This window comes from Hemiscyllium ocellatum, chromosome 16, assembly GCF_020745735.1.
Source record: "Hemiscyllium ocellatum isolate sHemOce1 chromosome 16, sHemOce1.pat.X.cur, whole genome shotgun sequence".
Taxonomy (NCBI): Eukaryota; Metazoa; Chordata; class Chondrichthyes; order Orectolobiformes; family Hemiscylliidae; genus Hemiscyllium; species Hemiscyllium ocellatum.
Genome location: NC_083416.1, coordinates 66,674,818 through 66,746,906, shown reverse-complemented (window position 1 = coordinate 66,746,906; position 72,089 = coordinate 66,674,818).

Here is a 72,089-nt window from a genome sequence, read left to right as displayed (position 1 = left end):
CAACTGTCATTGTCTACAAATTTTGTGTTATCTCCCTCACATAGCCAGAACAACTATTTTAATATGTTCTTATTCTCTCACTGGTTGCTATATCTTACTCTTGTTGTGTAACCAAGAGTTTTTTGAGTTATGGTTGGAAACGTTAACTTTTATTTCTAATCATACCTACCAGTAACAACATCTATCAGGGACCTCAACTTGCCATAAGATTGGAAGAAAGCATAATCATTGATGATGTGACACTAACTCACTTCCTGTGATGATGTTGACTGTGTCTTATTTATATATCACTTCTGATATTACAGATCAAACCAAGAGTTTTATAATATGATATTTCACTTTAATTCAAGGCTCATATAAAACTTTCTAAGTTACATCTTGGACTTTGAATTGAGACAAAATGCTAATGTTATCATAAATCTATGTTTCTTTAGTGGAAATTAAAATGGTAGACAAAGAAATATCAAGTGAATAGGCTAAGCACTATTTTACTTATATCAAGTCCAGGAATTAGGACCCAATAGAAACTGAGTCCTCGGTTATAGTTTTGTGGCAGAAGCACTTTTCTGATGTGGGCTTCTGTTAAATCATCCCCTGGATGATGTCTTATAGGTATCAATAAACTTCTATGGCAGTCAAGGGAACCATGCGATTTAAAGAGGTTAACAGGTAAAAAAAAAACTAGGTTTACAATAGTGGATAGAATTTTACAGGCCAATTTACAGTTGGAGGAGCCCATAAAATTTCTCAGGTGGTCTTTCTCTCCTGTCCATCCAAGCCTGTGATTTGATCAGAGGCTGGTGATTACTGGAGCAGCCAATCCACGCTTAGACCCATTGAGGCCCCTAAGGTTCGGGAGGAAGCCAGCATTTCATAAGACCATATGACCATAAGAAATAGGAGTGGAAGTAAGGCCATTCTACCCATTGAATCCACCCCACCATTCAATCATGGCTGATGGGCATTTCAGTGCCACTTGTCTGCACTCTCCCCATATCCCTTAATTCCTTGCGAGATTAAGAAGTTATCAATCTCCGCCTTGAAGGCATTTAACTTCCCAGCCTCCACTGTGCTCAGTGGCAATGAATTCCACAAGCCCACCACTCTCTGGCTGAATAAATATCTCCTCATTTCTGTTCTAAATTGACCCCCTCTAATTCGAAGGCTGTGCCCACGAATCCTAGTATCCTGCCTGACGGAAACAATTTTCCTGCATCCATCCTTTCTAAGCCATGCATTATCTTGTAAGTTTCTATTAGATCTCCCCTCAACCTTCTAAACTGTAATGAATACAATCCCAGGAAACTCAGCTATTCATCATATGTTAGGCCTACCATTCCAGGGATCATCCATATGAATCTCTGCTCAACATGTGCCAGTGCCAGTATGTCCTTCCTGAGGTGTGGGGCCCAAAATTGGACATGGTATTCTAAATGGGGCCAAACTAGAGCTTTATAAAATCTCAGTAGCACATTGCTGCTTTTATAGTTCAACCCTCTTGAGATAAATGACAACATTACATTTTCCTATTTAACCATGGATTCAACCTGCAAGTCAACCTTTAGAGAATCCTATACTAGCACTCTTTGTACATTCGCGGTATGAATTTTCTCACCGTTTATAAAATAATCCATGCATGTGTTCTTTTTTCCAAAGTGCAAGACCTCATATTTGCTCACATTGAATTTCATCAGCCATTTCCTGGACCATTCTCTTAAACCGTCTAAATCTTTCTGTAGCCTCCCCACCTCTTCAGGGCTACCTGCCTGTTCACCTAACTTCGTATCATCGGCAAACTGTACCAGAATGCCCCCAGTCTCTTCATCCAGATCATTTATATATAAAGTGAACAGCTGCAACCCCAACACTGAACCCTGCAGGACACGTCTTGTCACTAGCTGCTATTCCAAAAAAGAACTTTTCATCCCAACTCTCTGCCTTCTGTCAGAGATCCAATCCCTGATCCATGCCAGTAGCTCACCTTGAACACCATGGGCCCTTGCCTTACTCAGCAGCCTCCTGTGAGGCACATTATCAAAGGCGTTTTGGAAGTCTAGGTAGATAACATCCATACGGTTTCCCTGGTCTAACCTACTTGTTACATCTTAAAAGAATTCTAACATGCACGACCTCCCTTTTCTAACTCCATGCTGACTTGTTCTTATTTGACCCTGCACTTCCAAGAATTTAGAAATGTCATCCTTAATGATGAATTCTAGAATTTTACCTACAGCTGAGGTTAGGCTAATTGGCCTATAACTTTCAATCTTTTGTCTTGATCCTTTCTTGAACAAGGGTGCTACAACAGCAATTTTCCAATCATCTGGGACTTTCCCTGACTCCAGTGATTTTTGAAAGATTACAACCAACGTCTTCACTATTCCTTCAGCCACCTCCCTCAGAACTCTAGGATGTAGCCCACCTGGGCCAGGAGATTTATCGGATTTTAGACCTTTTAGCTTATCAAGTACTTTCTTTTTTGTCATGGCTACCATACTCAACTCTGCCCCTTGACTCTCCATAATTGTTGGGATGTTACTCCTGTCTTCCACTGTGAAGCCTGGCACAAAGTATTTAAGTTCTTCAGCTATTTCCTTATCTCCCATCACGAGCCTACCTGCATCAATTTGGAATGGCCCAATCTTTACTTTTGCATCTCGTTTGTTTATTATGTATTGAAAGAAACTTTTATGATCATTTCTAATTTTACTGGCTAGCTTACCTTCATATTTGATCCTCTCCTTTTTTTCTCTCTTTGTTATCCTCTGTTTGTTTTTGTAGTCTTCCCAGTCTTCTGATTTCCTAGTGCTCTTCCCAGTGACTTTATAGACTCTCTCTTTTTTTGTGATACGTTTCCGGAGTTCCTTTGACAGCCATGATTGTCTGGGCTACTATAGTGCAAGTGCGGGCTACTGCTGCCAGTGGTGCTGCTTGGGCTGCCAGTTTCCACCCAATCAGTTTGGCCAACAAGATGAGCTCTCACCCTGGATTAAGGGCAGAACCTCTGCCTTCAGCTAATGAGTGATTATTTTCTTATTCATTCATGGGATGTGAGCATCACTGGCAAGGCCAGAATTTATTGCCCATCTCGAATTGCCAAGAGGGCAGTTGAGAGTCAACCATATTGCTATGAGTCTGAAGTCACATATAGGCCAGACCAAGTAAGGATGGCAGATTTTCTTCCCTAAAGGACTTTAACAAACCAGATGGATTTTCTTAACATCAACAATGGCTTCATGGTCATCATTAGGTTCATAATCCCCGATTTTATTGAATTCAAATTACACTATCTGTTATGGCAGAATTTAAATCAGGTACCCAGAACATTAGCTGGGTTAGTGGATCAACAGTCCAGTGATAAGACCACAAGACCATTAGTTCCCTCAGCTTGGAACATTAAGTTGCTGGGATCAGCCAAGTGCATTTCTTCTCATTGGCTCATTGTGCGGCAGTCTGGGAAAGTCCATCACCTGAAAAATTCTGTCTAATGTGTGTGTCTTATTCTTATTCACTTGCTGTCACCCAAATTCTGCAGCAATTGGTGGAAAGTATTTGTAAAATATCCAGGGGAGTTACATGACACAAAGAAACATGGCTTCAGCAACAAGATGTATCATTGGCTTGCTTTCAGGGACAGAGATAGCCAAGGGCATGCCTGTCAATTTGTCAAAAAGCTAAGTGCCTCACCATGGATGTTTTGGCAAGCTAAAGAAATCCTGAATCATTAAATTTAATGTCAATGTGCAGATACTTTTGTATATATGATTTCTGGAACATAAACAAAAGCATTTTTGGTACAACAATAAACTTGGAAATAACGCCAGTGCACTGCTTCATGAACACATAAGCAGTTATTTTACACTAGCAGTAAATTAAGGAAATCATACTGAAAAATAAGTTTACACCATAATAAAAGCCATATTTCAGACCACAGAAACTTTGACTGAATGGTCTTTTAATAATATTGCAATCAATTCTAATAACAGAAAGTGTTTCAATGACCTTAAAACAATGGTGTACTTAAAGGTAACCTTTTATTGGTGTCTTATTAATAAATATCTATGATGGAAAGTCAACAATAAAGAAGTCATTGTCAGACATTTATTAGGGGTCAAAAGTAAACAGCATCTGTAGAGGTTTTCATGCTTTTTTGCTTCAGAAATGATATGTGGACTAGAGCAATTTAGAAAAGAGGACAATCTAGCAGTGATTGTACAAAATAATATATCAACAACCCTTCATGATACCAAACTAACAAAGTGGACTTTCTGATGTTCAAAGACTCTTAAATGGCACAAAGAAATATTTGAACTTTGCATAGGATGAAGGATCCGGTATGACACACTTTTGAATTAGACGAGTAGAATTATAAACACTTCACATTATAGGAACATAGTCTTTGGGCACAGAGTAGGTCCTTTGTTTTATGAGCTTGCTTCACTACTCAGTAAAATCATGGTTGATTTAGTTGTGATCCCAAATCTATTTTTCTGTCTGTATCCCATAGCCCTTGATATTCTAGGAAAGTTTTCTTGTCTTACGCCCTGCCCCAGCAATCCTGGTCCCAAATATATTGTAAACTATTCAATGCATGTACAAGTTAACACAGTAGGCTAGATTTCACAATGCTGTAGATCAGGAGAGTAATTGCTTTATAGAATTGTCAAACTGGGAACAAGGGCTTTTGCCCGAAATGTCAACTCTCCTGTTCCTCAGATGCTGCCTGACCTGCTGTGCTTTCCCAGCACCACACTCTTGACTCTAATCTCCAGCATTTGCTGTCCTCACTTTTTGCTACATTTCTACCAGGTCATAATTCTGCACACCTCTGCATCTTTTGTGCTGGACCGATCACACCCATTTCATTGTCGAAACGTGTGGTGCTGGAAAAAGCACAGTAGGTCAGGCAGCATCCGAGGAGGTAAAGAATTGACGTTTTGGGCATAAGCCCTTCACCAAGAATGAGCACTTATTTCATTGCCTCACTAAGGCCACAGGTTTAATATGTAACTATTTAAATAAACACATAACACAATTGTAAGGAATTTGTATAAACTATTTTTCTATTTTTCTGGTTCTTCTCTGGACTGAGCAAAGGAATCTACACAGTTGGGGAATGGGTAAAAACAATGACTGTAGATGCTGGAAACCAGATTAGTGCTGCTGGAAGAGCACAGCAGTTCAGGCAGCATCCAAGGAGCAGCAAAATCTGCTTTGGCGCCACCTCATGCTCCCACGAGGAGGTTGAGCAATTCATCAACTTCACCAACACATTCCACCCTGACCTTAAATTTACCTGGACCATCTCTGACACCTCCCTCCCATTCCTGGACCTCTCCATCTTCATTAATGACAACCGACTTGACACTGACATTTTTTACAAACCCACTGACTCCCACAGCTACCTGGATTACACCTCTTCCCACCCTACCTCTTGCAAAAATGCCATCCCATATTCCCAACTCCTCTGCCTCCGCTGTATCTGCTCCCAGGAGGACCTGTTCCACCACAGAACACACCAGATGGTCTCCTTCTTTAGAGACCGCAATTTCCCTTCCCACGTGGTTAAAGATGCCCTCCAACGCATCTCATCCACATCCCGCACTTCCGCCCTCAGACCCCAGCCCTTCAACCGCTACAAGGACAGAACCCCCCCGATGCTCATCTTCCACCCTACCAACCTTCACATAAACCAAATCATCCGCCAACATTTCTGCCACCTCCAAAAAAACCCCACCACCAGGGATATATTTCCCTCCCCACCCCTTTCCGCCTTCCGCAAAGACCGTTCCCTCCATGACTACCTGGTCAGGTCCATGCCCCCCTACGACCCACCCTCCCATCCTGGAACCTTCCCTTGCCACCGCAGGAACTGCAAAACCTGTGCCCACACCTCCTCCCTCACCTCATCCAAGGCCCTAAAGGAGCCTTCCACATCCATCAAAGGTTTACCTGCACATCCACTAATGTCGTTTATTGTATCTGTTGCTCCTGATGCGATCTCCTCTACAGTGGGGAGACTGAGCGCCTCCTAGCAGAGCGCTTTAGGGAACATCTGAGCAAAAAGCGCACCAATCAACCACACCGCCCCGTGAGCCAACATTTCAACTCCCCCTCCCACTCTGCCGAGGACATGGAGGTCCTGGGCCTCCTTCACCGCCGGTCCCTCACCACCCGACGCCTGGAGGGAGAACTCCTCATCTTCCGCCTCGGAACACTTCAACCCCAGGGCATCAATGTGGACTTCAACAGTTTCCTCATTTCCCCTTCCCCCACCTCACCCTAGTTCCAAACTTCCAGCTTAGCACTGTCCCCATGTTTTATCCTACCTGCCTATCTTCTTTTCCACCTATCCACTCCAGCCTCCTCCCTTACCCATCACCTTCATCCCCTCCCCCACTCACCTATTGTACTCCATGCTACTTTCTCCCCACCCCCACCCTCCTCCAGCTTATCTCTCCACGCTTCAGACTCTCTGCCTTTATTCCTGATGAAGGGCTTTTGCCCGAAACGTCGATTTTGCTGCTCCTCGGATGCTGCCTGAACTGATGTGCTCTTCCAGCACCACTAATCCAGAAAGACAGTTGGGGAATGCTTAATGCCGGGAATTTTCCCATTGCATTTTCCAACATTTTCTTCAATTCGATAGTTTTCAAATGTAGTTTGGTGGTTCCACTTGCTTTTATTCATTGAAATATTATTTGAAAAGTGTTTTAAGTTCAGTATTTTGTCATTGACATGCCGCAAAATGAAGGTCTCAGACCAAATTTTGAGGGTTTTGTGTGTGTATCAGCCAAAGACTGAGGACAACTACCTCAATTAACTTTAGGCCAGTCCATTGTAGGCCTTTGCAACAAGGCAATTCTAAATCAACTTATGGATAGATAGAACCCAGCCAGTGTTTGGCAAGGTCACCACTGCCCTCTAATGTTATGATCTTGACTAATTACCAACTAAAACAACATGATAAAAGACAACCGATGAGTCAGTTAACATAGCTCGCACTTTTATTTCCTGTCTCAGCTGAATAAAATGAAATAAATGCCTAACGTAACAAAATTGCTGCATTGCCATAAATGTTTAGAATGTTTTTACCCTGTTTACCATAGCCAGTGATCTCTCAGAGTTTTGAGTTCACTGAAACTGTTCTTGTTGCAAGTTTAATCATTGGATGAATGTAAAGAATTTGGATTTGAATTTGAATTTTGAATTGAATTGAACTTATTGTCACATGTACTGAGGCACAGTGAAAAACTTTTTCTTGCATGCAATACAGGCAGATGGCATAGTTAAGCCGCATAGTTAAGTAAATAATAAGTGAAGCGACAAAAACAAAAACACAGGTATAGGCGAAGATTAAGTTTATGAGTCCATTTAGTATTCTAACAGCTGGTTCATGTGTTCAGGCTGCTGTACCTTCTCCTCAATGGTAGAGGTTGTAAGAACATATTGCCAGGATGGGATGGATCTTTTAGAATGCTGGCAGCATTCCTTGACAATCATCTTGGTAGATGGATTCACTCAATGGGAGGTTGGCCTTTGTGATTGCCTAGGCGGAGTTCACCACTCTCTGTAACCGTCTCTAATCTTGAATGGTAAAGTTGCCTTACCAGGTAGTGATACGTCCAGACAAAATGCTCTCCATGGTGTACCTATAAACATTGGCAAGCGTATTTGCCATCATGCCAAATTTCCTCAGCTGTCTGAGGAAGAAGAGTCGTTGTTGGGCTTTTGTAACCAGTGCATCTACATGAAGAGTCCAGGAAAGCTTGTTGTGGATGACCACTCACAGGAGCTTGACACTCTCCACCCATTCCACCTCTGTGCTGTTAATGTGTAGAGGGCATGAGTAACATCCGGCTGAAAGTCAATAATGAGTTCCTTGGTTTGGCCGGCATTGAATGCTAGATTGTTCTCAGTGCACCATTTTTCCAGGTCTTCCACCTTCTGTCTGAAGTCTGTTTTGTTGCCATCTGAGATTCAACCGACTATGATGGTGTCATCAATGAACTTGTAAATGGGCATTCATCAGGTATTTGGCAATGCAGTCATGGATATACAGTGAGTACAGTATGGACTGAGTATGCAATCCTGGGGGGCTCCAGTGTTGAGTGTTAGTCAGGATGAAATATTGTCCCCAGTCTTCACTGATTGTGGCCTGAGGGTCAGGAAACTGAGGATCCAGTTGCAGAGAGTGGGGCTTAGTCTGAGATCACTACGTTTAGTAATCAGTCTCGAGGGGGGGATAATATTGAAGGCTGAACTATAGTCAATGACTTTGATTCTTATGTTGGTGTCAAGATGCTCTAGGGAGGAGTGAAGGTCAAGTGATATGGCAAAGGACATGGATCTGTTGTTTCGATAGACAAATTGGAGTGGGTCAACAGTAGTGGGGAGGCTGGAGTTGATTAATGCTATGACCAGCCTTTCAAAACACCTCATGACCACCGAAGTTAGGACCACTGGGCAGTAGTCACTGAGACATGGCTGCATGAGCCTTCTTAGGCACAAGGATGATGTAGGCCCTCTTCAAATAGGTAGGGACATTGGCCTGCTACAGGGAGAGGTTGAAAATGTCTGAGAAGACCTCTGCCAATTGATTTGCACATGCTCTGCATGGCCTGGTACTCAGTCTGGTTCCATCCCTTTCCTTGAATTCACATGAAGGAAAACTGATCTGACCTCTGATGCAGTGACTGTTGGGATAGGTTTGTCAGGACTTCTCAGTACAGGTGTTACCTCTCCGTCAAAATTCTGCTCGAAGCAAGCATAGAAGGCATTGAAATGATCTGGGAGGGGTATGCCATCATCTGCTATCTTGCAATGTCTCTTTTTAGAACCTGTGATGTCATTCAGTCCTTGCCATATTTGCTGGATATTTGTCGAGGTCTCCAGTTTGGATCGGTATTGGTCCTTGGGTGTCTTAATGGTTTTGCCAAGGTCATATTTAGATTCCTTGTTTTTGAGTGGGTCTCCAGATCTGAAGGCCTCATGCCTGGTCTTTAACAGGTTCTGTGTGTCCTGATTCATCCAGGGTTTCCTGTTGTGGAACACCTGGATTGACTTCCTCGGAATGCAGTCCTCCACACACTTGTGTTCTATGACAGCTGGAACAAAGTTAAAGCTGATGGTGATTTTTAAGTGGAAAATTCTGCCCAAAGAGAAATTTCAGAAAGGTATTGTTGTCCTCGTCGATGAAAAGGGATGGATGGATGAAGGTGGCTGCAAGAATTGGATTCAGGAGGTCCGGAATACGTGACCAGATGGACTTAGCAAGGTCAAAAAGCTTACTGGCTCGGGATATATTACGATCACACTGTGAAAGGTGTTCTCAGTGAACTTCGAGCCAATGATACTGACATTGCAATGATGCCTGAAGGCCTTACGAGCATGGTGCAGTCACTGGATGTTAGCATCAATAAACCTTTTAAGGACTTAGTACAAAAGAAATACGACACTTGGGTGGCAACATGCATGCTCCATTACTTGCAACTCTTTGTCAGTGGATTGTTGAGTCCCGATGGGAAATGAAAATTGAAATTACTGTGAAAGCCTTCAAAAATTTGGAATTTCAAATGCTTTAGATGGTATGGAGGACAAGTTTTTATGGTCACATGGAAGTGGTGACAAATCAATTGATGAATCCCTTGAGAGTGCAGATGAAGATGATCCATACACTTGACCCAGACGACTGGAATGAATTATTCAGTGGTGCAACTGAGGAAGACAATGAATTCTAGGATTCTAATGGACTTTTGCATTTACTGGTATTTTTTGTTTTAAGCAGCTATCCCATTATATTTGTGGTATATGGTGAGAAGAGTTTTTTGCTGTGAATATCAATTTTTTGATGTAAAGTGTGTATTGTGCATTATCAACAGATTCACAAGGTCTATTGTTTAAAAAATACTATCAAACAAAGTTTTTCTTTGTTTTTACACTTCCTCTGTTTACATTTCATGAATTATGTGTTATATAAATACCCCCGTAGCTGGCCTGACCACCTTCTGATATGTCTATTAAGTTTTGTATGTATGTGTAGACCTACATGCACTTTACGGTACTGATATCTGGAATACAGTATGACTGTACTGTTCTACTGTAGCAAGCAGAATGGAGAACGTTATTTTGTAGATAAGTATTCAATAATGGCCATAATTCATTTTATTTTTGTTGTTTATTATTTCAGACAGAGATTTGGCTCCACACACTTGTTGATAAAGTCTGAGATGTGGTGGCATACTTGTCCAAGGTACCTGCGGACTGTTTGAACATGGCCATAATCAGCCGATTCCTGACAGCACCGGAGTTGATCCTCTGCCCCCTCCGACCAGCACTGGACTTGTATCTGTGAGGGATCTCCTGCTTGAACTTTTGCCTCTAAGCCAGGAGAAGAAACACAGTATTGCGGTTGGCGTTCCCGTAATGCGTGAGAGTGATGTAAAGTACTGTGTATACTCATGTATCGGTTGAGTTTTGAAGGCCATTTTTTTGATTAAATTAGGGGTCGACTTAGACACGAGGTATTGTTTTCGAGGGGATGAAATTCGTGCTAGGCATGAGTCACAAAATGGACAAACAAGAGCCAGATCTCTGTCTGAAATAATAAACAACAAAAGGAAAATGAATTATGGCCATTATGGAATATTTATCCACAAAATATTGTCTCCATTCTGCCTGTTACAGTACAATCGTACTGTATTCCAGTTACCAGTACCATAAAGTGCATGTAGGTCCATACGTATGTACAAAACTTAATAGACATATTAGAAGGTGGTCAGGCCAGCTCCTGGGGGTATTTATATAACACATAATTCATGAAATAAAAACAAATGAGCGGTAAAAACAAAAAAAAACTTGGTTTGATAGTATTTTATTAAAAATAATGTGAAACTGCTGATAATGCATGATGAACATGTATTTATATCAAAAAACTGATATTCACAGCAAAAAACTCTTCTCACCATATATCACAAATATTATGGGATAACTGCTTAAAACAAAAATTACCAGTAAATGCAAAAGTCCATTAGCATTCTAAAATTCACTGTCCCCCTCAGTTGCACCACTGAAAAATTCATTCCAGTCGTCTGGGTCAAACACATCATTGTATGGATCATCTTCATCTGCATTCTCAAGGGATTCATCACTTGATTTGCCATCAATTCCATGTGACCATAAATAGTCATCCTCCGTACCATCTAAAGCATTAGAAATTCCACATTTTTGAAGGCTTTCACAATAACTTCAATTTTCATTTCCTTCCAGGACTCAACAATCCACTGACAAAGAGTTGCAAGTAATGGAGCATGCATATTGCTTCCCAAGTGTCCTATTTCTTCTGTACTAAGTCCTTAAAAGGTTTATGGATGCTAACATCCACTGACTGCACCATGCTCGTAAGGCCTTCAGGAATCATTGCAATGTCAGCATCATTGGCTCGAAGTTCACTGGGAACACCTTTCACTGTGTGATCGGAACATATCCCAAGCCAGTAAGTCTTTTGACCTTGCTAAGTCCATCTGGTCACATATTCCAGACCTCCTGAATCCAATTCTTGCAGCCACCTTCATCCTTCCATCCCTTTCGTGGATGAGGACAACATTACTTTCCTGAAATTTCTCTTTGGGCAGAGTTTTCCACTTAAAAATCACCATCAGCTTTAACTTTGTTCCATTGTCATATAACACCACAGTGTATCAACTCCATTCATGACCAGTATTCTTAACCAAAACAGGTTTTGTTCCAATCTTGTCCACATTCCTGTTCCCTGCCATATCAAAGTTCATTGGGGTTTTGTCCATATTGCTGATGCGTGAGAGCCTGTACCCATTTTGCTTCTGACTTCTGATTACAAAGCGATGGAACCCTTATTAACTTGTCATTAAGTTCTGCTGGAAGATGTTAGGCAATCTTGGTTTTCTGTCTAAGCACTGAATCATATGTTTTCTTTCTCCCACTGCGCCAACCAGCACTGACTTTGAAATCACTGAATCCATCTTTGTTTTGCTTCGTTTATGGCAAGTAATCTGATCCGCTGTCGAGTCACTCTGGTTCCGTTCTGATGACACTCAATTACCTAAGCAGCAATCTTTTCTTCCAGTTGTGGCCACTTGTTCAGCTTTCCTCGACTGGCATACTTCTGTTTTGGCATAGCCTTTAACTGTGTGGCTTTTTTCCTCCAATCTCAAGCAAGTTTTTCAAAACACAGAACTCCCTTGCATCTCCACTACTGCAGTTCTTCTCTGCAACTTCAATAACTTTTAATTTAAACTGTATTGTATAGTTGTTTCATCATGATGCCATTTTGTCAGAGAAATTTGGGGGAATTTTACAATAATTTAAGAGCACAACTGTACATGACACCTACTTCTAAGAAACTGAGGCAACAGCTGGAAGACAAGGTTGAGGGCTGCCATAAGGTACCGTAGATATTTGCATGCACAGGTCAAATAAATGTATGTAAATATTACATAAGTATGTAAGGTATACATATACAATGCATATATAATTATCAACATTCAATTTAACAATTTGAAAATCACAGTGTGCAAATATATACTGGTGCACGTAAAATGTGATCATGCAGGCATTGAATCAAAACTGTGTATTTGATTTAAAAATGTGCAAATCATGCCCTTTAAGGCTGCATATATGGTCAGGAAGAGACTCCTGAAAACCTCGGGTCAACTTTTTCACGAGGCATATGAAAAATACCAGATTGTTTTGGCCAAAATAAGGGTCTACCTATGCATGAGGATGACGATACATGAGTATATATGGTAATTTAAGGATCACTGATACTACCTGAAACTCATTGCGACACCAATAAATGGTTATGCTTGTGTTTTAATTATTTGATGCACAGCACATCGATAACTTGAATCACAGACTATAGAATATGGCAGCTCAGAAGGATGTCGTACCTGGATCACGTCTTTGAAAGAGCTGTCCAGTATAATGAATTAGGCTTTTGTATGTACATTATGTGGACTGCATCAAGCATTTTTCTGAGGTGGAATTAAAAAGTTGTAAAGTTGTTGAAGGTTTGGTAAGGATAGACAGGAAAATTAAAGCATCTGACAGATTTCAATCATAGACAATCTACTTGATTCGGAAGTTAGTACTTCCAAATAAACCTGTTGGACTATAAACCTGGTGTTGTGTGAAATTTAACTTTGTGCACCCCAGTCCAACACCAGCATCTTGAAATCACAAATACTTGATTTATGTTTTGTTGGATAGTTTAAACTTGCCAAGTTCCTTCAACTAACCTATAATCGCTTACATCTGTTTCTGAACTCACTATGTTAGTGCCTTGATTCTAATTCCTTTGGACATTTAATTTCTCAATAAGTCTAGCCTGCACTGTCAAACAGGATTCCACAACTCTGCAAGAGTAGAAGTTGTATTCCACCACAGCATCATGGTCTTGTAAACGTTGACCCCTCCAACATCACAAGGCAAGTTATTATATCTGGTTCAATAAGGAATAAAAAATAACATATTCAGACGAGAACTATATGTTCCTGAAAATAGATACCAACCTACTGAGGCAAAAACGCAGGATTACATGCATTTAAACAGAACAAGTACCATGCCCTTGATAGATATAAAAAAAATACATTCGCAGACGGTCAGATATAAGCTTTAGTTCTGCTACATTCAGTCTGAAATAGTGGTAGACAATCAAGGAACTAACAAAAGAAGGAAGCTTTAAAAAAAATTCCTAGCATGATGGAGGAACTCAGCAATAAGAATAAATGACAAAACTGTAATCATTTTCAGGCATAAATGTCAAGTAGATGATCATATTCTGCCTATTACTGAAGCCCCCAACATCGTCAGCACTAGCCTTCAGCTAATTTAATTCTGAAATTATGAGTACTAGCATTTAGCTATTTCAGTTCAGTCTGTTTGATGGGGGCAAAGGGCACAGCAAAGACTATGAATCCTGGCCACATCATGCCTACAGTATTGGAGACCACTGCTCCAGAACTAACCATATCTCTTCCCAAGATACTTCAGCTCAGCTATGTCATCGACATCTTACACAGCAATGAGGAAAGTTGTCTGGGCAAGTAGATCATAAATATTGGGACAAGATCCAATCTGAATAATAACCACTTCATCAGTTAAATCTCAATCATTTGCAAAGTGACAGATTGAATTATCAATAGTACTTACAAAGACTACTTCGCCACTTGCACTTACTCACTGATGCTCAGTATGGATGCTGCTAAGACCGTTCTATTCCAGACCGTATTTCCTTCAGACATTGATGCAATAGCTCAATTCCAGAGCTGAGAAGAGTGTGACTGCCCCTGACATGAAGATAGTATTTAGGATTTTAGGACCAAAGAATTTTCTTAAAACCAAAGTTACCATGGAGCAGGAAGATATCTCTCTACAAGTCTCTGGACTGAAGAAAGATGATTTTGTGTTAGGGGCCAATAATTTCAGCCCCTGGACATTGCAGCACGAGTTCATAAGAATATCAAACTAAGTCGAATGAGCATCTGCAACTTCATCAATGATACAGTCTGAAGGTCAGAGGTCACTAGTGATTCATCAGAACATCTAGGCCTTTTTTCCATTTAACATAATTAAATTATCAAGCCTACAAAATATATACTTGCTTGATGTTATTACTGTCTTTGGAACAACACAGCATTTTTCTTCATTAAATGATAGTTACATGTGTTTTCATTCCACTGTTGGAGCTAGAGCTGATTATTCAGATCTAAGATTCGAACACTTGTGCAAATGTTGGTGACGCTTACATGTTGCAGACAGTTCCCACATTGATTTTGTCCAGGACGTTGATACAGACTGTGAAGAGCAATGGGCCTATAATCAATCCCTTCTGGAATTTCAATTCATATTTACACATAGATCACTACAATTGATAACAGTTATCTGTCTGGAACAACAATTCCATACTTTGTCTAGGATGTCCATCCAATCCTGCAAGATTCAACTTATAAAATATCCTAAAATATGGCTAGATGTCATCATCATTTTACAAAAGAGCCACATCCTAATCACATTTTCACAAAATAAGTTTGAGACACTGGACTCTGGAACAGAATCAGTAATTTCCTTTAGTCCAATGGCTCTGTCCTATGATGAATTCAGGTGTGAGTGATAGATTTTTACTATAGTCAGCTAAGCTTCATACAGGGCTGGTGTTTCATACTGTGACAAAGAAGGTTAAGCTTTTCTGGCAGCTCTGAGTCTCATCACAGCTGTTCAGCCATTTCACCTTCTATTCGTTGGAGCATTCATCAAGCCAAGAAGCTGCATGTTTGCAACTAAGCAAGCTTGTTACTCTTCTCAAAAAGGGATGGGTAGGCAACATCACAATTAGGCTTTCTCAATGGAATTATTGACTTGTTCTTGAAGTGTAGAAGACCATTTGTCAGTCCACTGGTCAATTTTGTCTATAATCTGCCTTCAGTGATTCAGTCACTGCTTGTCTGGTTTTAATTAGTTTTAACATGCGTCTGTGTTTTCATTCCCTTTTTCAGTTAAATAGCAAGAGCTGAGGATATCATCTGGCTGTTAGTTTGTGTGAAGCAATACTGAAGAGGACTGTGTAATGGAATTGAATTAACATGCAATTAAAATATTGTGGAGAAAGATTTCCAATATACATTAACTTTAATCAAATTAAAAACTAAACTCAATGCGCTGACTAATACACAATATTGTAACATCTCCGCTGTATAAATATACTCACGATTTTGCAATATTATTGGTGTTTGCTATAAAAAGCTGCTTTTTGATGGAATTGTCTGGTTCTCTTATGGTTACTCCAGCAGTAACTGTGAGGCATTGGCTTGATCACAGCTAGACTGTCAGAATGACGTGCCAGATTCATTTCCACAGTGAGAGAAAGATAACTGGAGCTGTAGTTACATAAGGGCCGATGGCCAGATGCATGGCCATATTGCTGGAGAGATAGAGTCTTAATTCTTGCCTGCTCTTTCATTCTGGGTATATCAGGAGGATCCATGGAAACAAAAATTATTGGAAAACTGAGTTGCAAAATATTACTTTTTTGCTTGTAACACCAAGCTTTATATAGTTATCTGACTGACTTTGAATATTACAAATTTACTATTATTAACTCAGTTCTTTTGCATTATTAGGCTCAGTAACACATCCCATAGTCACTATATAATGTCATTGATTGCATTTCTACTGGTATTAATCCATTTTCGTCATGTTGTCAAACTCAGTGACTCCCCCCTACCCATCATTCTACATTACTCATAGCAATCCTACTGGTGTTAATCCGGCTCCTATTGTCACCCACATTACTTTTCTGTTGAGCATTTCCAATGATGGTCATTAACAATTCCATAACTGCTATCAGGGGATTGCTTTTATTCCCTTGAAATGCATCTATGCCAAAAGAATGGAGTACGGAGTAATTTGGTAAACAATATTTCTTCAAAGGTTAATATGGATTAAAATATATAATCCATAAGAGATCTGGAAGAGACAATTACTTGATGTGAAGTACTTTGTGTTCCCATAGGCATATTGTTCTTTAATACAGATGGATCTATGGCTTTATACAAGTAACGACCTAGGCAATACATCCTACATTTATCTTCCTTTAGCTTAAAAATCACTTTATATGCAGTAGTGCATCTGCACAAGCATGAGTGCAATACTAACATGCACCTGTAGACATTAACAGAGTACAGTTTGAAGCACTAGTTAAAATAAAACTCCAATCTGACTACAAATTCTGATTGCTTGTTAGACAAAAGGACAAGAATGAAGTAGCCTGAATTTAGGGAAATTTAAAACGTTTAACACTGTTCTAAGTATATGGACTTCTGACGTTAACTTAAGGGATTGAGTGTTGCAAGATTTAAATGACCGCAAGCTTTTTATTAAAACTGCTGTTTTGCAAAATCCATGGCTTTCAGCTTCACAGGATGATGTATGATTACAAGCATCCGTGTTCTTGGAAAAAGAAACTATTACTATTGTTAGAAGGGAGAGCAATGATACAGACTGAAATTTAGAACTGTCCACAGATGTATATCTAATCTCTTGTTATGTCTGTGGGGCTGCAAATACTTTTGTACGTTTTTGAAGTATCACCAAATATAAATTCCTATTTATTTTCTTTTAGCATTTATCCATATAACTATTTGTAGCTTGAAGGCTAATGTTAAGGTTACTAGTGAATGCTTTTAAAATGTTATTATTTTTGTTTTATTGCTCATCTATTCTAATTTGTGCTAAGTTTGTACAAATATAGATTTTATTTACATTTAGAACTCTTGTTTTCCCACAAGTTGCATCATTAACCACAAATACAGAAAACAAACAGAAAAAGATTTTGCTAAATTTCTCAAAAAATGATAAGGAAAAAACAAGGCTCGTTGTTGACAACACAATTCACAATGACAACGATTGGATGAATTTTACTGTGGTGCCTGTTTTGGGAGCTATGCTGTGGAAGGTTTGGATTATTCTGACTATTGTAAATCCAGAAATGACAGCCAATGAATGCAGATGTTTATGTGAGTAATTCGGAAAAGTAGTGAACCTTCTCTCTGTGGTATCTTCCGGGATGGCCATGCCTGGTACATTCTGGTATTTGTCATATCTACCAGTAAGTAGCACCGTCTAGGGAGTTTGCTGCTCCTTTGACTTGACTTTGATGTGAACCTAACTAATGATTAGTGGGAGAGGAGACACCAGTAGAGAGTATTTACTGAAGAGCACTGTTCTTTGATACAATAAAATTTATGGCATGATAGAAACACGTGCAACCATATTTTGTAGGGCATAATTGCTAGGATCTTATAGAGCTGGTACAGACACCCATCTGCTCCCTCCAAAAGCTAGAGTGGAACCCCTTCGGTGGACTCTTCTGGAAGAGTCTGAGCAATGTATGGTAGTGTGGCCATCTTAAGATCAAAGCTCTTCACCTTTAAAACTTTTCACAAGTAGCATGGCACAGTTCTTACAAGGCAACAGCAAAATCATAATTCATAGAGATTAACACTGTTAAAAGCATAAGACTTGTTCAAACATAACTTGCCCTTTGTTTGAAATCATTAATGGGACATGTGTGTCACTGGCCGGACCAGCATTTATTGTCTATCCCTAATTGCCCTGAGGGCAGTTTAGAGCCAACCACATTGCTATGGGTCTGGAGTGACATGTAGCCAGACCAGCGAAAGGAAGGCAGAACTGTTTCCTTTTGGTGGTTACATGATTGCCATTAGAATCATAAAATTCCATCAGTGTGGATCCAGGACATTCTGCCCATCAAATTTACACCGACCTTCTGAAGAGCATCCCACTCAGAATCAGACACCTACCTGATAGCACAGCCAATCTACCAAATCTGCACGCCTTTGTATCATGAGAGGAAATGGAACACCCAGAAGAAACCCACGCAGACATGGGGAGAATGTGCAAACTCCACACAGAGAGTCACCCAAGATGGACTGGCCCCTGGTGCTATGAGGCAGCAGGGCTAACCACCGAGCCACCACATCATCCGAGGCAAGCATTTTAATCCAATTTTTTATTGAATTCAAATTTCACCATCTTGTGTGGTGGGCTTCCAACTCATGTCCTCAGCACATTGGCCTTAGCCTCTGAATTACAGGTCAAATGATATTACCACTACACCATCACCTCCTCAGGCTCCTATTGTACCAAACTCAGCAAACACGTCAGATATTAGAAAAACCTGAAAAAGAAACCAGAGTATGTATCTTGCAGTTCAGTTTGCTACTTGTTCCAAATGACGTCCATAACCACGAAGCTGGAAGCTCAGCAATAACCTCCCTGAGCTTATCCTTGATTGTTCCCTCTTAGTCATATGAAACATTTATTTATTTAATAATAGGTAATAACAACATATCACTTACCATATATACTTGTGTATAGGTCAATCTCGTGCATAGGTTGACTCATTATTTTTGTCAAAAAGATATCAATTTTTGTATATCCCATGTATAAATCAACCCTAGTATATCACATTATAAACCAATTACAAAGGAAACTGCATGTTCCTATTCGCCCACTTAAACAAAATCACATTAACTTGTTCACACTGGTATCTCTACTAATCGCTTTGTTTACTGTATGGTGTCTCTATCAAGTAATTAATTAATTAATTCATTCATTCATTCATTCATAAATCTACTTACCGCACTTAGTTTATTACAGCACATTTTGACTCATTCATTCATTCAGACCATAACTAAGTCTATCAATACTTATCACACTTCACTGTGCAACCACAAGTTTATATCACTAAAACGTTAATGACTTTAATTGTGCTGTGATATCTGAATAAAAGTGGGATGTATTAGCTACAAATTGGTATATGTTTAATTCTTTGACAAATGTGTTAATATTGTTGAGGTTCATAACGTACGAGAATAAATGGGAGGGAAACAGAAGAATTTGGTGGGAAATTTCAAAAGGCTTATACATCTAGGATAAATGTTTCATTTTAAGTGTTCAAAGTTTGTGAGAAGGTTTGTAGCTTGGGTGCTCGTTGTTGTGGTTCTGTTTGCCGAGCTGGGAGTTTTTGTTGCAAACATTTCATCCCCTTTCTAGGTGACATCCTCAGTGCTTGGGAGCCTCCTGTGAAGCGCTTCTGCGCTGATTCCTCCGGCATTTATAGTGGTTTGTCTCTGCCGCTTCCGATTGTCAGTTGCTGTCTGCTGCAGTAGCCAGTATATTGGATCTAGGTCGATGTGTTTGTTGATAGAATTTGTGGATGAGTGCCATGCCTCTAGGAATTCCCTGGCTGTTCTCTGTTTGGCTCGCCCTATAATAGTGGTGTTATAGGCACACTATCATTTTAAGTGTGCCATTATACCAGGCCATGATGAAGTTGAACAGTGTGATTTTGCAGGATTTGAATGAATCTTTGACATGTTAAATTTTTATACCAGTCTCTTGCTTTTACCTGGTAATTACCTTTACCATAATTCATTGTGTTTTCCTTCTTTACCTAGGATATGTTGTATGATCAAATCAACTTTTGCAAATAATATGGTATTTTGAACTGGAGCATGAAGTCCAGCCCCTCAAAACTTGTGCCAATGTATTAGTTAACCCTCTAATTTGAACCTTTAATTATAGTCTTAAAAATTGAACCTATACACAAGTTAATGTGGTATTCTGTTTGAATTCTACAATTAATTGAGCAAACTCAGAGAAATAGTCTATTAGTTGCCCCTTGATTGGCAGTGAGGCTGGGGATTGGGTTCAAATGTAAATTGGAAGATAATTTTGCAGAACACCACAGTTCAATTAATAAATATGATCCTAAGCTTGCAGTAGTGTGTTAATTTTATTCTCCACATCCCACTCCAATTTCAGCTACCTACATGTTCCAGTGAAGTTCAGTGTAGAATGTTCAAGGCCTCACCTTTCAGTTCGGCACATTTAGAACATTCTGGACTCTGCGCACAAACATTTCAGGTAAGAAAGAGTTAGTCCAATTTTCAAATAACAGGCATTTATCATGATTCGGTTGTTCCCACTTAGATCTGCATAAAATCTGGTGCTTCTCTATTATTTTTCAGTGTCAATAAAATGTCCTCAAACACATCTGTTGGTTTGGTATTTTGAACTGAATGAATGCTAGTAGTTATTTTTACTTAGTAAACACCAATTCCTGAATCCAAAAATAGCCACTTCATTTGGTGATTTTAAAGTGATTAGTCTGCCTCCTAGTTTGTAAAAGAGAAACTCCTCTACAATGTGCATCATTGTTTGTGTCTCACTATAAGTGCATAACAGATTTGTATAAAGGCCTCAATGGCAGTTTTGTCCTATTCCCAGATGACCATTGCTAATACATTGTGTTAGTTGCGACCTTTATGAGGATGTGAGATTGGATAAGGGTTATTTGATGTAGTTCAATGCCGCCGACCCTCCATTGTCTTGGGCCTATCTAGTGATTAGTTGTAGAGGGCATACCATGGAACAATATCTCTGAAAGAGGCACTGTTCTTTGATAAGGCAAAAGTGAGGACTGTAAATGCTGGAGATTAGAGTCAAAAGTGTGGTGCTGGAAAAACACAGCAGGTCAGGCAGCATCTGAGGAGCAGGAGAATCGATGTTTCGGGCAAAAGCCCTTCACCCGAAATGTTGATTCTCCTGCTCCTCAGATGCTGCCCGACCTGCTGTGCTTTTCTAGCACCACACTCACGACCATTCTTTGATAACGATAAGGTTTATTGCATGATAACAATGACTGCATTTAGGCAGGCATAATTAATACAACAAGTGAGTTGGTTCAGATACATCAGCTTCCTCCAAAAGCTAGATTTTTTTGGCTCTACCCACTAACTGTCTTTGTTATCACAGAACGTTGTCAAAGTTAAGGAGATTGAGACTTTGTAGGAAGTGTGGTCCCAGTATAGGTAAGCACTTAAGAAAGACTTCAACAGTTTAATTTTTAGCTTTATTTCTTTATTTTTAACTCTACTACTAAGGGCTTTAATGTTCAACTTTTAACTCTATTTAGTGGTTAGCACTGCTGCCTCACAGCGCCTGAAGACCCGGGTTCAATTCCCGACTCAGGCGACTGACTGTGTGGAGTTTGCACGTTCTCCCCGTGTCTGCGTGGGTTTCCTCCGGGTGCTCCGGTTTCCTCCCACAGTCCAAAGATGTGCGGGTCAGGTGAATTGGCCATGCTAAATTGCCCGTAGTGTTAGGTAAGGGGTAATGTAGGGGTATGGGTGGGTTTCGCTTCGGCGGGTCGGTGTGGACTTGTTGGGCCGAAGGGCCTGTTTCCACACTGTAAGTCTAATCTAATCTAAGAGTGACTGTCATGTTTAACTTTCAACTTTGCTCCTTATTTCTTTCTACATAGTTTTTAAGTTTTTGTACCTAGATGTTTATACCTAAGATTGTGCCATACGTGATGACATTGAAAGCTCCTGTACTTTTGTACTTGAGTTCACGTGACAATAAAGTCTAAATCTAAATCTATATATGAATGGGTGCCAATGTAACATGAACATTGACCACTTCACAACCAATATCTATTAATGCAACAATTTCTGCCTAAATAGAACATCATTTTTTTAGATTAGATTACTTACAGTGTGGAAACAGGCCCTTCAGCCCAACAAGTCCACACCAACCCACTGAAGAGCAACCGACCCATACCCCTACATTTACCCCTTCACCTAACAGTACGGGCAATTTAGCATAGCCAATTCACCTAACCTGCACATTCTTTGGACTGTGGGAGAAAACCAGAGCACCCAGAGGAAACCCACGCAGACACAGGGAGAATGTGCAAACTCCACACAGACAGTTGTCTGAGGCAGGAATTGTACCCGCATCTCTGGCGCTGTGAGGTAGCAGTGCTAACCACTGTGCCACCCATCCTTCTTTTTAACTATTGCTTGAATACTGTAATGTATTAATTAATTCAATAATAAGCTGTCACCAAAATGGAGTCAACTTCAAACCATTGAGCACATCATCCAGAGAGACTTCAAGGTATGTACTTGATAGGAGGTTGAAGTTTTAATGATGAATTAATTACCTTTAGCAATACCACCCAAGCAAAACTTCACCAATTAACCAATACTCAGAGTGGAGTGGATTAAATAAACTCACTAATTTTTTTTATATAATTACCTGATTGTAAATAGAGTATGTTGTAAAGCAGCATTCAACTTAAGGGGTAATGATCTCATCATTCCTCTAGGAAAAAAAGAGCGTTGCTACAAATCTATGTATCTACACAGGTTATTATAGAACTATTGGACTTCCTCAGGCTAGTTGGGATACAGTTGCAGAGAAAGTTTAGAAGTTGTGATGACGATCCCTTGTCAGGATTGATCAACTCTGTAGATTGGTTGATTTAAAACAAAAAAAAACATATTATAATTTATGAAGTAAGTGTCACAACAAGCACTGTGTTTTCTGTATGTGAAGCTTGCAAATCTACAGCAAATTGGTGTCCTTCAGGAAAGGAAACTGCCTCTATTTTTGCCTGAAACATCCATTTCCCTGCTCGTCGGATGCTGCCTGACCTGCTGTGTTTTTCCAGTACCACTCTGACCTAAACTCTGGTTTTCAGCATCTGCAGTCCTCCCTTCTGCCATCCTTACCTAGTCGAGCCGAGATGTGACTCCAGACCCACAGCAATGTGGCTGACTCTTAATTGCCCTCTAGTCAGTTAGGGAATAGGCAATAAATGCTGACCTCGTAGTGAAGCCCTTATCCTGTGAATGAATAACTGCCAAGTTGAGTAGCAACATTTTATGCACATAGCACATGGAGTCCTTAAAAATGAACTCTGTTAACAGCATAGTACACAAACATATTCAACAGTGCCAACAGAAATCTGAGCCACTGAATGGACTGACAATTTCATCTCTGTTTGACACAAAGATAGAGTTTAATCTTGAAGTGTTGCAGACATTTTGCCAAATTCAAGATTATACATAAATGCAACTATTTTTCAGCCAAAATATCATTGCTCTCAAAAAAATCCACCTTTGACATGCATGATCCAAAAGTGAGGATTGAGGAGATGATGAATCTTAGAATCATACAGCACAGAAAAGCCATTTGACCCATTGATGACCCAATTTCCAAAAGATTGGAAAATGAAAATATAAAACATAGAACCAAAATCTTTCTTGGAACAAATAAGCATGAAAACAGAACTTGTGAAAGTCAACATTAAGAGAGTTGTTTAAAAAGATAAGCAACCCACATTTGTATTCTTCTCCTGATAAGGGAAGTCTGTAATAAGGCTCTCATTAATTCCCTCGGTGAATTACATATAGAATGTTAACCTTGTACAAAACTTGCTTTCCAAATACATGTCTTAAGCACAAAAACTCATGGAAACAGGATGGTTGTGGAGATCATCCTTGCAAATTTTCTCTTACATGTTTTCAATGGACAAGCCTGAAATAACCACACAGGTTCTCTTAATGTAGCCAGCTGTTGGAGCACATGTTGCAAAATCAGTTGTTGATGTCCTTGAAGATCCAAGTGTCATACTGTCGGCTTGCTTCATTCTCTGTTGACTGTTTTATAAACTTCAAATGGTTCTTGAAATTTCACTGTATTGGGGAGCCTTTCCTTCCTGCTTCATCTCTTCTTTCCCCAATTTAGACAAAGTGACATCATCACCTCTTGAGGAAGCAACTCTGATTCATGGTATGGCTTAACATGCCATTTGGCTGTAAAAGCATTTGACTATTTCCTGGATGTTTAATTCCGTATGTAATGACTGTAGTGCAATAAGGATAGTCATAGAGTCATACAGCAAGGGAGCAGATAATTCAGTCCAACTTGTCCATGTTGACCAGACATCCCAATTTGACCTAGTCCCATTTGCCAGCATTTGACCCATATCCCTCTAAACCCTTCCTATTCATATATCAATCCAGATGCCTTTTAAATGTTGTAGCTGTACCTGCCTCCACCAATTTCTCACCTACCATTCCATGCACATACCACCCTCAATGTAAAAACGACAGCCTCAGGTCTTTTTTTAAATCTTTCCCCTCTTACCTTAAACCTATGTCCTCTGGTTTTGGAGTCCCTGACCTAAGGAAAAAGACCTTGGCTATTCATCTTATCCATGTCCTCATGTTTCTATAAGCCTCTATAAAGTCCAGCACAAAGATAATCATGGACATTATTGTTTCAAGTGGCATGTACTTGAGAATTTTTAAAATAATTATAATGGTATTGTATCAAATCATGCTACCATACATTCATTCTAATGATTCCATGAAGTAATATTGTGCCACTTTTATCTGTTGACTGCTACTTGACTTCCTATCATGGAAATATTTTTTGTTTAAATGTTTTATTAAACAGTTGGTAAACTATTTGTTCTTAATTCTGTTCCTAAATCATTTTTATTCCATGTTGCAAAACACAATTGTTTAAGATATTATGTGTGTGACTCATTTTTCTCCATTTGGTGTTTTCTGATGGTGAGGTTGACAAGATCTCATTACATTATTATGCAATTTTTTTTCTGGCAAACTTCAGGATGTAGTTAATTTTTTCTCTGAAATCCTACTGGATTCTTCTAATCAGAGAGATTATGGCTCTGACTTCCAACCAGTAACACATGATTGTATGTCCAATTTGTCAGAGTCCTTTGATTAGGTTATGACTTGTAAATCACCCCCAGGGGTCCTATTTTATATATTATCTATGCTGAATCTTTCTATTTAATTGCAATTGTATATCTCTCCCAGGTATCCATTATTTTGTATATACATATAAATGATTTCAAATCCTCAATTAGATTGCAACCGATAACTCACTCCCCAGTTCCATTATTTAATACATAAATCAAATGAATTCCTTAGTAAGATTACACCTTGTGACTTTTCATAGGTATTCATTATTTGATACATAAATCAACTGATTGTCTCATTTAGATTACAACCTTTAATTTATTGCCGAGATCTGTTAGTCATTGCTAGTGTTTCTGAAATGCTGTAACCTCTTTAATTTATTTCTGAGTTTGGTTTTAATCACTTCACTGCTACTTTGACAAAACAGTGCATTGCTTAAATAGCTGATCAGTGCCCTGCTGCCTTTCTTTTAACGTCTCCACCATCACTGCTAAAAGTTCTGAAGATCCATTCAAATCATTTTGCCACTGGGAGTTGCAAAGCAAGAAAGAGCATTTGTGATGGATATATGCTTTAAATGCAGCCTGTTCTGAGCATCACAAGGAATTTTGTACCTTTAATAATTACATTTTCAAGCACCAATAGAAGTAAACCATAACATTCCCATGATACACTTAAACAGTGACGTGATTTTGTGAGGGGTAAATATTACTAGTTGACTGGGGCTGTTTCATTTTTCAATGATAATCATTTGCATCTTTTAGGAAGTTCACTGTATAGGGAGTCAGCCATGGCAGCTGTTGAGGACTTTACATCACTGTACATTGAAATAGATATGAAAGAGACATAGCAAGAAGAAGACATACGATAATTTTCTTCAATAAAGTTTTCAATTGGGTTCTGAGAAGAATCCCTGTTATTTTCTTTTTACAAAGTCACTTCATAATTCTTCCTTTATTCCTTCTTGGTGTGGAAAGAAAGTTCTGTGACCTACTGTTGGTGATGTTCAATATGAGACTGATAACTTTCACAATTCTAACAAGCAATCAAAATTCACACCAGAATCAGACTGTCAATTACTGGCAACTTGTGTTGCTGCTGAATGTGTCAGTAATCATCAGCTCCAACACTGATTAAATGCCAAGCCTGAAGGGTAAGGGGTTTACTCAAATCACGTAAACCATTTTATTTATGCTTGGTGCCCTCAGGAGACTAATGCTTTTTACTATTATCATTTAGGTTTTAAAGTTTAAAAAATGTGATAGCAATACCTCTGTTGATTTACTGGTATCCACCTAGTGAAAGTTTCACATTAATTCTATGGGTATTTGTGGCCTTGTCTCTTCTAGAGTTGCTGAGATTGGTATGGGAGAAATGGGTTCAAATTCATAGGACATTGGTACATGTTCTGGGGAGGGAAGGATCTATTCAGATGGGATGGGTTTCACCAGAATCAAGCTGGAACCAGAGCCCTGATGAATCACCTAACTAAGGCTGTAGAAAGGTCTCTAGGCTAAATAGTGAGCATGGAAAATGATAAAATCAAAGGCAAAGTAGAAAGTAGGATTGCTTGTTAGTGAAGGGATAGATTGTTACAAGAAACTAAAAGGTAGGGACAGACTGTGTGAATTTCATATTGTACCAAGGAACCATAAAAATGGAGCTAGACTCAGTGATAGAACAAACTTAAAGGCTTTGTTCATGAAGCATTTGGAATAAGGTACACAAATTAATTGTGCAAATTGAGGTAAATTGAAGTCAGAAGAACTTTAGTTAAATGGGGGTGGGTGGGGGGGGAAAGAGCTCAGGAGAAGTTGGTAAAGTTTCCAGAACAAGAGTATGGAAACAGTCAGGACTTTAACTTCAAGCACGGCAGATAAGGAGACAATGATGAGAAGGGAGTGGTCAACGCAGGACTGACAGTGTTGTACTTAAATGAACACAGTATACGAAACAAGGTAAATGAGTTTGTAAGCACTGATTGAAATTGGCAGGTATGAAGCTGTGGGCATCACAGAGATATGGCTGCAAGGGGATCAGGACTGGGAATATCCAAGAATACACATCTTTTTGAAAGTACAGGCAGATAAGCAGAGGGGAATGCGTTGCTGGAAAAGCGCAGCAGGTCAGGCAGCATCCAAGGAGCAGGAGATTCGACGTTTCGGGCATAATCCTGAAGAAGGGCTTATGCCCGAAACGTCGAATCTCCTGTTCCTTGGATGCTGCCTGACCTGCTGCGCTTTTCCAGCAACACATTTTCAGCTCTGATCTCCAGCATCTGCAGATGTCACTTTCTCCTCCCAGATAAGCAGAGGGGACAAGGTTGCATTGTTAGTAAGAATCAGGAACAACCTAAAAGCAAAACAAAAAGCATACAATTTGGTGAAGATTAATGGGAAGCCGGAGGATTGAAAAGCCTTTAAAAACCAGCAGAGTACACCTGTAATAAGGGGGTCAAGTTGAAATATGAGAGCAAGCTAGTTAGAAATTTAAAGGAATATTGAAATAATATCTTTGATATATAAATAAGTAAGAGAAAGGCTAGAATGGACATTGGACTGCTAGAAGTGAGGCTGGAGAAACAGTAATCGGGAAGACAGAAATGAGGGAGGCGCTGAATAGGTTCTTTGAATCATTGTTCACTGTGGAAGACCCCAGAACTTCAAGAGAATCAGGAGGCAGAGGAGTGTGGTGGCCATCGCTAAGAAGAAAATGCTGGGGAAGCTCAAAGGTTTGAAGATAGATAAATTACCAAATGGACTACACTCCAGATTTCTGAAGGAGATAGCTGATGAGATGGCAGAGGTATTGGTGGTGATCTTTCAGGAGTCATTGGAGTCAGGGAGCACTCCAAAGGACTGGAAAATGGCTATTGCAACACTTGTTTAAGAAGGGAAGAAGGTAGAAGATGAAAAACTATAGGTCAGTTAGCCTGACCTCAGTCATTTGATTTGATTTATTATTGTCACATGTAGCAAGGTACAGTGAAAATAATTGTCTTACCTGCTTTACAGGCAGATCACACGAAACAAGTGCATCAGGGTAACAGCACTGAAGGGGGAGAAGGAAATTTGGTATGTCGATAAAGACTCTCACAAATGTTTCTGGATGCATCATTGAAAGCATTTCAGTGTGGTATGGCATCTGCTTTTCCCGAAGACTGAAAGAAACTGCGAGAGCTGTGAACACAGCCCAGTCCATCACGCAAATCATCCACCCATCCATTGACTTCATCATTACATGCTGTTGCCTCAGGAAAATGGCTAACATAATCAAAGATCCCTGTTATATTCTCTCCCATCATCTTCCATCCGGTAAAAGATATAAAAGTGAGTATACACATGTAAATAGATTCAAGAATGGCTTCTTCCCCACTGTTATCAGACTTTTGAATGGACTTCTAGAATGTTATGTTGTTCTCTCTGTGCACCTTCTCAGCAGCTGTAACATTAGGGTTTTAGAGTCCATTACTTAGGATGACATTAGGAGGAAGTGAGGACAGCAGATGCTGGAGATTAGAGTTGAGAGTGTGGTGCTGGAAAAGCACAGCAGGTCAGGCAGCATCACGGAATTCTAGGAACTGCAGAGTAAAATAAGTTAAGTCAGCATCAGGTCATGGAGAGATCATGCCTGACAAATCTGTTAAAGTTCTTTGACGTGGTAATGAGCAAGTTAGATGAAGGAGACCCAGTGGACATTATCTATTTGGGTTACCAGCAGCCCTTTGACAAGGTGCTGTACAGGACACTGCTAAATAAGATAAGAGCCAATGGTTTTAGGGGCAAGGTATTGGCATGGAAATAGGATTGGCTGACTGGCAGAAGGCAGAGAGTGGTGTTAAAGGAATATTTTTCTGAAATAGTAGCCAATGACTAGTGGAGTTTGTCAGGGGTCAATGTTTGGACCTCAATTATTCATGTTATACGTTAACTATCTGGACAAGGGAACTGAGAGCATTGTTGCTAAATTTGCAGATAACACAAAGATATGTGGAGAGGCAGGTAGTGTGGAGTAGATGGGAAGACTGCAGAAAGACTTGGACAAGCGAGAAGAATGGGCAAAGAGGTGGCAGATGGAATACAATGTGAGAAAGTGTGGGGTTATGCACTTTGATAGGAAGATCAGAAGTTCTATTGGGGAAAAGCTTCAGAAATCTGAAGCACAAAGGAACTTGGGAGTTGTCATTCAGAATTCTCTTCTGGTTAACATGCGGGTTCAGTTAGGAAGGCAAATTCAATCTTAGCATTCATTTTAAGAGCTGAAAGTGTGTTGCTGGTTAAAGCACAGCAGGTTAGGCAGCATCCAAGGAATAGGAAATTCGACGTTTCGGGCATAAGCCCATTCATTTTAAGAGAGCTAGAATACAAGAGTAGAGATATAATGCTGAGGTTGCATAAAGCTGTGGCCAGACTGCATTTGGAACATTGTGAACAGTTTTGGGCCCTGGATCTAAAAAGGGATGTACTGGCCTGAGAGGAGTTCCAGAGAAGGTTTGCAAGAATGAAAGGCTCATCATATGAGGAACAATTGGGCACTCTGAGTCTGGACTCAGTGGACTTTAAAAGGACAACAGGGGTTCTCATTGAAACATATGGAACACTGAGCTTCTGCTTAACATCATTCAGCCTTCAGAGGTTGAATTCCACAAAGGGAAGTTACAAGTTCACAGCAGCTCACAGACATTTTTTATTTGCTGGTCATTTGGCCATACATACGCATCTTAGTAATCAGTTCTCCCATTCTTACAGCATTAGTTATTTTGAGCAGAAGCCTGCTTTACTTATTTACCTCTTGCTAATGAAAGAAAATGTCCCATCTCCTTTTGGTAAATTCATTGATATTGTAACTATTTATCAAATCCATCGATTGGCTCTTACTTTAGATAGGTTATTTTCATCAGCATTACTTGGTCTTTTAGCAACTTAAAGGTTTCAAGACTCTTAATCTTTATGCCAATGAGAAAAGATTCAATTCTATATGGTCCGTTCTAACAACTGACCATTTAAAGATAGAGAATAATTGAGAAAACTCTTTTTTAAAATCTCTGAGCTGAAAAATGTGTTGCTGGAAAAGCGTAGCAGGTCAGGTAGCATCCAAAGAGCAGGCGAATCGACGTTTCGGGCATAAACCCTTCTTCAGGAATGAGGAAGGTGTGCCAAGCAGGCTAAGATAAAAGGTAGGGAGGAGGGACTTGGGGAATGCGATAGGTGGAAGGAGGTTAAGGTGAGGGTGATAGGCCGGAGAGGGGATGGGGGCAGAGAGGTCGGGAAGAAGATTGCAGGTCAAGAAAGCGGCACGGTGGCACAGTGGTTAGCACTGCTGCCTCACAGCGCCTGTAGACCAGGGTTCAATTCCCGACTCAGGCGACTGACTGTGTGGAGTTTGCACGTTCTCCCCGTGTCTGCGTGGGTTTCCTCCGGGTGCTCCGGTTTCCTCCCACAGTCCAAAGATGTGCGGGTCAGGTGAATTGGCCAAGTTAAATTGCCCGTAGTGTTAGGTAAGGGGTAAATGTAGGGGGTATGGGTGGGTTGCGCTTCGGCGGGTCGGTGTGGACTTGTTGGGCCGAAGGGCCTGTTTCCACACTGTAAGTCTAATCTAAAAAAAGCGGTGCTGAGTCCGAGGGTTGGGACTGAGAAAAGATGGGGGATGGGGAAATGAGAAAGCTGGAGAAATCTGCATTCATCTCTTGTGGTTGGAGGGTTCCTAGGCGGAAGATGAGGCGCTCTTCCTCCAGGCGTTGTGCTGCCAAGGTCTGGCAATGGAGGAGGCCAAGGACCTGCATGTCCTTGGTGGAATGGGAGGGGGAGTTAAAGTGTTCTGCCACAGGGCGGTTGTGTTGGTTGGTATGAGTGTCCCAGAGGTGTTCTCTGAAACGTTCCGCAAGTAGGCGGCCTGTCTCTCCAATGTAGAGGAGGCCACATTGGGTGAGTATGAAGAAGAGTAGGGGTCCTTTGCAGGTCTGTGAGAGTGTTGTCCTGTGCTGGGGTAGGGCTGACTGCAGGGAATGTAGGTAGTGACACATGGCTGCAAGCGTGGATGGAAGATCCGGAGGGAGGTCTGTTGCTGGAGGCTTCATTGGGGAGACAGGCCGCCTACTTGCGGAACGTTTCAGAGAACACCTCTGGGACACCCACACCGAGCAACCCAACCGCCCCGTGGCGGAACACTTTAACTCCCCCTCCCACTCCACCAAGGACATGCAGGTCCTTGGCCTCTTCCATCGCCAGACCGTGGCAACATGACGCCTGGAGGAAGAGCGCCTCATCTTCCGCCTAGGAACCCTCCAACCACAAGGGATGAATGCAGATTTCTCCAGCTTCCTCATTTCCCCTCCCCCCACCTTATCTCAGTTCCAACCCTCGGACTCAGCACCGCCTTCTTGACCTGCAATCTTCTTCCCGACCTCTCCGCCCCACTCCCTCTCCAGCCTATCACCCTCACCTTAACCTCCTTTCACCTATCGCATTCCCAGCGCCCCTCCCCCAAGTCCCTCCTCCCTACCTTTTATCTTAGCCTGCATGGCACACCTTCCTCATTCCTGAAGAAGGGCTTATACCCAAAACGTCAATTCTCCTGCTCCTTGGATGCTGCCTGACCTGCTACACTTTTCCAGCAACACATTTTTCAGCTCTGATCTCCACATCTGGAGTCCTCACTTTCTCCTAGTTTAAAATCTCTGAACCAATATAACGTTCCAAAGGCAAATTGTCAGAAATTGTTAGTATTGTTTTCTTACCAGCAAGCAATGAAGACAGTTTTCTCAGTTCTTTCCCAGCTTTTTCACTGTCTGCCATGGATGCCAGAAACTCTCTCATTTCCTCTCAATGATGACTGGTATCAAAAAGTTATTAAAATGTGATGCATCTCAGCAGTCAGTGAATACATCCTCAGTCTATATCCTTCACTCAAATAATTTCTGGGAACAGATAGCAGTCAGGTGTGAGAATGCTTCACTTCCTATAACATTGAGGACAATTATAGCCATCATCTCAGCTGTCAGCAGCATGCTCAATACAAATAACAATCAGCCTGGGAAGTTGCTAGCCTCTGTGTCTTAAAGCTACACTCGACTATATACATTGAATGAACAAGCAGCCAGAAGGAGCTCACAGAATGATTAACATCAGAGAAACAGCACTTTAAGCTAAAGCCTTATATTCAGACCTGGTTAGAAGTAATGTAGGAACAGCATGGGATAGAGAAAGCTTAAAGATTAGTCATACCTGACAGTTATAGATTCCATCGGGAAGCAAGGATCTGTCAGAGAATTTCCTGGTAAAGTATTGGCCAGGAAGTGAATGTATTAGAGTGATGTTAGGATTCTCTGTGGGACACGATGTAAAGTTTTAAATTAACAATGCAAGAAAACAGGCTCGGAAGGTCAGAAGTAAGAAAAGGAGTACTTACACTTCCAATAAACATTGCACCAATAGTCAGCTTCACCATGAAGCTACAGCAAAGAATTTAAATGCCACCGAGGATCTTTATCCTGAGGTTGCTGCACTGGGAATGCCTGAAGTAAAATTAAAGTGACAAGAGGGACAATTTGAAAGCCAAACCAGACTACGTGTTCAGAAGAAGATAGGTAACAAATGCTGTGACCACACGTAAAGCTGGAGATCCGTAAATAAACAAAATGTGCACTTCTGGTGGGAAAAATTTATTACAGTTGCAGGTTTCACAGCTTGAAATTGTTTCAAGTGTTTGTATGTCACAGAATTACTTTCACAGTTCCTCGAGCAGAAATGATAGACTTGTGGGACAGCCCTCTACTCAGGCAGTGGGCACAGAGAGATCAAAGCTCAGGGACCTCTCACTCTCATGTGGGCGACACCTCCGCAACGGTCTACTTGGCAGCCATATTGAATATGACCAAAAATTCAAGCGTGCCATGTTGGGAAAACTGCATATGCATTGTTCAGTGAGAAGCTGCTGTAAAGATGAAGTAGCTGCTTAGATTTCAGAAGAAGCACTACCAAAAGGGAAGTAAAGTTAAATCCAAGTCAAATTGAAATAAAGTAAGAAGCAAACTAAAGGAAAATAAAGTTAAAGTACATGAAGTGAAATTAAGTTACCAGTAAGCTTTTATCTTAAGTTTATCGTGTTTCTAAAGGTAACAGACAGACTGACACCAATTGATCATGAAAGTGATGATGGACAGAGTTTTGGAGTTTGTTACAAATGTTTTTATTTTAGAACAGAATGTTGAGGAGCCAACTTAGATGACACGTTCTTTTTGATCTAGGATCATGAAATGAAATATAGTTTAATAATCCTGATTTAACAGAGCATTTAGGGATGAGTGACCATAACATGACAGAATTTTGCATTGTGGTTGAACGTGAAATGTTTCAATCTGAAGAAAGCATTTAAATTTGAGAAAGTGAAATTATGAAGTCTTAAAGAAGAACCTGGCTGAAGTGGATTGTAAAAATTTAAAGTATGACTGTAAAAGTAAAATCACGATAGTCTCCCCAGACCATACTCTTCCATTGGAGAGAGCCAACTGTTGGTGCTTGAACCTCCAGCCTCAGGCAAGAGGAGAGTTCGAGAAGGGGAAGATGAAAGAAATTGATATTAGCACAGGGTTGCGCTGGAGTAAGTTAAAAATCACACAACACCAGGTTATAGTCCAACAGGCATATTTGGAAGCACTAGCTTTCGGAGCACTACTCCTTCATCAGGTGGAAGATGCAGTACCTCCAAAGCTAGTGCTTCTAAATAAATCTGTTGGATTATAACCAGGAGCTGTGTGATTTTTAACTTTGTCCACCCCAGCCCAACACCAGCACCTCCAAGTCAGTACTGGAGAAAGGAATGGAGCTGCAAGTTGCTATGTCCCCAGGACCTGACATACTGCATTCCAGAATATTGAAGATAGCTATATGGATAATTGATGCATTAGCGATGTTCTTCTAAATTTCTATAGATTCTGGGGATTGTTCCTGTATATTGAAAGCCAGTTACTGTCACCACTCTACTTAAAAAGGGAGTAAGAGAGAAAACAAGCAACTACAGACTTGTCAGCCTTACATCAGTAGGATGGAAAGTACTTGAATTTATTATAACGCATGTGATAAATGAACACTTGGATAATAGTGATCTGATTGGGTGTAGTCAGCATGGATCTGTGACTCTACAATTGTGTTTGAAAAACTTGTTGGAATTTTTTGAGGGTGTTACCAACAAAATTGGCAAAGAGGAGTCAGTGGACATAGCAGATTTTGACCTCAGAGGCTTTTGATAAGGTTCCCCACAGAAGTACACAGAAAGGAAGCAATGTACTGGCATGGATGATTGATTGTCTACCAGGTATAAAACAGAAGTAGGAATAAATGAATCACTCTTGAAGTGGCAGGCTGTGACTAGTGGAATACCACAAGGATCACTACATTGGATCAGCTACTCACAACATATATCAGTGATATGGTTGCTTGGACAAACTAATAATTCCATATTTGCAGACAATATCAATGTAAGCAAGTATGAGTTTCGTGTGAAAGATATAAAGCAGCTTCAGAAGGACTTGGACAGACTTAGAGAATGGGCAAGTACATGGAAGATGGAATATAATACTGAAAAATGTGAAGTTGTCCATTTGGTCAGAGGAACCTATGTGTAGAGTAGTCCTATTCTTGTGTTGCAAAGAAAGTAAGAAAGATTTTAACAACAAACATTAAAGCAATGTTCCAACATATTCCCCAGCACTGTCTTTTTACAACTCTAGAGACATTTCATTCTGATCACTACTGTTTATGTTTTAACTGATTGCTACCAATTTATGTTCCTTGGACTATGGAGACAATTTTATGATGCCTTTCCAAGTCTACTTGCATGAATCTTTCACAATTATGATGGTCTTAATTTTTATTCAAACTTTCTCAACCGGAAAGATCCACAAAAACCAAAACAATTTGGCCATGGTGACTGATTTCCCTGAACTAAAACTCGTTTCTTCTTCTGGGACATAAGTTCCCCCTTCTGAATGGAACATCTAGCTCTGCTGAACTGAGAACTTAAATATTCTGGTCTTAGATTTAAACTATACTCCTGACTTTTTTGATCTGTTATAAACTCAGCAGTATAAACATTCCATCCATTAACATTAGAGTGACTCTCATAGAGACTTGACTTCAGTCACATGCTTTCTTGGAATTGATTCACTTGGGTCACTCCACTAAATGACTTTCTGACCTGTTTAACAGTCAGAACATTTGGAGAACTAAACAAATTGATTTTCCTCCATTTTGAAATCTAAAACCCAAGAAATAATTTAATACATTTTTCTTCACATGAGTGAAAATGGGGAAATATCTGAAGCACCATTAGAACACTAAGGTGCACAAGTCAATAAAAAAAATCACATTCTTCAATACAGATTGCTTAGCCAATTGAAAATAACAATTTGCTTGCACAAAATAAATAGAAGTTGCATACAACTCCATGAAAGCCAAAATAAGCTCCACAAGTTCATAAACCATGAACAAAGACTAAGTTACATGACTCAGAATTCCAGGATATGAAAAGATCAAAGTACTTGATTCCACTGAGCAGCCATCTTCCTTGATGGAAATTCATGAGGCTAAAGGTCTCTCAGATTTTGTCATTAGGTGATTCGTAGAATTGGAAACGAAGAGTTCCTCTGCAAAATATATTTGAAAAATTGAGGATCTTCCAGGTAAGGTAATGGGCCAAACACCAGAGTTAGTAGCAACAATGTCCGCCACAAAGGATATTGTAGAAATTAAATGTTCTATGCTGGAGAGATAGTTCATAGACCACTTAAGATCAAGATCAGATTCAAGGTCAGCAGTCCTCAAATTAAAAACCTACCAAACTTCCAAGTCTGAAGAGAACATGTTCTGCAAGAATTGTGAAACCGCCTGAATTTGTGGAGCCAGAGACTTGGAGAGAGATGGTGTAGTGGTATAAACCTGAATGTAAATATGTGAAGTATGGATACAAGCAGGGTTGGGGGAAGACGTTGTACAAGATAAAGGTTCTGAAATGGCTAAAGTTGGAGACTGCATTGTGCTCCACCCAATCTGCTTTTGTCATACAGTATTGGATGAAGGAATCAGAATTACTCTGAATGTAGAAGGGGACAGATGAGTTATCTGTCTTAGTAAAAAATGTCTAACTAGCTAATATACCTGCACCTAATTACTACCATGTAATAAATTTCTTGTTAAGAAGGCATATAGTGTGTTGGTGTTTATTGATAGGGGGATTGAGTTTCGAGCCACAAGGTCATGCTTCAGTTGTACAAGACACCAGTAAGGCTGCACGTGGAGTATTGCGAACAGTTCTGATCACCGCATTATAGGAAGGATATGGAAGCTTTGAAAAGGGTTCAGAGGAGATTTACCGGGATGTTGCCTGTTATGGAAGGAAGATCTTTTGAGAAAAGGCTGAGGGAACTGAGGTTGTTTTCATTGGAGAGAAGAAAGTTGAGAGGTGACTTAATCGAGACGTATAAGACAAGCAGAGGTTTAGATAGGGTGGACAGTGAGAGCCTTTTTCCTCAGATGGTGAAGGCTAATACGAGGGGACACAGCTTTAAATTGAGGGGTGATAGGTTTAGGACAGATATGAGAGGTAGTTTCTTTACTCAGAGAATAGTAGGGGCATGGAATGGCCTGCCTGCAACAGTAGTAGACTCACCCATGTAAGGTGATTTAAGGGCATTGTAAGGGCATATAAATGGGCATTGGACATACACTGTTCTGTTATTATCCAAATGTGGGTTAGATGGGCATGAGATCAATTTCACGAGTGCATCACTGAGGGCCAAAGGGCTTGTACTGTGCAGTAACGTTCTATGTTCTATGTTCCACTTCTTGTTAAGGTGAGCGCCGTCTTAGTAAGCACACTTATGTTTGTTTCTCTACCAGTCTAACCGAAATAGCTTTTAGACCAAGTTAAGGAAAGAGAAACGGTAGCAGCAAGTTCCTCACAATATACAGGATCCTTCTCCCTCATATTAATCTAAATTTACAAATGTTCACAGTGTACAAAGTTCAAACCTGGAGATCAAGGTGTGGAAGCTCATTACAACCATTCGTAGTCTGCCCTGAGTATGTGGACATTGACAAACACTTCAGCATAGCTTGCCTGGAGTACCATCTTGAGAAGGATGCTCACACAGGCCCCTATATACATCAGCAGCTTCTGAATGCACCCTATCTTGAAGTCCTACTCAACCTGTTGATGTGACGCCCAAATGCCAAACTTGGCTAGTCCATTGGATGAATTTATGTTTGCCTTAGCAAAATCATGTGTTCAAATGCAATAATGGGCCACTACTAGCATTACTTAAGTAGTCAGGCATCCAAACTAAAGATGAGGTAAACTTTATTAATGGCTCCTGTACAAATTGTCTAGAAGTAAACGGGAATGCTTTTGGGCATGTGTTGCTGAGTTCCTGAATTTGACAAAAATAATTATTGCATCACTGCATGTCAATAACACAGAATGTTTGGTAAATATCCTATAACGATGTGTTCACTGACCTTGACTATGTGTGTGTGAGATCAACAGACTTCTTGCTACTAGATCCTCCAGCCCAGATTTCAGGAAAGTAAACTTTTTGTTTTTTCCATAATCTGGATTGTTGAGATGGGTTCCTGATGAAGTGCTTTTGCCTGCTCCTGCTCCTTGGATGCTGCCTGACCTGCTGTGCTTTTCCAGCACCACACTCCCAACTGTTTGGGCTGGGTAGTCAGTTTACTGTCAACATATGGTGGTGTGGAATTAAAACAGATGTGTTGCCACAGCCATATGTCAGACGAGTCTCATTTGAGTCCTGAAGATGACATATTTCTCCTGATGTCTTGCCGAAATATACCTTCTCCTTGACTGTTCACCTCTGCAACTTAAATCTTCAATGCTGCATCCTGGAATGATATCATTGTCCTAGTGTTCACTTTTTCTCTTTTAGAATTAACAACAGCTTCCAGTAGCAGCCTCCAATGATTCACTGTAGTTTCCCATTTGAAGAGGGACAGTCTTCTATTCAGAAAAAGAAGTTTTGCAGCATTGTGAACTAGTAACACATGCTGCTTTGCTCACTGATGAGTGTAGAGGCAGCGGGCAGCACATTAGACACTGGGTCCTTCTCTACCCTTAAGTACGTGAGGCAGACACACCAAATTTGCTTTCTGCCTAGCTCCATTGGAACTTGCAAGAGACGATTGCAAATTGTCATGCTTGAATAGCAGTGTGGACCAATCTTCAGTCCATGTTCTCTGAATTAATATCAGAATTGCTACATTGCCTGCGAGGTATGATGTTTTTAACTGATGTAGAAAGTCACAGCAAGTATCCTGTTTGATGTTATTTGTTATTAGCATAGAGAACAGAGGATCCAAATAAATTTCTTTGAGACACCATTAGCCACCAGTGTTCTCTATTTTATTTGCAAACTGTATCCAATCTAGTCAGCTCATTTAGTATTATTTTATGCTGCTTAGCTTCTTTAAAGCTTTAGACAAAGAACTTCATAAAGTCCCATTTAGAAAATCTAAGAATATTACATTCCTAAATGTTTCTTGTGATCTGACCGAGTATTGCTGCTTCGCAGAAAGGTCTTTAATATGCCTATGATATTAAACACTATTTTAAGATAATTAGCTTTTACGGTTAACAGATATATGCTACTAACAACTCATTTGGTGCCAAACCGGAAAAATCTTCATGATATTTCCAATATATATCTTCCAGAAATATTACTCCAATATCCCTTGAATCAAACTTACGCAAACTTTCATCGTTGTTCATGTCTTACATCTGTTATACACATGCTCTGTCCAAGTAAAACTGTTAACTTAATGCCTGCAAAAAAGGCAAGCATTTTGCCTATGCAATTATGTCATATCAAATTGCATTGGACAACATGCAGCACAATATATGCAAGTGGAAACTGCTTTCTGCACTCTTGTTCTATACAATTCACTGACTAAAAGCTCAGTTATTGAATTTTGCTCTTAAGGCAATGGAGCCACTATGGAATGCTGTGGAGTTTTTAGTCTCCAGACAGGAGCTGCTGATATCGTTGATAATAGTCAGCACTGAGAATTGTAATCAGTTGGCTTCCTGAGAAAATTAATACTAAAATGTATGCTTGTGAAAAACTGCATGTTTGAATATGAATCAAAATCAAAAGATATTTTCTAAAAATTAAAACATGAATATGTAGAGCCAGGGTTATTCAACAATAAAATGGCCTTGTCTTAGATTGTGTCACCTTCTGTACTCAAACATGACATGTGCGACATATTGCCATTACAGCACATCTCTTTTAATTCCACACCATCTTACATCCACACTAAACTGACTACCAATCTCAGTAATCTGGATTCTGAAAAAAACATATGGATTAGCAACAATAAGTTACCAATACTGAGTATCTATCCATTATCCTATATACTTTTCTGACCTAATTGCACAGCCAAAGCTGTTTGTATCATTCACAGGTATTAAGTTGGCAGTCTCCCTTGGTCAGGACACCAGTATTACTAGGGATCCACAAAGAAGATCCACCACCTCCTGCTAACCCCAACACCCCATCTCCATAAACACATATTTCCTCTTGTACCAATATCTAGAACTAGAAATCATAGTTTGAAAATAAGGGATCGCCCATTTAAGACAGAGATGAGATGTTTGTTTCGGTCAAAGATCATTGTCAATGGTTGAGAGTTTTGGAATTCTTTTCCTCAAAAGACAGTGAATGCAGAATCTTTAAATATTTTTAAGGCAGAATGAGATAGGTTCTTGATTACCAAGGGGATGAAAGATTGCTGGGGATGTGCAGGAATGTAGAGATGGGGTTAAAATCAGATCAGCCAATATCTTATTGAATCCTGAGATAGGTCAGTGGGTGGAGTGGCCTACTCTTCTTCCTTAGCTAAAGTGAGGACAGCAGATGCTGGAGATTAGAGTCGAGAGTGTAGTACATCGAATTCTCCTGCCCCTCAGATGCTGTGACCTGCTATGCTTTTCCAGCACCACATTCTCTACGCTTCTTCCTAGTTCATCTGCTTGTATTTGAGCTTCCAGCACAATGTTGTCTTCTTCCACGCAGGTCAAATACCAGCAGCATCAGAATGAGGTGCTTAAGCACTTAAGGGCTGAAACAAGTCTAAGGCTGGCCAAGCTTCCTGACACAATCTGTGCAAAACCACCCACCCCATCCCTCACCATACCTTCTCCACCCATCCTAAAATTCCAAATATGTCAAAATCAGGAAAGTTGATATGAAGGTATACATCTGTGGGGTTTACCTCTGCAGTTTTTTACAACCACCACTAGGAAGCATAAAATCTATTTGTGTCAGACCAATGATTCTCAAAGCTAAATTGATCACACTTTCTGTTCCAAACACAAATATTGTCGTGTTTTGAATATGATGCTTGGGTGAGAAATGGAAGAGTGAAGTAATAATATGAAGTGTTCTGATTTCTGTCTGAAAAACAGCAAAGCTGAATTAATTTTTAAGAATTTAAGATGACCCCAGATGATATTACTGTGACAAAAGTGCAAGATGTTCAAACCTATAGACTATGGCTCAATTGTTAGTTTCACATTTTACATGGTTGTGTTAGGAATATTCAGCGATATAATTAGCTGTCTGTTTAATTCCAAGCTAGATTAAAGATGAGGCTATGAGATAGCTAAACAGCATTTTGAATAGAATGTAAGGCCCATGTGATTCATATTGCAATGAAGTTGGGCGTTAAGATGGAAAATCAATAGAAATTCATTATGTTAACAGATTACTGGTTTTTATGATAATGTTGCAACTTACAGACAGGTCAGTCTGCAAGAATCTGAAAGAGGGAGAACTGAAAAATTGCTGCCTTGTAAAGGGAAGGTGGGAGCTTGTGCTTAGATTGAAGAGATCACATTTGTGAGGATGGAAATGAAGCTGGAAAATTTGTCTCATTTTGTCTGGAGGGAGGAATTTCCAATGTAATCCTCAACTCCTTCTGTTTCTAACATTAATGTCCCTTTGCAGTCCATACAAATGATCTCAAACTTCCAAGCATCTTTCATTATAATTCACCAACCAGCTCCTGCTCTGACTTTTCTGCCCCTGGTCTTCTGTGGTGATCCAACAAAACCTAATGTCTGCTTAAAGAATAGCATCTAAACTTTCGATTAGCCTTCAACATTGAGTTCAGCAGTTTTCAGCCGTATCCTATGTCCTATATTGTTTCATTTTACTTTTCCAATTTTCACTCCTCTCTTTGTTTATCACTTACATCCTTTTTTATTAAAAAAAAGTGGATGGCAGCTATTCAGGATCCTGCCCTTTATAACTCCTCTGGGCACTTCATTTATTTCTATATATTCCCCAATGCCACCTCTTTCAATTTTGTACAAACTACAACCATAGTCACTGAAACTCTTATTTAATCTCTCCTGCACAGGCTTTCTCTGCTGTTTTTCTTCCTACCTTTCCCTTATTTCACTTACTCAATTCTGACACATCTTTAACTTTTTCATTTCTGATGAAAGGTGACTGTGCTGCAATGTTAGTTGAATTCATCTTTTCACTTCAGCAGGCAGACCTGCTAACTATCTCCATTTCTTTTGTTTCAATGACAGATTTCACTTAGATTGGAGGAACTGCAGATAGTGAGGAAGACTGCCAAAGTATACAGCAAGATGCAGATAGGCTGGAGACTTGGGTGGAGAAATGGCAGATGGTGTTTGAACTGAATAAATGCAAAATATCGCATTTTGACAGATCTAATTTTGCAAGTGTGTAGTAAATAGCAGACTTTTAACAGCATCAAAGTATAGAGGGAACAAGGTGTACAGTGGCAACACAATTGGATAAGGTGATCAAAAAGGCATATGGTATGCTTTGTCCTCATTGGTCAGACCATGGAGTATAAAACTTGATAAGTCAGTTGCGGCTGTATAGAATTTAGGTAGGCCGCATTTGGAATATTGTGTACAGTTTTGGTCACCACATTACAAGAAGGAAGTGGAGGCTTTGGGAAGGCTACAGAAATGGTTTACCAGGATATTGCCTGATTTGGAGGCTATTAGCTACGAGGAGAGATTAGACAGACATGGGTTGTTTTCAATTGAGCATCAAAGGATGAAGGATAACCTGATAGTTTACAAAATTATGAAAGGCATGGATAGAATGCATAATCAGAGCCTTTTTCCCACAGTAGGAATGCCAATTAATTGGCAACATCGGTTTAAGTTAGAAGGGGTAAGTTTAAGTGAGATGTGAGAGGCAAGTTTTTTACTTAGAGAGTGCTAAGTGTCTGGAATTTTCTGCCACAGAAGGTGAAGGAGATTAATATCATACTAACTTTAAGGGGCACCTTGACAAAAAAAAAGATAGGCAGAAAATAGATAGATATGGACTGCACAGAGGCAAAATACTTTTAGTTTGAAAAGCCATCATGTGTTGGCTCAGTCTTGGTGGGCCAAATGGTCTGTTCCTGTACTGTTCTTTGTTCTTTATATTTTTAAGACCCACAGTATCTTGATTTTATGTTCCTTCACCATTTCCTCTTTATATAAGACTTCAAGTGAATTAAGAAAAATGATAGAAATAACCAATCCTCTTTTATTACATGCATTAAGGTTTACACCTCCGCTATCACTGTCCTAACTAAGGTTCATTAGTTCTCTATATCCTAATAAATCAACTTGTGATTTCTACTCTCGCCTGAGTTGTTCGAGTGTATTTTCCTAATGTGTTTCAGATTTTTGTTTGTACTTTTACTACTGTTCATTGTTATTGCTTATTTTTATTGCTCCGCCAGTCTTCAAATCTGTCTCCAATCAGAATCAGGCAACCTTTAAAAAATACACTAATTTCAAGGCAACTATTTTGGAATCTGACTGGCCCAAATTAAAGTTACCAGGTTGTCAGCGTTTCAACAAATTTCTAAAAACATATTTAACAGGATTCCTCTGAAATGCAGAAATGCACAGGCAATGGGAATGATATAGTGGTCAGCAATCTCCAAAATTATAATTGTACTTCAATTTTGACAAGTAAAGTTAACCGTAAACACATTTTGATTCCACTACCTGTTCAATTTTACAAGAATAAATGAGAAAAAGCAAGGTGAGCCTTCATGGGAGTGAACGGTTTCCGATACAAAGGTTGATCAGCTAAATGCTCCTGCAACTTATTTTGAGCAATGCTGTGTATAAATTCAAGTGTTGATGCAATAGCAAGTCATTTGTCCCAGTGATTGACTGACTGGGCCAAATCTAAAACACATTGATTCAATTGTTTGTAATAGGCAGAGTATGGACTGTATTCAAACAACTTGTGCTTATAAAACCCAAAAACAAAATGTCAGCTGTTGGTTGCGATTCTGGATGGAACAGCATTTGTTGAATAATTTTGAGTATGCTAATAGCTATACTAACAACTGACTGAATAAAATCATTTGCACTTGTAATATAGCTCATTTCAAATATGTAGAGGCAACGTTCATTCTTATGTAAGAACCAATTTACTGCAAAGGAGTATGTTGGAATCCTGTGTCGTTTTTGAAGTACTCGAAGGCATTTGGAGTCTGTATTTCCTATTGATTAGGTTAGATTAGATTCCCTACAATGGGGAGACAGGCCCTTCAGCCCAACAAGTCCACACAGGCCCTCCGAAGAGTAACCTACCTAGATCCATTTCCCTCTGACTATTGCACCTAACACAATGGGCAATTTAGCATGACTAATTCATCTGACCTGCACATCTTTGGACTGTAGGAGAAAACCAGACCACCTGAAGGAAACCCACGCAGACACAGGGAGAATGTGCAAACTCCACACAGACAGTCGCCCAAGGCAGAAATTAAACCGGGGTCCCTGGTGCTGTGTGGCAACAGTACTAACCACTGAGCCACCACGCCGCCCCCATTGCTTCCATGGTAACACCTTGACCAATTACAGTCAACTTTCCACAAATTGGCACCATTTTACCCTTTGTGTAAAATAAATCATGTAGCTGTTGGAGATTTGGCTTTCTTGCATTGCACCGATGATTGCAAGATGACAAGCTCCAGCAACCCTCATCTTTTTCAGCAATGTTTGAAAACAAGTAAAGCTTCATGGGGTGATTGTTTTCATATTCAAAAGAGTGATTGACTGAATCATTCTTCAATTTGTTCTGTAAAAGGGAGGAAAAGTAGAAAGTGGTGTGATGTAATTTGACTGGAGCATGTTGTAGAGATTGAGATCAGGAGACTTACAAGTTTTGCAAGTTATAGGTTGCAGTGAAAAGTTTACAGGGTGTTGGATATGTTTCTAAAAGTCAAAAGTGATGAGCTGAACTTATCTTGTGTCAAAAATTCTCAATAAGGTTTGGAATTGAGAAGAATATCTGTATAAGCATGATTAATTCATAACATCTTAACATATTAATAGCAAGAGTGTTGACTTTTAGACACATTTGGCTGGGTTTTACTGTGAGAATGAGCTCAATGTAAAATTAAGGGTCAACCCACATTCTTTTCCTTGCTATATATATACCCTGACAGCCAATCAAAGGCCAACAGCTCTGCTGACTGGCAGCACCAAGCTGAAGCAGTGGCCAATGTTGATATTTCATTTCAGGCAGGAGATGATCAATGTATTTTCAAATAACTTGCAAGTTAATGGAGCTTCATCACTTTTATAAATCTGTGTTTCCTCAAGATATCTTTTCAGATTCAGTGGCATCTCTTCCTCCTTTAAAATCTTTGTGGGAGCTTGTTCACAGAATCATCTGCCCATCTGAATAATGACATTACTCAAACAATACAATAATGATGTAATCTGGTAACTTGCATCGGCACGTCTTCTGAAATTGGTGTAATTCAATGTATAGAGAGACAAGTGTGACGATGCTGCTCCTTTAACAAAGTTATTTTGCTCTTGGTTTTGTCAAAAAGAGTCATAAAGGCAGAAGTTCTGATATGTTTGGAAATGTCTACTTGACAGTGTTTTAAAGACTTTCTTTTAAAATATTTGTACAATGAAAGGGGAGTGGCCAGTTCTCCCAGTTCAGGGTTTGATTAGTTTTGTTTGGCTTCAGCAAGCTATCTTGTTTGTAGCTGCTGGAATCAAAGAAACAGCTCCATGCTGATCCTCTCTCTCTCTCTGCAATCTCTCTCTTATAAGAACCAGGGTTTGATTTTACTTTTTTTTTGCAAAGGGGGTGTTTATGGGGATGTTGCAAATATTTGGAACAATATCATTAATTTACCATAGAGTCGATTTGGTTTTTAAATAGTTATGTTATTCTCAATTTGGTTTTCTTTTGTTCATGTATAAATAAATTCTGTTTTGTTTAAAATGGTGTCATTGGGCCAGTTGCATCACGTCTAGAATATCCACTTTACACCTGCTTAAAACAACTGGAAAAGTTGGGGTCTGGGCTACCTTTTTTAAATGATTTGAGGGTCTCTGGCCTGGTCCATAACACAAGGCTTGAAAAGAATTGATAACTTGCTCCATTTAATTGTGCGTTTTCACATGCAAAACAGTAGTTATGTTCCAGAGGAACTTTTCTACATATAAAAATACAAAATAAATGCATTATTCTTCCATATTTGACTGGACTTGCAGAAATAGTTTCTGACTACTTTTACCTTCTCCCAGTCTTTGCTGCCTGCCTGCCTTATTGCTTCCTGTGGGAGAAGCCTGACCAACTGACATTCTGTGCTTTTATTATTACTTCTGTCTATTCATTGCCAACGGCGTTAAAGACTTCTCAGTATGATCAGAGTGAGGTACATTTTGATTGCCAAAACAGTCTAATGAACTTCCTACTATGTACAGTTTGCTTAGAATGAAGATCAATGCCATCTCATTCGCATTTTAACTACCTATAATCTCAGATCCTTACTTTCCTGACTCCTGTATGAGTTCATAGCTTTGGGAGGCACGTTATTAAAAGTGAGTCTCTTTTTAATTCTTTTCATTGAAAATGATTAAAATTGAACTGAACTGTAAATATATCCCTTCAAATTTGTCTTTTGTTAGCAATGAATAATGGGTTGTACCCACATCCAACCCCACCATTTTTTTTCTGCAGGGTTCTAAATATAATTGGTGTTGAAAATAATCTGTTCTAATAATTTTGTCTTCACAATACACAATAAAATGGTGGAATTATGGAGATCATATGGCCTCTTCTGAATTCTGCTGATAGGTTTTCATGCAAGGTTTTCATGCCTGAAAATAATTACACAAGAGTGAGTAGACTGTCAGTCTTCACAGTCCGAGGAAGATGATACAAGTGTCAGGTTTTGTAAATGGTTATAGTTTAAATCATTCTTTCACTTTCCAGATAGAATGAGTTAGGAGGATAAAGAATGTGTAATTATCATTTCTATTTGGATACAAGGGCCATGTGATTCAAGTTACCACGGAGATGGTTTGTAAGAGGTAAGAGTACACAGGAACCCATCGCAGGATTGGCGTTCAGGGTATTTTCTTTAAAAAAAAAGTGAAACTAACAACCAGATTCAGTTTGAGAGAATCCAAGAAAGAGATAGAGAGCAAGCTCAGTGATTAAGGCAACAAGTCTGTGTGGTTCACTATACAAGAATGCAAGTGGGACCTCACACTTGGATGAAAGAGACAGGCATTCTGAGACTTTAAACAGGGCTTGAAGACTGACCTAGTTTTGGCTAGAGTGAGGGATCTGCAAGGTAACCCATACCATTCAAGGGAAATTGGGGTTTTGAATTTACCTTCCTGGAAAAGCAAAAGGAATAAAGCAAGTCCATAGAAGGTAAGAATCACTTGGGACATGTTTTTGTAAAGCAAGTGTCCCATTATGGAACAGAGTCAAATATCACCATAGAGAGTGATGTTTAGTTGCAACAAAGCATTCACCATGGGATTTTTTTATGTGGTTGAGATTATAAGGTAGCTGAAAATCAGCGTTTTTTTCAATGTTGCTTTTAGTTTGTTGCACAAAATATTGTTGCCCAATTTCTTGAACTGGACCATGGAAATTTAAATTTCTTTTTACAACTTAACAGTCCCAATGGAATCATAACATCTTCCACAGAAGGAAAGGGAAAATGGACAGAAAGTATTTCTTGTGGCACACTCATGATGTGTTGGCTTCAGATAAAGCAGAATCCAGGAAGCGCGGTGGAAATGAAACAAAATCAAAATATAAAAATGACAATATTTCAGGTTCTTTCTAGGTTTCTGAGTATTTACAGCATTTCTCATTTATATTTATGATATATTAGAGTTTTGATAAGATCAATATTTATGAAATCATGATATCGCTTTGATTTATTGCTATGTCCCTGCAATACTGCCAGCTCTGTAATATCCTGTCTGCACTATGTTCTAACTTGTATGTTTTCCTATGTGTTGTATTTACTTGTTTCCACGTAATTCCATATGTCCCATCATACTTTCGACATTGCCAAACCCAGTTAAACCATCATGATCAATGAGAACAAGGAAACATGACATTCCACAAAGGAATAGTGAGAAATATATTAGAGGGTGTGGCGATAATCTTGTCAGAGCACAACTGACCTTCCTGTTTCACTGATTGAGCCTGCAGTCTGATTGTCATGTGTCTCTGAAGCATAGGATAATAGAGATCTCCATTAGAGGCCAGTGTTTATCACAGGCTGGAGCACAGCAGTGTAGCCCCTTCAATTTGCCTCTCATGTATTTTCAACTTACAATCAAAGTCCTATCACGGGGACCAGGACCTGTGCAATATAAATTAATTCCCCTCATCATTAGTCACATGCATCTTTATGGACTTGCCTGATATTGTTTCATGATGAGGATGAATAGACAAACAATGGTAGTACAGATGAGCTGATTATCTAAAGTGACACACAACTTGTGAAGTTAAATTGAGCTGGTCAGCTTCCTGATCATTGAATTATGCAAACTGTGTGACTGAGGGGGTTTGCAGGGATACTAATTGGCAGCACCATGTCCAATGCTGAATTTATTTTTAGATCATGTTTTTGGTTCCTTGGGAACGTCAGGAATAGGAGATGTAATAGGTCATTTGGCTCTTTGTTACTGCTCCAGTATTCATCCAGATCATGGCTGACCTTCTACTGCAATGTTATTATCCTGCACTGTCCCCTGTCTCCTGATTTCTTTACTATCTGAAAATTTATTGATCTTGGTCTTGCATATATTCGATGACTGAGCCCTTGCAGACCTCTGGGCAGCAGAATCCAAACATTTATTACCTGCATCTCTCCACAGAAGCTAGCCAAGCTAAGATTTGACAATTCATGATGATCCTAAATCTTGTTTGCTAAATTGGTGTGTGCTTTATTATATTCCTTCCCTGATTGGTGTAATCTGCAGTGAGCAAGAGGGTAGCAGCTTGCACAAAAATTGATTTTCAATTCCTTGAATATTTATTTTTTTTAAATCAGAAAAGGCACAGCGTGCTCAGTTATCTTTCTTTCTGCCTGTGGATCTGACTTTTCTTTTGCTACCTGTTAAGTGCATCAGGAATTGAAAATCATAGCAATACCTGAGGGAGTTTGATCCATATTTGAGAGAAGTGAATTTTTGCAACATGGAATTATCTCAGATCTGCGAATATGTCTCAGACTTACAATAAATGAAAATGTGTGCAGACTACGTCATGTATTTGAATGAAGTATCTGTTTCTATTTTTGGAGTATCTTCTATCATTTGCCTTTCTTCTTTCTCATTATGTTCAATCTTTTTCAATGCTGTATTTATTCACCACTAGTTCATCTATTTTGTAATTATAATAAAACCTTTATGTGGATGCTATGGCAATTTTTCTTTGGTTTTAATATCTTATCGTAAATTGACTTCATTTTGGGGAGTATGTGCACAAATACATGAGATTTTAACCCATTCCAAACCTTATCACTTACTCAATATAATAATTTTGACCAATAGATTGAAAAACACCAAGTCCAATAAAATCATGGATTCACTGAAATTAAAACAGAAGGAATATTAAATCTTCAGCAGCTATGACCACATCCTAAATATTTAATTGGTAATAAATAATTTTGAAGAATTTAGGATTAACTTTACTTCAAATAATTTCAGTTATTTGTAACTATTGTGATCAACTATAATGAACTAAATCTTCTACATTATCTTTATTTGATACTGACTGAAAAATCTGAGCTTTTTGTTTCTCATACTGTGGTAAAGATTGATGCTATTGATCTGCGTGTTTCTTAACATCTTTCAGATGGCTATGTTGTTCCAACTGGTCAATGCTGAAGTTTGTATTTGACCTAAGAACTTCCTATTGCTTTACAGCTAACTCTATTAGCATATTCCTCACTCACTTGCCGACTTATCCAATTACTTATTAAATGCATCAACTATCCCTAAAATATTTGTCAAATTCCTCTTGAACTTGACTTTTAAATAAAAATTATGATTCTAAGAACATCAGAAATAGCAGCAAGAATAGATCTTTTTGTTACCTTGAATCTATTCCATCGCTCAACTAGATCAAGGATGATAGTTTACTTCATTGTCTTTATCCTACACTATCCATATATCCATTAATATTATTAACATCTAGAAATCAATTGATTTCTGTTTTAAATATACTCAATGACACAACCCTTTGTGAAAGCCCAAAGATTCACCACTCTCTCGGTGAAGAAATTTCTGGACTTAGACCAAACTGGCCTATGGGTCAAGATTGGAATGGTGCTGGAAAATCACAGGAGGTCAGGCAACATCCAAGGAGCAGGAAAGTCGATGTTTCAGGCAAAAGCCCGAAACATCGACTTTCCAGCTCCTTGAATGCTGCCCAACCTGCTGTGCTTTTCCAGCACCACTCTAATGTTGACTCTAATCTCCAGCATCTGCAGTACCCACTTTCGCCGAAATGACCTACGTCTTAGCATGAGGCTGTGCTCCCTGATTCAGCAAGGTGAGAACCTCAATTTCAACTGCTCACCTGTCAATGTTTCATCACCTACTCTTCATTGAACGATCCAGAGACAGATCTATATACTTATATCTTATTTTGGACTTCTTTAACATTTCTAATCTGTGATAATGCACACTGCTTTATTATTTCTTTTGGAATTTAGTAATGAATAATCTCACTCTTTTGTCAGCTCAAGAAAGCTAAGTTAAATCAGTTCCTTTTAAATTCATTTGGTTTTGGAAGAAGGTATTCACACGAGAGGGAATACTTTTCAATTAATCTCGGTGCCCCCAATTGAGAGGACAGATGAATAAAGAAGTGGACCCTGTTCATGCCTGCTCACCTGGGAATTTGTCAATTTGGAGTATCCCATTTGGAAGTGTAATAAATTGGGAAACCTGCTCTGGGGACTGGTTGCACCAGTAAGCATCATAACGACACCTTTCCTGGACAGAGATTTCATTCAAGTAACATGAATGCATTTTATGTTATTTCGCTTATTTTTTAAAAAATTTCATGGAGTTGTTTATCGAACATCACCAGCACAAATACACCAGAAATTTATTTTAACAGCAAATTAAATCTTGTCTGTTCTTTTCAATAATTATCAGTTCATAGCAAAATGAACAATGTATGATTTAGCAACTTATAGACAGACCCCTCTGGCACTTTATTTTTCTTTCAACATTGAGACGCTGATGGCTTATTGGTGATAATGTTGGACTGTTAATCCAGAAACTGGGATCCAGGTTCAAATCCTGGCATGGCAAATGTGAAATTTGAATTCTTTTTTTAAAAATCAGGACGTCAGGGCCTACTGATGACAATGAGTCAATTGTTGGAAAAAAAACCTCATCTGGTTCACTAATCACCTTTGGTGAAAGAAACGACCATCTTACCTGGACTGACCTACACATAACTCCAGACCCACAGCAATGTGGGTAACTCTCAACTGCCCTCTGGGCATTTAGGGCTGATCAGTAAATGATGGCCTAGACAGTGATGTGCTCATCCCATGAATGAATAATAAAGAAGACAGAAACAGGAGTGATGGCCATTTGGATCTTCAAACATGCTTTCAACTTCATCATCTATTTAAGAAGCCAACTCATGAATGAGTGCTGCATTACTGAAGGTACCATCTTTCATAAGACCATAAGACATAGGAGTGGAAGTAAGGCCATTTGGCCCATCAAGTCCACTCCGCCATTCAATCATGGCTGATGGGCATTTCAACTCCACTAACCAGCATTCTCCCCGCAGCCCTTAATTCCTTGTGACATCAAGAATCTATCAATCTCTGCCTTGAAGACATTTAGCATCCCGGCCTCCACTGCACTCTGCGGCAATGAATTCCACAGGCCCACCACTCTCTGGCTGAAGAAATGTCTCTGCATTTCTGTTCTGAATTGACCCTCTCTAATTCTAAGGCTGTGTCCACGGGTCCTAGTCTCCTCGCCGAATGGAAACAATTTCCTAGCGTCTACCCTTTCCAAGCCATGTATTATCTTGTAAATTTATATTAAGTCTCCCCTTAATCTTCTAAACTCAAATGAATACAATCCCAGGATCCTCAGCCGTTCCTCTTATGTTAGACCAACCATTCCAGGGATCATCCATGTGAATCTCCGCTCGACATGCTCCAGTGCCAGTATATCCTTCCTGAGGTGTGGGGACCAAAACTGGACACAGTACTCCAAATGGGACCTAACCAGAGCTTTATAAAGTCTCAGTAACACAACGGTGCTTTTATATTCCAACCCTCTTGAGACAAATGACAAGAATTCAACAGTTCAAAGGTTAAACTGAGATCCACCGCCTAACCTTCCAACTCACTTAGGTGGACATAAAGTATCCAATGGTACTATTTCAAAGAGATAAGTGGTTGTCATCAGTGTCCGAGAAAATTTTCCTTCAATCAATACCATACAATTATCTTTATCACAATACTGTTGGTGATAGCCTGTAAACTGGTTGCCATGTTGCCTCCACTACAATAGTGACTTCATTTCAGAAGTACTTGATCGTCTACAAAATTGTTTTTGATCTCCTGGGGTCTTAGGATCATAGAGTCATAGAGATGTACGGCACGGAAACAGATCCTTTGGTTTATCTCGTCCATGTTAACCAGATATTCCAACACAATCTAATTCCATTTTCCAGCATTTTGCCCATATCTCTCTAAACCCTTCCTATTGATATACCCAACCAGATGCCTTTTAAATGTTGCAATTGTACCAATCTCTATCACTTCCTTTGGCAGCTCATTCCATACATGCATCACCCTCTGCATGAAAAAAGTTACCCCTTAGGTCTCTTTTATATCTTTCCCCTCTCACCTTAAATCTATGCCCTCTAGTTCTGGACTCCCACACCCCAGCGAAAAGACTTTGCCTATTAATCCTATCCATGCCCCTCAACATTTTATAAATCTCTATAAGGTCACCCCAAACCTTTGACGCTCCAGGGAAAACAGCCCCAGCCTATTCAGCCTCTCCTGATAGCTCAAATCCTCCAACCCTGGCAACATCCTTGTTAATCTTTTCTGAACCCTTTCAAGTTTCACAACATCCTTCCGATAGGAAGGAGACCAGAATTGCAAGCAATATTCCAAAAGTGGCCTAATCAATGTCCTGTACAGCCACAAGACCTCCCAACTCTGATACTCAATGCTCTGACCAATAAAGGAAGGCACACCAAATGCCTTCTTCACTATCCTATTTAACTGCTACACTACTTTCAAGGAGCTATGAACCTGCACTCCAAGGTCTCTTTGTTCGTCAACACTCCCTAGGACCTTACCATTAAGTGTATAAGTCCTGCTAAGAATTGCTTTCCCAAAATGCAGCACCTCGCATTTATCTGAATTAAACTCCATCTGCCACGTCTCAGCCCATTGGCCCATCTGATCAAAATCCTGTTGTACTCTGAGGTAACCTTCTTCGCTGTCCACTACATCTCCAATTTTGGTGTCATCTGCAAACTTACAAACTATACCTTCTATGTTTATATCCAAATCATTTAATTAAATGACAAAAAGTAGTGGACCAAGCACCAATCCTTGTGGCACTCCATTGGCCACTGGCTCCAGTCTGAAAAACAACCCTCCACCACCACCTTTTTTCTTCGACCTTTGAGCCAGTTTTGTATCCAATGGCTAGTTTCTCCTTGTATTCCATGAGATCTAACATTGCTAACCAATCTCCCATGGGGAACCTTGTTAAATGTCAACTGAAGTCCATATAGATCTCGACCATGCACTGTCCTCATCAATCCTCTTTGTTCCTTTTTCAAGAAACTCAATTAAGTTCATGAGACAGGATTTCTCACACAGAAAGCCACATTGACTATTCTTAATCAGTCCTTGCCTTTCCAAATATGTATAAATCCTGTCCCTCAGGATTCCCTCCAACAACTTGCCCATCATTGACGTCAGGCTCACTGGTCTATAGTCCCCTGGCTTGTCCTTACCACCATTCTTAATTAATGGCACTATGTTAGCTAACATCCAGTCTTTTGGCACCTCACCTAACCCTATTTTCTCCTTAGTTACCCTGTCATCCTTTAATGTATTTGTAAAAACCCTTTGAATTCTCCTTGACGCTATTTGCCAAAGCTAACTCATGTCCCCTTTTGACCTTCCTTATTTCGCTCTGAAGTGTATTCTTATTGCCTTTATACTCTTCTAAGGATTCACTTGTTCTCTCCTCTCTATACCTTACATATGCCTCCTTCTTCCTCTTAATGAAACCCTCGATTTCTCTTGTTATTCAGCATTCCCTACACCTAACAACCTTTCCTTTCACCTTAACAGGAATATACTGCCTCTGGACTCTCATTCTCTCATTTCTGAAGGCTTCCCATTTTCTAGCTGTCCCTTTATCTGCGAACATCTGCCCCCAGTCAGCTTTTGAAAGCGCTTGCCTCATACTGTCAAAATTAACCTTTCTCCAAGTTAGTTCTTCAACTTTTAGATCTAAGATCTAGTCTATTTTTTTCCATCACTATTTTAAAACTAATAGAACTATGGTCGCTGGCCCCAAAGTACTCCCCCATTGACACCTCACTCACCTGTCCTACCTTACTTCCGAAGAATAAGTCAAGTTTTGCATCTTCTGTAGTAGGCATATCCACATACTGACGCAGAAAAGTACACTTTTCACAAATTCCTCTCAATCTAAACCCTTAACCACTATGGCAGTCCCAGTCTATGTTTGCAAAGTTAAAATCCCCTCCAATACCCACCATATTATTCTTACAGGTAACTGAAATCTCCTTACAAATTTGTTTTTCAATTTCCCACTGACTATTAGAGGGGTGTACAACATAATCCCAATAAGATGATCATCCCTTTCTTATTTCTCAGTTGCACCCAAATAACCTCCCTCGATCTATTTCTGGGAATATTCTCACTAAGTACAGCAGTAATGCTATCTCTTATCAAAAATGCCACTCCCCCTCCTCTCTTGCCTCCCTTTCTATCCTTCCTGTAGCATTTGTATCCTGGATCATTAAGCTGCCAGTCCTGTTCATCCCTGAGCAACATTTCTGTAATTGCTATGATATCCCAGTCCCATGTTCTGAACCATGTTCTGAGTTCATATGCCTTCCTTGTTAGGCCTCTTGCGTTGAAATAAATGCAGTTTAATTTATCAGTCCTGCCTTGATCTCTGCTTTGTTCCTGTCAGTCCTGACTGTTTGACTTGCTTTTTTTCTCAATTGTACCAGTCTCAGATTGATCTCTTTCCTCAGTATCTCCTTGGGTCTTACTAGAAACCACCCCCACTCATTTAAATCCTCCCGAGCAGCTCTAACAAATCTCTCTGCCAGTATATTCATTCCCTTCCAATTAAGGTGCAAACTGTCCTTCTTGTACAGGTCACTTCTACCCCAGAAGAGATCCCAGTGATCCAAAAATGTGAATCCTTCTCCCATACACCAGCTCCTAAGCCATGCATTCCTCTGCTCTATCCTCCTCTTCCTACCCTCATTAACTTGTAGCACTGCGAGTAATCTAGATATTACTACCCTCAAGGACCTCCTTTTTAAATTCCTGTCTAACTTTCTATATCCTCCCTTCAGAATCTCATCCTTTTCCCTTCCTATGTCATTGGTTCCAATGTGAACAATGACCACCAGCTGGTCCCTCTCCTCTTTGAGAACATTTTGCACCCTCTCCGAGACATCCTTGATCCTGGCACAAAGAAGGCAACAAACCATTCTGATTTTTTGCTGCTGGCTGCAGAAACGTCTGTCTGTGCCTCTGACCAGAGAGTCCCCTAACACAATCCTTCGCTTGTAACTCAACCTACCTCCCTTTACGTTAAAGCCTGTCGTGATACCAGAAACATAGCCATTCGTGCTACATTCCCCTGAAAGTCCATTACCCCTGATGTTTTCCAAAACAGCATACTTGTTTGAAATGGGGATACCCACAGGAGAATCCTGTGCTACTTGCCTACCTCTCCGTCTTTCTTGGAGTTAACCCATCTACCTGACTGTATCTGCAGCTTGTAATGAATGGTTTTGCATAAAGGCAAATCTTTAATCTTCATGACTGTAAATTGTGGAGCAAACAAGTATTTTCCTTCATTTTGTGAGAGAGAAATTTCTCCCTGTGATAATAGATGGAACAAAGGTACAGCAAGCATGAGCAAGAATGAAGCAAAATTTGGAGAAATTGACATTGCCCATGAATTGAAGCTCATTAATTTTCATTGCACTTTCAGAAAATGGAATCAGCTCTGCATTTCAGCCACATTATATGAATAATAATGTTGCTGGAAGTCCACAACAAGCACTTGAAGGAGCAGAAAATATTTTTTTGCTCGTATTCTGAGTAGAAGTGTCTGAAACGCAACACAACAACCCTTGTTTTATTCAAATAAACTTGACTTACACAATGACTCAATGCAGATAGTGCTCCTGTAACAATTTAGAAAACAAAACAGTAAAATATAAACAGTCCAAGGAATAAAATAAAACGGTGACAAAAATGTGCTAATTTATATTAAGAAGAGCTTGGCCAGAATCTTATAGGGGCCTGAACGATGTGAGCCATCGTGAGAAGTAAGGCTGAATTGTGCAAGAAATTCAATGAACCTATCTCAACATCAGGAGCAACACACTGCTTCTTTTAACTTCTGGGCGTCAAGGCGAGATTCTTGCTAGGGAGCATGAGTTGCCAATTATGGGGGATTTTTGCTTGTTAACGATCTTATTAATTGCACATCTCCCCTCATTTAAATGCAGCTTCCCATAACCACTCACCATGTACAAACTGGATGCTGAGAATTCTCGGCATGAATGTGAACTTCAGCTCACCGCTGGATGCTGACAGCCTCCATGTTGTTCATTACCCAACAACATCTCAGACCATCAGCTGCATATATCCCTCACCCATGGACATTGGCATTCTATATTTGCCAAACCCTCAGAATCCTCTTAACACATCTCTGATCCAGGGCGTTTAAGAAGAGCAGTCTTGCATTTCACCGGTAAGTAGCATTGAAAGGCTGTGGCAAGGGCACTTTGCATGCAGGGAGACACATCTAGTGGAACAGGCTGCATCTCAGGATTGCTCACTTACTCTCTTAACGGTCATTCACTTAGTGACTAGGAGAAAGCGAGGACTGCAGATGTGGGAAATGAGAGTCGAAGAGTGTGGCACTGGAAAAGCACAGCAGGTCAGGCAGCATCCGAGAAACAGAAGAGTCGATATTTTGGGCATAAGCCCTTCATCAGCTTGTGCTCAAAACATCACCTCTCCCATTCCTCAAATGCTGCTGTGCTTTTCCAGCACCACACTTTTCATCACTCACTTAACACCTAACTGCTTCCTTGCCTTGCTCTGTCTTACCTATTAATGCAATCACAAAATCTGGCAGCTTGCCTTTTTGGCCATTGGTCTTCAGTCAAAGTGTTACAGTATATCAGCATTGTATATGAATCGCCCACCTGCACCATGTGCCAGCAGGTTTCTGTGACAAACATCCAGAAAATGCAGAAAGCAAGCAGCCAAGTCTCAAAGTATGAGGGCAGCAATCCTTGTGGAGGTTAATGGAGGCTTCGCCTTCTCAGGGAGCTCCAGCACACTCAGTCTCCCATACCAATCCACAGGTCAGGTTGAGGTGTTCTTGGTCAGTGAGTTTGTGGCTTTGCAGTCCAGAGAGTGGGTCATGGTCAGTGCTATGGTTCCATTGTGGTCAGTCCAGGGAATAGATTTCATGCAGTCAGGGACATGTCAGTCAGGAGGTTCAGTGCTCCTTTACCAGAGCTGACCAGTTCGGTCTCTCAAGGGTTGGGCCACAGTCAGTTCGTCCAGTCCATCCACAAATACTAGTGGATGGGAGTAGGGAAACACAGCTGTGGAAGGAAACTTAAGAACCTATTTGTGGAGATTGGGCATTTCTTTCTCAGCCAGCAGTCACAATGAGGTATGCTCAAACTTCTTGAACATGATGTTCCCCACCAAGTTGTCAGTAAATAAGCTGGTGGGGGTGGAAGATGCTTCCACTTAGGCCTCAGAACTCTTTTCCTCAAAGGTCAAGGGGGTGATTTCTGGAAGAGCAATCCATTTCTTTTCAGACACCATGGACATCCCAAGGCACAAGGAAGAGATGGCATCATGATCACTGGTAAGAGTGATGTGCAACAAGTGACTTGCGTCAATGAACAGGACAGTTACAGTGAATTGAAGAGTGGAACTAAATGAATGGCATGGATGTCTTGACATCTGCGGAGAAGCAATTCCCATCTTCACCTGTGAGGGGCAGAATTCTCTCCATGGAGGAGTTGAGGAGCCTGAATGATGAATGTAAAACCTAGCTCATGACTTTATTTCATTATTTTTGAATGAAATTACTACGTTTTAATGATCTGAGAGCACGAATTCCATAGTAACTTTGGACATTCATTATTCTTTTCTCATCATTTAAAAATGCAAGGTCCCATCCTGTCTTGATATGTCCTCACATATTCCCACTGTGAAATCCTTCTGTCACAGTTTTGCGCACAACAAAGATTTCTTTTCCAAATGAAATCCTTTTGCTTGACATGGTTGCACTTAACAACCCGTCTAAACATGGAGACAAATGAAAGTATCAGTTTTCTGAGGATTTTGGCTGTGGTTGACAGTAAAGTCTCATCTAAATTGGAGTAAATAGTTTATTCAACTCTATCTCGATGGTCATTCTGGGAATCCTACAGCAATTTGTCTCAGGGAGATAAATTGGAATATGTGCCTTCGGTTTCCTATACTGAATGAAATTCCAGTCATGTATATTTGTGACCAGAAGTTCCATTAAAAAGTTAAATTTTAATAAGGTATTTTCACAGAACTTAGTCATGACTATACGATTAGAGTCGAGAGTGTGTTGCTGGGAAAGCACAGCAGGTCAAGCGGCATCCAAAGAGCAGGAGAATTGACATTTCAGGCATGCGCTTTTCCTCAGGAATGATATTTGTGGGCTGGAGGCTGAGAGATAAATGGGAAGGGATTGGGGTTGGGGGGAAGGTAGCTGAGAAAGCAATAGGTGGATGAAGGTGAAGGAGGTGGGAGTGATGGACAGGTCAGGAGGATGGTGCCAAGTTGGAGACTTGGGACTGGGATAATTTCGGTGGAGGGGAAATGAGGAAGCTGTTGGAATCCACATTTATCCCAGTTGCAGGGTCCCAAGGCAGGATATGAGGCGTTCTTCCTCCAGGCATTGAGTGGTAAGGGTTTGGCGATGGAGGAGGCCCAGGATCTGCATGCTCTTGATGGAGTGGAAGGGGGAGTTGCAGTGTTCAGCCACAGGATGGTGGGATTTATGGGTGTGGGTGTGCCAGAGATGTTCCCTGATATGACCCGCAAGAAGGCGTCCTGATGTACAGGAGACCACACCGGGTGCATTGGATGCAGTAGATAACATTGGTAGAGGTACAGGAAATTTCTGATGAATGTGCAAAGATCCCTTGGGCCTTGGATGGAGGTGAGGGGAGTGGTGTGGACGCAGGCTTGCATTTCCTGTGGTGGCATGGATCTGATCAGGGAGTCGTGGAGGGAATGGTCTCTCCAGAATGCTGTTAGGGATGGGCGGGAAATATACTTTTGCTGGCAGGGTCCGTTTGGAGATGACGGAAGTGGTGGAGGATGATGCAATGTATGAGAAGATTGGTGGAGTGGAAGGTGAGAACAGGGAGGTGTTGAGACAGGCGGGGTTCAAGGGTGGTGGTGCATGAAGTGGAGGAGATGCACTGGAGGGCATCGTCAACCATGTGGGAAGGGAAATTGTGATCTGGGACTTTCTGAGGTGGACTTGGTCATCCTGGGAACAGACATGGCAGAGGCAGAGAAATTGGGAATAAGGGATGGCATTTTTACAGGAGATAGGGTTGGAGGAGGTGTAGTCTAGGTAGCAGTGTGAGTCTCTGGGCTTGTAGATTATGTCTGTGGTTAGTCCGTCGCCAGAGACGGTGATGAAGAGGTCCAGGACAGGGAGGGAAGTGTCTGAGATGGTCCAGGTGAATTTATGTTCGGGTTGGAAGATGTTGGTAAAGTTGATGAGCTGTTCAACCTCCTCTTGGGGGCATGAGGTGGCACCAATACAGTCATCAATGTATTGGAGGGATAGGTGGGGGTTGATGCTAGTGTAATTGCGAAAGATGGACTGTTCCATGTACCTGACAAACAGACAGACATGCCTGGGTCCCATGCGGGTGCCCATGGCTACCCCTTTGGTTTGGAGGAAGTGGGACGATTGGAAGGAGAAGTTGTTAAGGGTGAGGACCAGTTCAGCCAGGTGGATGTGGTTGTCAGTGGAAGGGTACTGGTTGTGACAGAGTGAGAAGAAGAAACGGGGGCTTGGAGAACTTCATCGTGGTGGATCGATGTGTGCAGGGACTGGATGCTCATGGAGAAGATGAGGGTTGGGGGTCAGGAAAACAAAAATCTTGGAGAAGGTGAAGGGCCTGGGTGGAGTCATGACCGTAGGTGGGGAGTTCCTGACTAAGGGGAATAGAACGGTGTTGAGGTAGGAAGAGATGAGATCAATGACACAAGCACAGGCTGTAACATTGGGTTGGCTAGGGAAGTCAGGTTGGTGAAACTTCGGTAGGAGGTAGAATTGAGTGGTGTGGGGTTCATGGACAATGAAGTTGGAGGATGTCGACCGGAGATCCTTAGGGGTGATGAGGACGTGGATGATCTGGAACATGATGGTTTGGTGATAGGAGGTGAGGTCATGATCAAGGGGGACAGTAAGAGGAGGTGTCAATACAATTAGTCTTATTTCCTTGGCTATCTTGCTGAAGAACAAAATTATATATGAAGTAACAAATAGTATGTCTAAAACCTAGAACATGTCCCCCTGTGACAAGAGATACAAACAGACAGGAAGGAGTGTTAAATGCCACAGAAGAAAGGTGTATAAAAAATATATAAAATATATATATTGATATGTACATAGATAATAAAATCCAATGTATGAACAAAGATGTTTCCTCGAATGTTCATTTTTAAAGGTTAATTCAGTAACCCAGTACCAAAAATCAAAAGCAGACAGCAATGTATGTTTGTTAAGTTATTTTCTTTGTTTTGGCTTGAATTAATTTGCTCCATGAATTATTTAACAGGGCACACAGACTTGTAAATAGGATTTTTGCCTGTGAATCATAGAAATCTTGATGCAATCATAAAGTATCTCCACAAAGAGTTCTGTGTTTTTCAAGATTCAGCAGTATCGTGTCATGGCATAGATGCAAGAAATTGCAGAAGACAATAAGGCTGTTCTCAGCACTTGTTTTGTAATACTCTCGGCAAATATATTGACATGGACTTTTTTTTCGATAAAAGTTACCTTTTTTAGATTAGATTACTTACAGTGTGGAAACAGGCCCTTCCCATACCCCTACATTTACCCTTTCTGGCATTTTCATGATGAACCTTTGAAAGGAAAGAATCAGACTGATGATATTAATTTGTCAAGAAAACAAAAAATAATGAACAGGCCTCAAGTTGAATAACTATAAGAGAGCAAACTGAAGAGTTTACTAAAAGTGGTGGAGTTATATTGGATGAGGATAATTTTATGAAATAAATGTATTTCCAAATCTGTTAGTATGTATTTCTTCCACCCTTGCAGCCATGCGTCGCCACTTACACTCTCTGCAATCAGCCCTACCCCAGCTCAGGACAGCACTCTCACAGACCTGCAAAGGACCCCTGCTGTTCTTCATCTACAGAAGAATCCACAAACTCAACAAACAGTTCTTCCTAGCCATATCAGAGATTAAAGACAGTAAGTACCAAAAACTTTCATGTACTTACCCCCACACTCGTGGCTCCTCAACTATTCCAGAATCTTCTATCGGCCTGTCGGACGCCATTACACATGTGGCCTCCACAGCGCCCGCGACACCAAAGGCTGCCGCCGACCGAGACGTCACTTCCGCCCCCACCGACCTCGGAGCCCCCGCGATCCCCGCCCCAACAACTGCCACGGTGACCACTGCACAGACAACCGCTTCCACGATCGCCGAAGGACCCGCGACCCATGCGGCTACCGGGAATGACCACCATTCCTCCGTCACCGCAACCATTTCCGCCCCTCCGGTTGCCGTCGGCGCAGCCACTTCCGCCCCCACTGACATCACTAACCTGCAGGAGCACAAATCCTCAGGTTTCCCCGCCCCCACGCCGTCTTTCGTCGCTACACGTAACCCCGCCCCCACGCAAACCTTCGTCACCACGCATAACCCTGCCGCCACACCGACTTTCGCCACCACACGTAACCCCGCCCCCACGCTTATTTCCGTCACGACGCATGACCCTGCCCCTACGCTTGACTCCGCCCCCCACATCGAGCAACGTCACCACGTCTAACTCCGCCCCTACTTCGATCTCTGTCCCCGCCCCCTAACCCCGCCCCCAGCCCCAGCTCCAGTCCCACACCAGGTCCTAGCTCTCGGCCTTGCCGGATTTTCACCATCCCTCCAGATCTCCCCCTCTCTGAGGATGAAAGATCAGTCCTCAGCAGGGGCCTCACCTTCATTCCCCTACGCCCTCGGATTAATGAGTTCGACACGCGCCGAGATATTGAACAATTCTTCCGCCGCCTTCGCCTCCGTGCCTACTTTCACAACCAAGACTCCCGCCCACCCTCTGACGACCCCTTCTCCCGCCTCCAACACACCCCATCCACCTGGACACCCCGTGCTGGCCTCCTACCCGCCCTCGATCTATTTATAGCCAACTGCCGCCGCGACATTAACCGACTCAACCTGTCCACCCCTCTCACCCACTCCAACCTCTCACCCTCAGAACGTGCAGCCCTCCACTCCCTCCGCTCCAATCCCAACCTCACCATCAAACCTGCAGACAAGGGAGGCGCGGTGGTAGTTTGGCGCACTGACCTTTATACCGCTGAGGCCAAATACCAGCTCGCGGACGCCTCCTCTTATCGCCCCCTTGACCACAACCCCACCTCCCACCACCAAACCATCATCTCCCAGACCATCCATGACCTCATCACCTCAGGGGATCTCCCATCCACCGCCTCCAACCTCATAGTCCCACAACCCCGCACCACCCGTTTCTACCTCCTGCCCAAAATCCACAAACCTGCCTGCCCCGGCCGACCCATTGTCTCAGCCTGCTCCTGCCCCAGCGAACTCATCTCCCAATACCTCGACACGGTCCTGTCCCCTTTAGTCCAAGAACTGCCCACCTACGTTCGGGACACCACCCACGCCCTCCACCTCCTCCAGGATTTTCGCTTCCCCGGTCCCCAATGCCTTATCTTCACTATGGACATCCAGTCCCTGTACACCTCCATCCCCCATCACGAAGGACTCAAAGCCCTCCGCTTCTTCCTTTCCCGCCGCACCCACCAGTACCCTTCCACTGACACCCTCCTTTGACTGATTGACACTGGTCCTCACCCTGAATAACTTCTCTTTTCAATCCTCCCACTTCCTCCAAACTAAAGGAGTTGCCATGGGCACCCGCATGGTCCCCAGCTATGCCTGCCTCTTCGTAGGATATGTGGAACAGTCCATCTTCCGCAACTACACTGGCACCACCCCCCACCTTTTCCTCCGCTACATCGATGACTGTATCGGCGCTGCCTCGTGCTCCCACGAGGAGGTTGAACAGTTCATCAACTTTACTAACACCTTCCATCCCGACCTGAAATTCACCTGGACTGTCTCAGACTCCTCCCTCCCCTTCCTAGACCTTTCCATCTCTATCTCGGGCGACCGACTCAACACAGACATCTATTATAAACCGACTGACTCCCATAGCTACCTGGACTACACCTCCTCCCACCCTGCCCCCTGCAAAAACTCCATCCCATATTCCCAATTCCTTCGTCTCCGCCGCATCTGCTCCCAGGAGGACCAGTTCCAACACCGCACAGCCCAGATGGCCTCCTTCTTCAAGGACCGCAGAATCCCCCCAGACGTGATTGACGATGCCCTCCACCGCATCTCCTCCACTTCCCGCTCCTCCGCCCTTGAGCCCCGCTCCTCCAACCGCCACCAAGACAGAACTCCACTGGTTCTCACCTACCACCCCACCAACCTCCGCATACAACGTATCATCCGCCGTCATTTCCGCCACCTCCAAACGGACCCCACCACCAAGGATATATTTCCCTCCCCTCCCCTATCAGCGTTCCGCAAGGACCACTCCCTTCGTGACTCCCTCGTCAGATCCACACCCCCACCACCCCAACCTCCACCCCCGGCACCTTCCCCTGCAACCGCAGGAAATGTAAAACTTGCGCCCACACCTCCACACTCACTTCCCTCCAAGGCCCCAAGGGATCCTTCCATATCCGCCACAAGTTCACCTGTACCTCCACACACATCATCTATTGCATCCGCTGCACCCGATGTGGCCTCCTCTATATTGGGGAGATAGGCCGCTTACTTGCGGAACGCTTCAGAGAACACCTCTGGGCCGCCCGGACCAACCAACCCAACCACCCCGTGGCTCAACACTTTAACTCTCCCTCCCACTCCACCGAGGACATGCAGGTCCTTGGACTCCTCCACCGGCCGAACATAACAACACGACGGCTGGAGGAGGAGCACCTCATCTTCCGCCTGGGAACCCTCCAACCACAAGGTATGAATTCAGATTTCTCCAGTTTCCTCATTTCCCCTCCCCCCACCTTGTCTCAGTCGGTTCCCTCAACTCAGCACCGACCTCCTAACCTGCAATCTCCTTGCTGACCTCTCCGCCCCCACCCCACTCCGGCCTATCACCCTCACCTTGACCTCCTTCCACCTATCCCACCTCCATCGCCCCTCCCCCAAATCCCTCCTCCCTACCTTTTATCTTAGCCTGCTTGGCTACTCTCTCTCATTCCTGATGAAGGGCTTATGCTCGAAACGTCGAGTTCCCTATTCCTGAGATGCTGCCTAACCTGCTGTGCTTTAACCAGCAACACATTTTCAGCTGTGATCTCCAGCATCTGCAGACCTCATTTTTTACTGAGATAATGTTATACATGGAAGCTGATGTGAAATAAGATAAAGGAAGTTAGATCATACTTAATTTATTGAACTAGTCCTTGCCAGTGGACTAAAGCCATTTGAAAAGGTATTTGAAGATGCCAATCTATTTAAATTAGTCAAATTTGATGTATTTTTCTTACAGCAAGCTTACTTACCATGTGGCAATTCTTATGTCAGCTCCCATGACATAAGTGACAGTGTACAAATCATGGTATTGAAGAATCCAATAGAGGTTTATGGCAGGTAGCTATTATACTGGAACATTAGATTACAACAGAGGAACATTGAGCTTCATGCTTCCAACAGGAAGAAGAAGACTTAAGTTAGGTTGAGATGTGAAGGCTCAGTTAGGGAGCTTGAGAGTTACAAGTTAGCCAGGAATGACCTAAAGAGAGAACAAAGAAGAGCCAGGAGGGGACATGAGAGGTTGTTGGTGGATAGGATCAAGGAAAACTCTGAAGTTTTCTACAGGTATATCAGGAATAAAAAGAATGACGAGAGTAAGATTAGGGCCTATCAAGGACAGTAGCGGGAAGTTGTCCTTGGAGTCTGAGGAGATAGGCGAAGTGTTAAATGAATATTTTTCGTCAGTATTAACACCAGAAAAACACAATGTAATCGAGAAGAATACTGAGACACAAGTCACTAGATTAGGTGGGCTTGGGGTTTACAAGGAGGAAAGTGTGAAAATAGATAAGTCCCCTGGGCCGGATGGGATTTATCCTAGGATTCTCAGGGAAACAAGGGAGGAGATTACAGAGCCTTTGACTATGATCTTGATGTTGTCATTGTCTACAGGAATAGTGCCAGAAAACTGGAGGATAGCAAATGTTACCTTGTACAAGAAGGAGAGTAGAGACAACCCTGACAATTATCGACCAGTGAACCTAACATCGGTTGTGGGTAAAGTGTTAGAAAAGGTTATAAGAGATAGGATATATAATCATCTAGAAAGGAATAATTTGATTAGGGATAGTCAACATACTTTTGTGAAGGCTAGGTCGTGCCTCACAAACCTTATTGAGTTCTTTGGGAAAGTGACCAAACAGGTGGACAAGGGTCAAGTGGTTGATATGGTGTATATGGATTTCAGGAAGGCTTTTGATAAGGTTCCCCATGGTAAGCTATGGCACAAAATAGGGAGGCATGGGATGGAGGGTGATTTAACAGTTTGGATCAAAAATTGGCTAGCTGAAAGAAGATAGAGGGTGGTGGTTGATGAGAAATGTTCATCCTGGAGCTCAGTTAATAGTGGTGTGCCACAGGATCTATTTTGGGGCCACTGCTGTTTGTCATTTTTATCAATAACCCGGATGAGGGTGTAGAAGGATGGCTTCGTAAATTTGCAGATGATACTAAGGTTGGTGGAGTTGTGAACAGTGCCAAAGGGTGTTGAAGGTTACAGAAGGACATAGATAAGCTGCAGAGCTGGGCTGAGAAGTGGCAAATGGAGTTTAATGTGGATAAATGTGAGGTGATTCACTTTGGAAGGAGCAACAGGAATAAAGAGTACTGGGCCAAAGGTAAGAATCTTGGTAGTGTGGATGAGCAGAGAGATCTCAGTTTCCATGTAAGTTGCCACACAGGTTGATAGGGTTGTTAAGAAGGCATATGGTTTGTTACCTTATATTCATAGAAGGATTGAGTTTTGGAGTCACTAGGTCATGTTGCAACTGTACAAAACTCTGGTGCGGCTGCACTTGGAATATTGCATACAGTTTTGGTCACCACATTATAGGTAGGATGTGAAAGCTTTGGAAAGGGTTCAGAGATGATTTATTACAATGTTACTTTGTATGAGGGAAGGTCTTATGAGGAAAGGCTGAGAAAGTTGAGGCTGTTTTCGTTAGAGAGAAGACAGTTGAGAGGTGGTTTAATTGAGACATATAAGATAATCAGAGGGTTCAATAGGGTGGATAGTGGGAGCCTTTTTCCTCAGATGTTGATGGTTTGCACAGGGAGACATAGCTTTAAATTGAGGGGTGATAGTTATAGGACAAATGTCAGAGGTATTTTCTTTACTCAGAGTGTAGTAGGAGTGAAGAATGCCCTGCCTGCAACAGTAATTGCTCGCCATTTTTAAGGGCATTTAAATGGGCATTGGATAAACATATGGATGAAAATGGCTAAATGTAGGATAGACTTCAGATTCTTCCACAGGTCGATGCAACATTGAGGACCAAAGGATCTGTACTGCGCTGCAATGTTTTATGTTCTATGTTCGATCTAACTTATCCCAGTCAAAGATGGAGTATGAGGCTTTTGTAGGATCAGACTATATGCTGTGATACTGTTATAGTATTATTAGCATGTGCCTTAGAGACCATAAGGCCACAAGACACAGGAGCAGAATTAGGCCATGGAGACTGCTTCACCATTCTGCCATGGTGGATATATTCCTCAACAAATTGTCCTACCTATCTATTTCAGTCTTTAATACACTCAGTGACTTGGTCTCCACACTTGGCTTTGTGCGGCAATGAACTCCACAGGTTTACCACCCTCTGGCTGAAGAAATTCCTCCTCAACACAGTTCTAAAGGATCATCCCTTCACTCTGAGGCTATGCCCCATGTCTGTCCTACTAGCAGAAATATTGTCTCCAAATCTACTCTGTCCATGTATCTCAGTAATCTGTAGGTTTCAATGAGGTCCCACCTCATCTTTCTAAACTCTGCTGAGTACTGACCCAGAGTATTCAACCGGTCCTCATTGTTAAGTCTCATCCTTGGATCATTCTTGTAAACCTCCTCTGGACCTTCTTTACTCCCAGCACATCCTTCCTTTGGTACAGGGTACAAAACTGCTCGCAATATTCTGAATGCGGTCTAACCAGAGTCTTATACAGCTTCATCGCTAAACCTCAGCGCTTGTATTTTAGCCCTCTTGAAATGAATAGTAATATTATATTTGCTTTCCTAACTGCCAACTTGGATGCTGCCTGATCTGCTGAGCTTTTTCCAGCACCACACTCTCGACTCAAATCTCTGGCATCTGTAGTCCTCACTATCTTCCAGTTCCAATCAACTCTGACCAACTTCTCCCTCGTGTCTTTGCAGTTGCCTTTACTCAGTTGTAATGCTGTTACATCTAATTCCAGTTTCTTCTTTTCGAACTGCAGGGTGAATTCTATCATACTGTGGACACTGCCCCCAAGGAGTTCATTTGTGTTATGCTGCCTCATCAAATCTGCCTCATTGGACATTATCAATTCACAATTGCCTGTTCCCTAATGGCTTCTCCCCATGATGCTTTAAAAAAGACTTTGTGGTTGTCCCATAAACTCCTTCCTTGAGATCGACAGCCCACCTGATTTTCTCACCTGCAAATTGAAGCCATCCATGCTTATTGTAACAGTTCTTTTCTGACATGCTTTTTCTCTCTCCTGATTTATTTTCTTTCCCATATCCTGACTCCTACCAGGAGGCCTGTACACAATTCCTATCAAATCCTCAATTCAATCCATACAGATTCTATGCTTTCTGATTCTCTCTCACTTCTTGCTATCCATATAATTTCATTCCTTACTAACAAGACAACCCCATACCCTCTTCCCATTTTCCTGTCCTTTCAATAGAAATTGTATCCTTGGATATTTAGTTCCCAGGCCTGATGCCCTTGCAGACATGACGCTGTAATGCCCACACCTTTGTACTTGCCATTTTCAATCTCACATTACAAGCTCATTTACCTTGTTTTGTACAGTTCTCATCCTGACCCGAGTTGACAGAGATCCCCATCATTTAGAGTCATAAAGTCATAGAGATGTACAGCACAGAAACAGACCCTTCGGTCTTACAGCATATTCTACTTTCTTGGAGAATTAATGAACACCATTGAATTATCCTCAAGATACAATATTCCATCAGCCTTAAAATTTATGATCATTTCCAAGTCAACTTGTTCGAAGCATTTGAGATCATTGACTGATATGTTTATGTCTTCCATGGTCTGTTCCTCCAAGGTGCATGTTGTTTGAATCTCGTGAGTTGTGACTACACGGAAACCTGCCACTGTTAGACCATTATAGACTGTTAGATGTCGTTCATATGTTTTACTGTAGAGCACCATTTGCTGAGATACATGACTGGACGTGTTGCTTCTATAAAGTACATCCCTGCTGATGATAAACAAGATTTTTAAAGCTCTGTTCTTAAGATCTTCTAATGCTAGACATTGTTCCAAAAGTGTAATTCAGTAAAGTTGTTACTGGATGCTGTCCAATCCATAATCCGATTTCTGATCTCCTTGATTCTATCTCAAAAACTTTGCAAGGTCTATCTTAAGCATTGTATCCATGTTTATATGCCAGTATAAATTGACACTGCTATTCCCTTTCTAAATGTCACTTAAACATGGCAGTCTTGCAGTTTAATAATTGGAATATTGTAGAAATGGGTGTACAACTGTAGATGACAAATTTGTATGAAATAAGGAGTGATGATATCATGTAAAAGTTCTTTATTTTTGAAGGAAGAAAAATGGTAGAACTGACCAAGGTCTGAACACAAAGAGGGCTTTTTCATGTAAAACAGTTTTTTTTCATGCTTTAAGCTGTATACTCTTCTCAATGAGCAATCAAGCCCTGCAATCAGGATGATGTAATGCCTTTTTAAAAAGAAAATAACTGGAGCAGCAACCTCTTTTCTTTTTGTTTAGGAAGAGAGAAAAATTATTTACGCCTCAGTAATGCATCCGTAGGCCTTAATTTTGGTTGTATTTGTAACTTCATCTTTTTTATGTTAATTAAAGAAATGTTAATAATTTCTTATATCTTAACATAGCTTACATTTTAATCAAAAATAATTTAGTTCTGTCTCCCTGGTTGTCAATGTCTTATAAATACATCTGTAAGGCTGCCTGTATACACGTAAAATGATGCTGGAATTGTCTGATTTCCCTAAAGGTTTAAAACCATTGTTCAGTTGGTCTTTAATTACTTTTCATAATATCCACTACCATGATATTGAAAAGTCTTTTTATAGATGATTATTGTAGCTAACGATGACATGATTTTGCCTCCAGCAGTATATTTTAGCTGATGTGTCAATGCTTATGTTATTTCCATCACCATAAGAAACTGGGCATGAATATTGTGCATCACACAGAACTATTAAAAGCAAATATTATGTTTCTCAGACACTTACATATTTGGGTTAATATTAAGTTATTATGTTACAACAAAGCAACAGGAATAGTATGCTTCTAGTGGCAGGTCATGTTTCAATTGATCAAAAGATATGGTGGAGTGTAAAATCTCTACACCCCTGGGTCAAATGTTATGATACAAATTTGATATATTGAACATGTTTATTAGAGGTATACTGATGTACAGACAGTGAGAAATAACACAACAAGATGAACAGCATTGTTCAAAGAATTGCTTTTTTGTCAGAATGACCATTTGTACTGCTCAACACTGTATTACATAGCATTTATCTGGGCCATTCATGGTCATCCAGAGCTAAATTATAAGGTGAGAGAGTTGGAATTCAATTGGAGCCACTTTGAACCATGAGTGGGAGAGGACAATCATAGAGTCATGAATCTAAGATTACAGCAGAATACTGCAGATGTTGCAAATATGAAAACACAATGCACTTCAAATACACTGCAGCTACAGAAACATCTATTGAAAGGGAAAATCATTCATAAATATCCCAATGAGAAAGAAGACACAGTAAATGAATGATCATGAATTTTCTGTGTCCCAAGATAAGTAGGTTAAGCCATGCTAAATTGTCCCATCGTATCCAGGGATGTGCAGGTTAGGTGGGTTAGCCATGGGTAACACAGGGTTATGGCAATAGAGTGGGATGCTCTTTGGAGAATCGGTGCAGCCTTGATGGGCCTCTCTCTGCACTGTAGAATTGCTATGATAAATGCCTGTCCCTTTTGCTGATAATCTTCCATCTAGTGATTGTTAACAGAAGGAACAACTTTATTTTTTAAAAAATCAAGCTACTTCATTTTGATCAATAAAGTAAAACTAAACTCCACAATAACAAGATGGGGATCTTCCTTTCTTCTGGGTATTAACATGTAGAAATCCCATTTGAAATCTCAGTAGACGTTCAGTCCAGTTCAATGGATTCTAAGATGGCTGATCAGTCCTGTGTTGGTGGAGCTTGAAAAATCAGGCAGACGTGGTGCCTGGAGGCTTACATATTCTCCCTGACATTTTGACTTCACCTCTGCACGCAGAAATCAAACCTTAGCCAGCATTCCAAATAAAGGTGGGACACCATTTTTTCCAAATTTTGCATAAAATACCAACAGCAAGTCATAATCATATGTGTGTGTAAATGTTGAAAGAAAGATTAGAATAACATAAAGTAAAGACTTCTTTCAAATGTAGTCATATCGGCATCCCCAGTCAACATCAACTTAACAAGTAACAAGCCAATAAGGGAGTTAAAAGAAAATGCAATCTTTGGTGCTTTTGATTGTTAATTTCTTCACTTTTTTTAAAAGCTAGAAGAAAATGCATAATATCCACTTCAGATGAGATATATTTTGTAGTTTTTAAAGTTTAAGTTCACATGGACAGTTGTTTCCTGAACTTTTAGTTAGTGTTCACACAGACTGATATCATTTTGCTGATTACTGAATGGGAACTATACAGCTTGCTACTTCAATATGTTGATTCTGCATAAAACCATACTTGAAATTCAAGACATTACTTGACCAGTTGCACAGAATCACAGAAAGTGTAAAGTTATCTATTGAGGCATTGGGAGGTATTGTATGGAATACCAGGTCACCGTGCTGCATGGGATGATACTTACTGCCACCATCCTCATTAATGTGGAGAATAAGAGGGCATGATGTGGCTTAGTGTGATAGACAAAAACTCATTTTTACATTTCGCAAGATGTAGTTTATTGCATGTTAGCAACTAGTTACAGATTGCTTTGATATAATAGATATTGCTACAGTGACTTTGAGGAGGACCAGATTTTGGTTTTAGTCCTTTAAGACCCCTAAAAACTGATCTCACTCTTAATTGGTTCTCCTCATGAATCCTTTTGACATCATCACATTGTGTGGAGTTTATGATGCTCCTTAGTATAAACTCATTCAGTTCTATGTGCAATGATCAAAGCAGGTATCAACAGAAATTAAACTCTTCCTTTTAAAAGGAGGAAAATAGTTGAAAGGGTGACTTGCACTAGGAGAAGTGTTGATAGAGTTCCCCATCATTTAGAATCATAGAGTCATGGAGATGTACAGCATGGAAACAGACTCTTCGGTTGAACTCATCCATGCTGACCAGATATCCTAACCTAATCTAGTCCCATTTTTTCAGCACTCTAAACATTTCCTATGGAAATGGGTCTGGGTGGGTTACTCTTCGGAGGGTCGGTGTGGACTGGTTGGGCCGAAGGGCCTGTTTCCACACTGTATGTAATCTAATCCAGTCTAATCTATCCATATACCCATCCAGATGCCTCTTAAATGTTGCAATTGTACCAGCCTCCACCACTTCCTCAGACAGCTTATTCCATACTCGCATCACCTTCTGTGTGA